Raw genomic sequence first — 72,089 nt, forward strand, 5'->3', positions numbered from 1 at the left:
CTGTGTACTGTTGTCTAGACCCACAAAGATTAACCAAATATCCACACCATTTTGAGTATGGCTATATAAATCCCACAAACCCACATCCAAGGCAGCCCCAGAGGAGAGTTCTTTGGAATAATTATGAAAACAACTCTTAATTATGAAAACAACTCTTAAAATAATAATAGCTTAAAAAGTGTGACATGCTGCATATGATACTTATTTATAAAGCATAAAATAAATACGTTGGACTGTGCACTTATGAGGATGGATTTGTGTGTTTGTGTGTGCATATGTATGAGCCTAACCTAAGGCACTAAGGCATAGGGGTTAGTATTTGCCTGGGAAGAGTTCACTGTCAGTGTGAACACTTTTGCATTGCTTTTCTTTTTCTCTCTCTCATAATGGAGAGCAAGCAAAAGTGTGAAAGGAGACTTGCAAACATTTCACAAATATTTTATTACAGAGCTGGATTTTGATCTAAGATACACCCATGGGTTATAGTCACCAGCATAAATGCAACAGGGCGTGTTGTTTTAGATCATTCTGCTATGTTAAGAATAACATAGCAAAAAAACAAAAAACAAAACAAAACAAAAAAAAGCATTTTCAGGACTGTACAGAAAACCAACAGCGGTTTAGGTATGCATGGACACATGAAATTAATGCATTTCAAATTAAAATTTGTTGTCATTATTAGTGGGTTATGTTCAAACTGTTTTATTAATATTTGTAGGTCAGCATCACGTGTCCCATGTACTGCTTTGGAATATTAAAAAATAATGGAATAAATAATCAGGAACTGCAGAGAATTTAAAAAATATTTTGGAAGCAATGATTCAGGTTTATTTCTTAAGTTAAAAATCAAAACAACCTATGTAGAGAGAGAGAGCGAGAGAGAAAGAGACTTTGAACCTTCCTTTTTGTAAGCGTTTCAGTTTCCCATGGAACCTGAATGTTACATCACTGGGTGTTGTGCAGAGTGCAGACTGTCTGCATACTGCTGTTGCCGCATCGTGATTTGAATGAGCGGACCAATCAGGGGCCTCGCTGGACGGACGCGTTCGGCTTCCTGTCACTCTTACCCAATCAGCGCGCTGTCCTGTTGTTTGCCTTGCTTTTTGAATTGAGCTGGAGCAGCATACTGACACCGTCTCTGCACTAGTGTCGAGTAGTTAGCTGTCAACAAACTAAAGTAGTCATTTTGGACTATTGTCATTTATAAAAACCAACATGCATTGATACTAGGCCTGTGATTTTACGGAGCGATGTTACAGCTGTTTTAAAGAGCGTTTTGAACCGAAGAGGAATTGTGACGAGTTCTTAACTGTGTTGTTGACTTACTAGCTTGGTGGCTAGCTAGGTCTGCTAGAAGGCTTGTTAAATATTACTGGTCCAGCGGCCAGTTGAGATTCATTAGCTAGTATTTATTTATTTTTTTTTTAGAAGGCATCAAAACAGTCGGTAAGTTTGTCTTTTTATTACAGTACTTTTTTGAGAGGCGCCATGTTAAATATTAAACGTTAGTAGCGTAAGTAGCTAACGTTAATTGAGCTAGCCCTTTTTTGGATATTATCTTCCTTTGAGTTGTTTGGCTTATTCTGCAGTCATGTGAACCATGCAATTTTTCTAGCTCAGGCGTTTAAAAAAACGCAAGCGCTAGAAAAATAAAGCTTCTTTATAAAATATGTGTTTAACGGAGTGGGTTTAAAAGGGATTGTTGTCGCGATACTTTTTGTCCTCTTGCTATAAACACTAATATTATTGGATTCCGTTTTTAATAAAATTTCCTTAATTGCTTACAACTTTTATAAAGAAGTTTCACTGTTAACAGCTTTTAAGACAGTTTTGTCCAAGTATGTTGCATTGCCTAGAGTTGAAGTTAACAAGCACTTCTAGTGTGTGAAATCGTGACAAGTTGTGCCACTTTCTTCAGTTGACATCTTTCTTCTTACTTTCCTACTCGCTATACCTCTTTTCTCTAGCCTTTCTGTCTCGTTGTGTTCTCCCTCTGTGCTTCTGTTCGACTCTGTAACTTTTGAAAGTTTGGTGCCTCCTTAGGTTCCTGCCATGGCTGACAGCAGCATATTGACTTTAGGGACAGCTCGGAGTCTGTTGGTGGATTCTTCGGTCTATGATTCTAGGATTGCTGAAACCACCAAGGATCATGTATTTCTGGGCATGGCATGTGAAGATGGGGAAGGTCAGTGCATACTTTATTTTTTCTTCCTTGCCTAAATTTCTAAAACAAACTGTCAAAGTCAAAATGCAGCTAAGTGATCTTCAGTTTCACTGAAATCGGGATTTCTCCAAATCAAGTCTTTGGTTACAACAAAGAAATCTTATAGTTCACATTATGCTGTAGAAAAACAAAGGCAAAAGTCACTAGTCCTAGAGACTTATTCTTGGATTTATTGATGCATTCACTTCACTCAGTTGTCACTTTAGTTTCAGCTAGTGCACCCATTTAAATACAACAGCACTGAAAGAAAATTGTACTGTTTAGTTCCCAGGGAGTAGGTAAGATTTTCCAATTACTTGCAGTTTGATCCTGTCAAACGCTGGGTTTTTTTGCTCTTTTGTTCAGCCTACTTGATGACAAATGCATGGGCAAAATATTAAAATTACTTTTAAGTATAACAAAATTAATTTACATGAGTCACAGTTTAAAATGACTAATGTTAAGTGAACACCTCCTTAGCTGTTGTATTATAGAGGTGGGAATCACCATACATCCCATGATACGATACTATCACAATACTTGACGCACGATACGATATTATTGCAATTTTTAAAAATATTTTGCGATATTCAGATTCTGTACATAAAGGTAAACTTTATCAATATTCATTTTATCTAATAACAAAGTCTCACACTCAGTCTTTCTCGCATTTCAGTCAGTTTTATTGTTGACAAACTGAACGGTTTGTATTACAGTCTGGTCCAACTTAACTGAATGCAACCATCTGGTACAATTATAGCTATTCTGAACTATGCAATTTGTGAAAACTATGCAGCCCCTTCAGCAACTGAAGAATTTGAAAGTAAATTAAAACAAAATATTATTTTACATTAAATAAAAAAGTTTTAAACTTAATTAAAATAAAACATGTCTTAAATTAAAATAAGCAAACTCATGTTTATTGCTGCCATAAAAAGTTAAACACATTTGGACAGTGAAGGAATGTCAGGATTCTTTCTCAGAAAAAGGAGCTGATCAACATGCTCTGAAGTCAGAGCATGTTCCAGTCCACAAAAACTTCTTTTGTAACAAAATATCGATTTCTGCTGTCCCTGTATCGATACATTGTTAGCAAACAAAATATCACGATATTACACAGTATCGATTTTTTCCCCCACCCCTATTGTATTATGCCTCAGATACTTTGTGCAACTATTACTGTGTACACAGGGTAGTTCTGTTAAGTCTTAAACGTCCCTCTTTTGTCGCTTGAGTCCTATCCTCACATCTTTGTTTCTGTTTTTGAAAATTTGAGGAAGGACAGTTTTTAAAAAATCAGAAAATTTTTCCTCTAAACTACTCACTAAAGCAACATCTGTTTTTGATTTTCTGTATAAGGCACCTGTGTGCCAAACCACACCCGACGGTTATGTGAAATCAAGCAAAACTTGGTCTGGCCCACTCAGTACATTTGCCAGGGAACCTCAACATTACCTAACTGGGAGCAAGTGCTTATGTTTTTTATTTATTTATTTAGTTCATTTTATTTTTTGTGGCTCATCTGTTCACATTTTCCGTTTATTACAATTTACTCACCACTGTCAGCCTTTCACATCAAAGCAAACACCAAAAGTGGCTGCATTACTTCTGGTGTTTGGCATGTCACTCAGTTTCTGTAACTTGGCACAAACAGTATGCATACTAAGGACATGCTTGAGGCGGGATTACGATTGTCAGTGTGGGAGCCTAGAGATTTCTAGATACAGAAGCAGGTCTAGGCACTAATGGAGAGTATTTCTATTCCAGTGTTTTTTGTTTTGCTTTTTTTTCTTTCCAGTACCACATAAAATTTATGAGAAAACTGTAGTGACTTAAATACCCCAGTCACAAGTATAAATGGCTATGGCACCATGTTGATGCTGGTGATTGCAGTGAATGATCCACCAGCCAGTGTATTGGTTTTAATAGAACCGGTTGTTTTTCCTCCAAAAGTTACCTACTGACTCCTGAATTTTCCTAAAGGGATTTATTTGACTGTCAAATACGACTTTTTTGAAAAGCTGTAATAATGAAAACTTGCAAATAATAATTAATTAATGATTTCCTGGTTGTTTTTTTTATGGCTAGAGGTTGGGTACAGGTAACTGTCAGGGTTTGGATCAGACACTGATAATAAGCTGCAACTGAGTTCATTTTAGGCTTGTTTGACTGTCACTCAAAATGAGAAAGGAAGACAAAAACAACAACTTTTTTTCTCCCCAGAGACAACCTGCTGCCTTGATCAGTCGCTATCACATTTCTGCTTTGTGTGTGTGTGTTCAATTGTGCTTGATTCCCCTTTCCATTTTCCTGTTGCTCACTCTGGCTCCATTCTGTTCATCTCTGTCAGATGTGCTGCCAAAAGTGGAGACACGGGTTGTTCTGGTGGGAGAAGCAAGCAGAAATAGAGAGCTGGCCAAAGCACTGCAGGTACATCGTTCCTCTGTTAACCTCACACTTCCACTGTGCATCTATTAAGGTTGCAGACCTGAGCTGGTCAACATCACTGTTCTGTGTTTTTTAAAAAACAAACAAACAAACAAACAAAAAAAGTAGGTCACAGGCCAATGACACACTGAATCCTCTAGACAGAGTTCTGCCCCTCTAGACCTCTGTTGTCAGTGTGTGGTGTTAGCTGAAATGTTTGGCAGAATGGCCTTGTAATTTATCCAAATATTAGATTTCTTAGATTAGAAATGCTTCTGGTACAGCACAAATTGGAACATGATGGATGGGTCCTATAGATGTCTCGAAAATGCAAATAATTGTGGCACCAGACTATACGCGTCTGTTTAATTAGATTTATTCTATGTAATTATGCACAAATCAAGAAACATGGCATGTCATTAACTGGTTCATATACTGCATATTTACTGTGTAAATATACATTACAGTACTGTGTAATTGTAGCTGAGGGTGTTTTGACCACTTTTATCTATTAATGAATGACTTGTTATCTTTTGTCTTCTATTTTAAAACTACTGTAATATCGTTATTTGGGCTGAAACGATTTATCAAGCAGCCTTGTCCATGATGTTGTCATAATTTAACGTAGAGCTGGGCGATATAAGATTTTTTCATATCACGATATGTTTTTTTTTTTCATTTCAGGCGATAACGATATATATCACGATATAAGCCAAATAACTATATTTGTAAGATTTAAATGTGCCGTTGCTCACAAGTAAAATGTGAAATAATCAGCAGCTTGTTTTGATTTAAATATTTATTTCCAATAATAAGTTCAACAGCGCAGATGTACTTAAGGAACATGAGACTTCAGTTTCAGATAAATAAAGGCAAATATTGCAAACTACACAAAAGGTAGCCGCTAAAGCATTTAAGTTTCAAAATAGAACAAACACAACAGACTACTAAATTGTCAATTCCACTTAGAAACAAAATATTAATTCTAAAAATAAATCTTAGTTTGTTTTACAGAAGAACAGACAAAACTGACTAACTTTTGTCAATATCAAATAAACTGAGAACTAAAAGGAAATTCTCAATCTCTCCTTGTTGTATAGCTTAGCTATTACCTCAATTAGCTGCTTGAATCCTTCATTTTCGACTGTGTTTATTGGTAGCATGTCTTTAGCAAGACGGTAGGCTATGGCATTCGTTATGTCGCTATGTCTCTTAGCTTTTTTGTCATATGGTAAGATGCTGGAGAAAGCCGACTCAATTGACTGTTGCTGCTTCGCAGGGATTCTCCTGGTTGTTTTCGATGACGAATTAGCGCTTTCAGTCTACGGAACTTCTCTAGCCCTTCCTTTCGACAATCTCTCTGGCATTGGAACCGTCATCTGTGTTCTCTTCGGTAACCTGGTCACCCAAGCTCTCGGTTGATTTTTCTCTAGTCGGCACACTCATTTTCTCCATTACCCGGCCGGCACGGCGGGTAATGGAAACAAATACACATGTGCGGCTTGGCACTTGTGCTGTACATAACAAGTCACGTGACGTGATGCTGCGGCTGTTTGGTTTGGCTCTGCGCTACTTAATTTGGATTGGCTGTTCTTTTTTTTTTTTAAAGACGGGAAGAGAGAGAGATGAGGTCTATTGCAATAGTTTCATTTTTCTATCGAGAAAAAGTTATTTCGCAATACATATCGTTATCGTTCTATCGCCCAGCTCTAATTTAACGTGGAGTCAGGGTCTGTATACACACAGCGAAGAGCAAAGAAGCAAAGCTGTTACGAGGCGGTCTCCTCAGGTGGAGTTTTTCTAGTGCCCAAACAATAGCACTTGTTTTTGTCATCACTATTAACTACTGTAAAAGCTGGCAGAGTCCTTCATTAAACCACCTATTTAATAAACTCTGACATAAAGAAACGTGAACTTTGTAAATGGTCCTACCCCTTGCCGTTAGTTTTACTTAGTGAAATATTTGCAGTAAGCCTCCAGAAGTTCTATTAAAATGTGCAGATGAACTGTTAATGTAGTCTGATGTTTAAATTAGGCAGCTTGCTCAAGGCTGACAGCAGCCATGCAATTTTACATGGCAGCAATACCTGTAAGCAGAACAAGAAGGGGTGAGTCTAAAGGGGGTGAACTAGACCATATTTATTTCAAGGATTTCATAACATTTTTCAGATTTAAAGTGAAATAATATAAAATATTATATTGATTAAATTTTATTAATATTTAAATAATATAAAAATAAAAGCTCTTTTCACAGGCAAATAAGAATGAGCCACTGACCTAGTGCTGTGTGGTTGCATACTGAATTATTAATATTAATTATTAACATCTACATCGGTTTAATGTCTTGTTTTCTTGTTTACTTTGACCTTTGACTGTCTTAGAGGTTATATATTTTTGCATTTAAGAATATGTTTTCTTTAAAAAAAAAAATTCAATGTGGCTCATAAATATAATCAAAGGGTTTAGCTTTTTACCCCTCAGCTCTAAAAAGCTAATTTTGTACGCAGGTAAACTTAAAAACCTTGCAAGTGTTAAAATGGAAACCAATAGCCTGTTCATTTTAAAAAACCTGTGTATTTTCTCTTTTGAATGTTTATTATTGTTTACTAATTAGACAAAAGCATTTCTTATCTAATTAATCAATGGAATAATCAGTAGAATGCTCAATTGCTAAATGTCATATTAACTGACTGTTGCATTTGTTTAAAATAAAAACATGATTCATTTTAGGACATTTTTGCAAGCAATCAATCATTAATGATAAAGAGGCAGTTGGGGAATAGGTTTTAATTGGTTTTAAACGCATTACCAGAGGCGTGTACTCTGATACAAGTTCATCATAGCTGGCATTTCTTTGTGGATTCTGTGTATGTGACCTATACAGAGCTGCTTGCATACTGTCCTCCATAAAACCAGCAGCATGTAGCCTGATGACACTATGCAGTTGTAGAATAATTAGTTAAAAAGTCTGACTACAGGAAAGGGGGCAACAGTGGATTGCTCTACAGAGGATAGAGGTTTGGAGGGGCATGGGGTGCTGGTGAACTCAAAAACAGGAGAAACATGGAGTGTTGGTGCAGTGGACACTTTCATTGTTTTTAACACTTGGCTTCATTTTATTACTAAAAAAATGTTATTTACATGTTATGTCTTAAACTTCTGCCATGGAAATCTGTTGATCTTTGTTTAAATTGTAAGCTGTTTCCTCAGGAAAGAATCTTTGTTACACTTGGAGCACACTTTAAAAAAAATCACTGAAAATGTGTTGCTGCAAGTCTATTTCAAACAGTAGCTGTGAACATAATCCAGTTAGACGAGGTTATGTTTTCATAAGTTGCCATGGTAATCTAGCTGGATACAAAGAAAGTTGCCTTCATGACTCTCAGTACTGTTTATTTAAGCTCCAAGTACATACCTGGCTTACCCATTCATTTTCATATATAACTCTGGGTGTGCCCTCATTTTTTTTTAAAAATTTTTTGGTGAGTAGTTAGTCCATGTTGGATTTATATATTCTGTATTTTTTTTCATGTGTGCAGAACCAAGCAAAGCCTGGAGTCGTATTCAAATTCGTTTTAACAAAACAAAAATATGTTGAATAAACAAAACGCTGTACCCTGTAAAAATGTGAAGATAGCAATATTTATGTGTCTAGGGCATGTTTGTGTCTGCTTCAGTAAGCCGCATAGTTGAAATAGCAGAGTCTCTGAATAGCACCATATGAAGGTGATTTGGAGGTGTGGCGGTAGACTAAGTGCTGCAAGAATGACTTCCTTCCCTGGTCTCCTGAGCCCTGTCACTTCTGAAGGCTCCTTTCTTAAATCATCTATTTCTCCCTGCCAATCCTGTAGCGCAGCCACATCCAAAGACATCTGCCAACAGCTCCATCAGAGCACTCCCGATTGCCTGCCTGACCGCCCACCGCCATCGTTCAGTCATCCCACAGAACAAGGCCCCCGCCACCACAATGTCTTTACTGTTTCTGTCCTCCTCCTCTCTCCTCCTCCCATAGGGCTTTGAACTTTATATTAATTTTTAACTGAAGTTTCTTCTTCCACCCTGCCTACCCCCTCTGGAGCCTGATATTTGTTTGAAGCCACTGTCTTTGCAAGGACACAGACTCCGCCCTTTCTTTTCCTCACTTGCTCCTTGCTGCTTCCATAAACCCAGCCCTGCTCTCTTTTTTTCCTCATGTGGGGTTAATTTGTATGCATTTGTCTTCTGTCTCAACCTTCTGTCCTTCTCATGTCTTTTTTTTTTTTTTTTTTTTTTTTTTTTTTTTTTTTTTAAATGCGTTTCTTCTAAATGCCAGTGTTTGACATCCACTTCCTACTGGTTGATTTTTACAGGCCATCAGAGTAATGGAGGTACCTGTGGTAAAGATAAGAAAAGGCGAGGCGGGTGCCGAGGAGAAAATGATGATAAAATCTATAGTCAATATGGTATAGTACAGTGTCTGCGTATCTGTGTGACTGTCTGACACTTTGATGGGAACTTGGGGAAGTTCTGCATGAGTCTTAATTCACACTGGGTACTCATTCAATCATGGTGCATGTCTAACTCACTGATGTGGAATTGATTTGTGGGGTGAATATTTAAAAATAAGGGATGTAATAGTTGATATCTGGATCAGCAACTGGAACAGAGATTTGCACTCAAATGTCAATTCCGGCTTCTCGGCTGAGAGATAATATGAAGTCATTTCAAATGCTTTCAATTTACCTCAATGGCATTTGAAAATGGTTAATTTCCTGCTCTTAATGGAGAGGCTAGAGTTGCAAATTGTGCTATGAAAATCTGTTTGCACACAGAAAAATAAGTGGACCATGCCCTGCAGGGACATTAATAGTAATGTACCCAAGAAGCTGTGAGTTTTGAGTGTCATCTTCTGTTAAAGAAATGGCTTGAAAAGTTCAGAAACATGCAAGTTTGCTTTCTTTCTCAATGAAATGAATAGATTGCAGCCTTGTCTTTATAGGGCTCGAGTCAGGACAGGCTGCAGTTACATTATAAATATATATATATATATACACATTTTATTTTATTTTTTTGCACAAAGTAATATTTGAAAGAAAGTATCCCTCTGGCCGTCATTTCTTTATAAGGGATGACATAAATTCATTGAAATTTTGATTGTCTGACAGGATGCCAATGAATAATTAACTAGGGGAAATATCTCAGATGAATTAGTCTGTAATTTGGTTGAGATTTTTGATTTTTGTCCAGATAATTTCTCAGTACCTCTGTTTAGTTATTTAGCAGATTGCAACATTTTTGTATATTTGGCATTCTGTACTGATGTTGGCATTTTTTGGCAATCCACTTGACTGTAGATTCTTGTAGAACTTGTTTTTAAAATGTGGACAGATTTTCTCTTCTCCTCATGCAAATCTCCTCATGCAAAGCAAATGCCCCCCTCCCCTTTGTTAAGACACATGTGTCTTAACAAAGTAATTACAGTTTGTCACTCTGCTGATGACTTTAGTATTTTTTCATCAACTGGATTTTTTGTTTGTAACAGGCAGGTTTAACAATGGTATGAGTAAATATATATGAATAATCCAAACTGTTAACTTGCAATTTCAATTCGCTCTCTCCTCCACATCGACATTGGAGATTTTGTACCTTTCGGCTTACATCAGTTAGCCATACCATCAAACGCATGTTTCATATGTTTTATAGGCTTTGTTGTGTTTATTGAGTCTAAGCAGAGCTATTTTTTTTTTTTTTTTTTTTTGTTACTGCTGCTAAATAAATGGCAGGATCCAAGGTTTCCCAGAAACGCTTTTCTCTGAGTGTTTCTATTAACCAGTCGATTATTTTAGCGTCATAGCAACCTGTTTACATATATCAGTAAGGGATAGGGTTGGTATTCTAGTTGTGCCAATATTTCTTCAAAGATTAGCTGTAAAGACCAAAATTTGTGGCTGCTTCTTACTTATTGAAGAAACATAAAACAAAAATGGTTATTTTTTCAGTTCATTGGATCAATTAACTTGGACTAAAATTATTAAACCTCACTAACAGACCTAAAAACTAACAAGCCTATATGTAGTGTTTTTGTGCTTCTGAATTACACATTAGACTTTACCAGTCTGCCACACACTGATCTATAACTCCATTTTGTTGTTCTTCCTGTTCAGGACATCAACACCCCATTCATAATGACAGATAGCGTCCAGGAGTTTGGGGATGGAGAGAACACTGAGTTTGAGACGGTGTTTGTTCTCACAGACTTTGATTCTCCTGAATACAACTACCTCTACAAACATGAACACCGCATTGTTGGGCCTCCTGTTGTGCTGCACTGTGCTGCAAAGGATGAAGTGAGTCTTTGATTGACAACAGATTTATTTTATGCAAAAGTTGTGGGGCATAAAGTGTCCATGTAGATTCGCTGACAATATTATGCAATCAAGAAACAGTTCACTTCATTTTCTCTATAACTCAAACACAGCATCTCCTCAGCTTCATCTAAAACATGGCTTCTAGAATTCAGCAGATATTTACATCTTCGCTCTGAAATTCTCGCTCGGGGAAATATGTTGCCTGTTTGTTGTGTGGGGGGGATCCAACGGAGATGGCCCTGAAATGAAACTTGATTTAAGAAAGCAGGATGCAGAAATTGCATTGTGACTCAGAACAGGATGATGAACAGGAGCAGCTCCTCCCTGCTGTGCCGTCTGTCTGACAGACTTCACACAGGATACTGTTGTCGAACGATATCCCCGACTGTGGCTGCTATCAACAAGACTGAGTGCATTTGTCAGTTGAAGACAGCGCACACATGCATGACTACAATTCAGAGCATGAACGAGGTGTACCTCATGACAAGGGAAAGCTATTGTGCAGTTACGACAGGCTGTTATTTGAAATTAGGAGTCAATTTTACTTAAATAATAATTTGTGTTGTAGATAATGTTTAAATATTGTTAAAGGAAAACTTGAAATTCGAATTTGTTATTAATTCCCCTCTTAATTTTACTGTTTCTTTATCGTAGCCTCTCCAGTTTTCATGTCGACCTCTCTACTCCACCACCATGTTAAACCTGTCACTGTGTTTCACTGGATTCAGGAACAAAGAGGAAATGGTGAGTTTATGAAGCATATACATGGCACTATCTGTTTGTAGTTCTGCTAATAAACAGACAAAAAAATCAAAAACCTGTTTAAGTATAAAAGTTACATTTCTATCCAACACTTTACACGTGGTGCGTGAGGCCAAAGTAGTTTCTACTATGATCTGATACGGTGTAAATTAGATTAAAGAACTTCTGGCCTTTCCCACCTTGATATTATGTTTTTGTGTTGACCTTGTGGTTTTTCTTTGTTTTTGTAGAAAAACTTGGTGAATCTGGTTCATCACATGGGTGGGACAATACGGAAAGACTTCAGCACAAAGGTCACTCATCTTGTTGCATACTCCACTCATGGAGAGAAATACAGGGTTTGTATTTACTTTTCCCCTCCTGTCTTTTTACTCTGTGCATCCAATATTAATTGCAGTGTGTTGAAGGGATGAGCATTATTGACAAACTTCTTAACCTATTACATACTCTTTGTTACATTTTTTTTAAACCTGTTAAGAGACACAGCACTTCCAAAGGGGCCTTTTTTTCTGCAAAGGAACACTTCACTTTCTAGCTTTTGGAGACTTGATAGGTGAACCACCACCAAATACTATCAAGATAGATAACTGGCAAATTTTTCCCTACTCTGAAACCAAAGAAAACACAGTGAATCATTTGCTTACAAAATGCATTAAAAAAAAAACCCCTCAGAAATAAGGCATGAAGTTTCTGAATCGATCTTCAGTTTAGTTCTGCAGTGTCTAGCTTCAGTGGTTATTGCGAGTAACCGGAGGCGTCACATTCTGCTGGATGCCCCTGATTTGCATTAAGTAGCCTTAAACTGGGGAGCCGGCGACTCATTGCCCTGGTGCTCAAAATAACGCATCAAGGCTTGCATAGAAATGATGGAGCCTACGCACATGTTCTTGACTCCATTAGAATACATGTTTAGAAGACAGGGTAACATTATTTACAGCTTTTGTAAAGCTAACAAACTTATTATACTTTCTGCTAAATTGTCATTGTTTTGATGCATTAACTAGAATGAGTAAAAAATTATTTAAAAAAAAATAGAATAATTATGTCACCCTAACCACTGGGAACAAAATCTCCCTTTTTTTGCAACTAAAAACAGAGCTATATGTGAAACTGAAGTCAGGACACCAAAAAAATTTGAACCGAAAACATTCCACATAACTATATACATATATATATATTTTAACAAAAACAATGGGTGGCAACACTGTCATATTCTGAAAGTTGGAAGACTTGAGTGACTTATTTCTTCCTCCTGGCTTTTTATTGTACACCACTTCTTTTGACTGTGAAACACTCCTCTCTGCTTGAATAAATAGAATGAGCAGGACTGATGTGATGCCCCCCTGCAACCTAGCTTGAATCCTAATGTCTGGGTCTGTCAGAAAGTTGTAATTTAATTCCCAGTTGGGTCCTTTTTAAACCGAGTTCAAAAAGGATCCAGCAGTTTTCACTGTTTTGTGCCCTCCTCCGTGGGGATAAATAGAGATCGATGGGTGGGCGGATGAATAGATTGACACTCGTCATTCTTGTCGTTTTTCCGCACGGATGAACAGATGCTTGATGCTCTTCTGCTTTTAGTCCTCCTCGCAATTATTTTCTTATTAATCCATTTCTTTCTTTCCTCTTCCTTCACTGTTATTTCCTCTTTTCAGTTAATTTTTTCATTGCTTTGCCCTTTTCTTTCTCAAAGTATTGTGAAGGGTGTATTTTGTTCTAGCAGAAAAGACAAAATGCAGTGAACTTGTTGTGAGAGGCAGTCAAGGCTGTTTTCCATTTGAAAGTGTGACGCTAACTTAAAGAAAAAAACTGAATTGTTTCAACCCCAGACACTTGTTTTTGTATTGTGCCTGAAGTAGAAAATGTTTGTACCTGTCGTGTTTTGTATTGTGGTTCTGAGTGACAGGGCGATCAGGAGTAATGAAAACAGACGGGAGAGGTAGTTATGCTGTTATCAGTGACAGCAGAACTATTTGACGGTCTTTTAGTTGCAAAATTGTGCCTAGATGAATGTCATGTCCTTCTTTTTGTTATTTCTGTCATTTCTGCCTCATTTCTTATTCACCAATTACCCATTTGTGTTCTCCTCTGCTGTGTTTTGTCCTTAGCTGGCAGTGTGCATGGGGACACCCATCCTTACTCCATCATGGATTCTTAAGGCCTGGGAAAGAAGAGATGATGTGTAAGTTGAATGTTGAATACCATTTAAAGGACGTGCTTCCAACACATGCAGCACTTTGGTAAAGCAGGTAACCAGCTAGTGCCAGCCCATCCTCTCTGGGCTTTCAACAATCAGCTGGCCTGCTAGCCAGGTCGCTGTTGTGGTGATCGTCACCAGTTATAGTAGCTGCTTCCCCAAAGAGAATCTCGCCCTACAGCTGGGACTCAAACTCTGTTGTTTTGGACTGCAGCTGGCTAAAATAATCATCATCCTCCTGCTCTGAAGATTCACTCTAATTGGCAGCTCACAATGCTTGGCAAGTAAACAGGAGGAATTTAAGAAAGTAACATGGTATTTAATTAAAATACAAAAGCCTGTGAACTAAAAAAAAACCATGTACAGTGGTCCCTCGTTTATCGCGGGAGTTGCGTTCTAAAAATAACCCGCGATAGGTGAAATCCGCGAAATAGCCAGCTTTATTTTTTACGATTATCATAGATGTTTGAAGAAAACCCCTGGCTACACACTTTATACACTTTTGTCAGACAGGCACGAACATTTTCTCACTTTTCTCTCTTGTTTAAACTCTCTCAAAGTTAAAAACTTTGTGGAAAAATAAGTCCGGTATCAAACCCTGTTTTCAGGTCCAGAACATGGGAATAGAGCAGCTACCAGAGAATTAATTAACATTAGTGAATCAATGGTACGGAAGTAGAGGAAGCAAGAAGAATGAGTTGAGTAAAGTTTGACTTATCTGACTGTTTTGTTTCGCATAATGCGCCTTATAATCCGGTGCACCTTATGGTCCGAAAAATACGGTAACTTCCAACTTTTTGTGCGATGATAGCATCTTCCTTGGTTGGTTAGAAAACTTACAAACAGTACAGCACTTCAGAGTCAAACAGCTGGTGATCGAATCTTTATGAAAATCTGACAAGCTGAATGCATTCTGTACTTTACAGGAAACACTGCACGGAGGAGATTGATTGACAATGGTCTACAGCCAATCAGGACGCAGAACACAATGTGCTGTTTAAAAGAAAAAAAAGCATGCATAATTGCACAAAAAAAATCAGCGAAACAGCAAAGCCGTGAAAGGTGAACCGCGTTATAGCAAGGGACCACTGTATATGTATCCCTCCCCCACCATAAAGCAAAATCTGAATGTGATTTTCCGATCCTGAAATGGTATAAAACCAGTGCAAGCTAACAAGCTTTGTTGTGTCTGAATTGTTTCAAGCATGTTCCGCCACTGTCTTCATGATTACAGTGCTGACAAGAGTTCAAATTGGCTGATAATAAGCCATGTCAGGGCATCAAGCTGATGCTTATTACCTTGGTATGTGCCCAGAGGGGATAATTGTAAAACTGTCTTGTTTACTTATTGTTTTGCACGGTTCATGTCACCTATTATATACCTTGCATATCAGTGTTAGTTAAGCAGCCATTAGATAATCATTTTATGTTTAATTGCATTGCACACTACTGTTACTTACTGCACATACTGTTCAGTACAGTAAATTCTTTATTAATGTTATTTTTTGTGAAGAAATTTCCATGCAGGTGACGAGGAATTTCGAACTGAGTTCAAAGTGCCCCCTTTCCAGGACTGCGTTCTCAGTTTTTTGGGGTTTTCTGAGGAAGAAAAGGCCAACATGGAAGAGAGGACTCTTAAACACGGTCAGTGCCACAGTCTATGAAAGCTTCATACAATGTACACTAAAGACATATAAGATCAGTTTGAGCACCCTCTACTACAGGAAGGTCTTTTTTTAAAGCCTTGTGGAGAACTTTTGCAGTTTTTCTGCAGTTTCTTGTCTGTAATCCCAGACTGGCTCCATATGACTGGGTCTTTCTGACCCTGACTGTAATTTAGAGGTTATTGTCTCATGTTCCAGAATGAATCTGTGATAAGGATTTAGTGTTGTATGCATTTTATTTATATAATCTCCTCGTTTTTCTTCATGAAAGGCGGCATGTACCTTGAGGTTGGAAATGAAAGGTGTACGCACATGGTTGTGGAGGAAAACCTGGTAAAGGAGCTACCATTTTCTCCCTCCAAGAACCTCTTTGTGGTCAAACAAGAGGTAGGCCTTTATGTTTATTTTCTTGTCTTTGGCATTGATTTTTACTTAAAATAGCCTTGGATAATTATTGACATTATCATGGAATGACACACATTATAGACTAGAAACTATCTACTGATGGGATCACACTAGCTGTGATGCTTTTTAACGTACTGATGTTCTGACCCAGAAGAAGCTATTACTCAAGGTAACAGGTAGTCATTACTCTATTATTACTACTTCTCATTGGTCAGCCCTATATGTCATTAAACTCTGCCTTCAGTTTGCTCTAAACTGCACATTTAAGGGTTTTTTTTTTCTCTGCTTTGCTGCCATGTTTTGTTGTTATTCTTGAGATCAACTACTAAAGCTGCTTAACATCACCCAACAAACCATTAAAAGTTCAGAACAGCATCTAATACACACAGTAATGTTTCTGTGCAACTTCAACACAAACACAAGTTTGATTGGTAGTGGCCAAGACTGTCCAGACATAGCTGAATAATTAGTGTCCACTGGGGTTATGTTGCAGGAGGACAGGGACACAGAAGGGACCAGAGCCAAATAAAGAATGCTCTGAAACAGAGTAATTATCTGATCAGGATTCTGTTAAGGTTAAATCTCAATCAATACTGTCTCTGCTCCCCCCCCCTTTTCCCTCCGATGCTGTCAGAGAGGGGGTGAAAAATAGAGTTCCTCTTCCAGTGGATGAAAAGGTTAAATCACCTACATAACTTGGTTTGTCTGTATTGTTAACTACACAGTCAATATAGTGGTATCATTTTCTTTACTTTGTCAGTTTTATTGGTTTTCAAAGGAAAGGGTACAATATTAAGCATTGTTAATCTTTTTCTGTCTTTGTCCTCACTCGGGTCAATAAAAACTGTTGTTTCTTCTCTGTCGCAGTGGTTCTGGGGAAGTATTCAGATGGATGCTCGAGCTGGAGAATCCATGTACCTCTATGAGAAGGTGAGTACATGATTATTAAATTATTATTTGTGTATCTATAAAAGCAAAAATTATGTACACAAAAATGGATATGCTATATTTATGTAAGACAACAAACGGTACAAGGATTTTTTTTCCTAGATGTGCAAGTACAGTATTTAGAAACAGTTCTCCTATTTGTTTTTTAATTCTAAACTCTTGTTCTTTGTTTTTACATGGTCCCTGTTCCTGTTTAAATACTTAATTTTTGTTACTTTGATGGTTTTAGCTTGCATATTCCAGAACAGTGGTAAACTGCCATCAGTTCTTTTAAGTCTTGCCATATTAAGTCTTACCCCTTTCACTTCATTATGGAGTTTCCTGTCACTCTCAAGCTTTTTGCTGTATCCAGATTACACAGTATTATCACAAAACTAGTTGAAGCTGTAAAACAAACAAATAAATAACTATTTGAACATTTAAAAACCATGGCTGCCCTACATGACAATCAGTGCTTCATCTTGGACTTCCTCACAATATTGAGGAAGCAACTGTTGTGTCAAAAACCTGTGACAAGTTCCAGAAAGTGTCCATGATGAGCTGTAAAATCTCAGGGAACCTTTCCACATGCAACATAGAAATAAGGGATAAGATTAAGTGTAGCTGATCCATACTGCCCTTTTTGTACTTGTCATTCATTTCATAATTTGCAAGAAAAGTTCATGACCTTTTTATTCTTTAGTTTTTACATAGGTTGCTTTGTGTTTACCATGAGCTTTCTTTTTCCTCTCTGCACTTCAGAATGACAGCCCAGCTATGAAGAGAGCAGTGTCCCTCCTTTCCCTCACCACCCCAAACAGTAACCGTAAACGTCGACGTCTGAAGGACACATTGGCTCAGCTCACCAAGGAAACAGAGATCTCTCCCTTCCCTCCGCGCAAAAGACCATCAGCAGAGCACTCGTTGTCTATTGGTTCACTGCTGGACATCTCTAATACTCCAGAGACATGCAAGGCTTTGGCAGGTATTGATGGGAGAATGAATGACCGTGTCTTTTATGCAACTCTTAAGCAATTATGTCATATATAAATTGCTAAATATTAATGTATCCCTGCAGGCAGCATTTGTTTTTCCCCCTGTGGTTGTGCTTTAGTTGAGTTTTTCTTTCTTCAGATGAAAACTGTGCACAACTCTTCTTATTTCCAGAAGACAGAGTAGGAGACAGTTTTGTGACCAAGACTAGGATAGGAAGAAGGAAAACCAGGGAAAGGAGTAGGACAGACAGGGAGGAGAGGAGAAAAAGGTCCCACCTGACTACAAATGCTTGTCAACAACCAGAAGAAGAGCAGCACCAGGGAACTTATGGAGGTTTGGATTTTGAGCAGGACAGTGGTAATACTGGTTGACATTAATTAAGAGCTATTACAAAGTTATTGTTTGAAGGATGACAGACTGCCTTTACAGTAAAGTAGTTGGTTTTTATCTGGAACACAACCAAATTGTTTCTGTTTTTTAGTTATGTACTCAGTTGCTCCCAGGCCAGCTGAGTGTAATGGAGTACAAATGTGAAGTAGTCACCAGTTTGTCACCCTCAAACAAGCCAAGGTTTAATTTCTGGATAGCTCAGTGGATAGTGTAACTGTGCATGGCTTAACTATAAAAACCCATAATGAAGAGATTACAAGTGTCATTGTAGTTGTATACAAAATGAAAATCTTAAGCACTGCAACTGACTAGTCACCAAATATTAGAAATACTAGCCTTACTTCGACTCAATGCAGTACCTTCGTCTAAAGAGCATAGTTTAATACTTTAATTTGGCTTAAAGTGTTGGGGGGGGGGGGGGGATACGATAAAAGCAGAACATGTAACAGATGTCAGATGAAAAAAAAAAAAATAGCCATTGGCAGACATAAACATAACCACTTAGCTCTGGCACGTTCAGCTTCTGATAACTCAGTTTTAGGAAAAATGCCAAGAAATTTCTCAAGGAAATCTTCTTCACAGTCAGCACAGAGCGATGTAAGACACGTTTTGTGTGAACGTCTGACTCTTGATTTGGCAAATGGCATGCTCTCCAACTTTGAGAGCACTGGCTTGTAAAGAGCAATGAGGTCAGCCAGGCCATGTCAAACGAAATAGTTCTTTAAAGTCAAATAAGTATAGTTATTAACTCTGTGTACCAACATGAATGAACCAAAACCTATTAAAAACCTATAACCTATATTTTTGCATTTACATACTTTTCATTCCATTACATACATTGTGCCAGTAATCTGCACAACAGAATTGGCTTACAGTACATAAAAAATATTGATAATAATAATAATTTCGTTTTCAGCCAGTCATAGTTGTTAACGAGCTATGATAGTGAATGGACACCTGGCACTCTCTGCCTGTACTTCAGTGCACCATTATAACCTTATGTCTTCCTGCCTGGTTTCTTTGTTCCTCCAGAGGGTTCCAAGCCTTCTAAGAGTTCAACTCCGGTTCTTTCCAAGCAGTCAGCCAGGTGGCAGGTCTCCAAGGAGCTCTACCAAACTGAAAGCAACTATGTAGACATTTTAAGCACCATCCTACAGGTAGGTGTGTTTCTGTGTTCACATGGTGTGCACAGTTCTAATATTCCCCCTCAGGTCAACCAGTGTGTTGTCCCTGGCGACAGTTTGAGGCTAAACTATAATCATTAAAGGTTTGTGTGTGTATGTGTGTATTTGCAAGCTGCAACTTGGCCTGTCTTATCAGTTGGTCCCAGCAGAGAGTCAGACAGCTGACCAGTGAGGGAGAAAATGACCTGCCTGACCATTTCTCTCTCTGTCTCCGCTTGAGAATCTTTTACTCTTTTTTTGCTTCTTTTCTTTTCTTTATCTTTTTTGGATTTCCTCCATTTTGATGTTGCTTACTTTCAGGTTGCTTCTGTGGCTCTTCCACTGTGATTTTTATCAAAGAAAAACACAGCAGAAACTGACTCCATAATCCAGAGATTCAGAATTTCATGCATGCCTAAAAAAAGATGTAGTGCTGTTTATTACTGCATGTTTCATTGTTGGGTCATGTTCCTTTTTCTTTAGTATTTATAGACACGGCGAATTACTAAAGCAGATGGTATAAGCTCGTGTTTCGAATGACAGTAGACTGATAATTGGATTTCATTTTTCAACCTGAAACAACAATGGCACATGATTGGAGATGGTAAAAACAGATAAAGATAAAATATATTATACCTTTTCTGTCTTCTCTCACAAGTGATGTTCACACTTACATGAATTAACTTGAACACAACATGATGGCATAAAAGCCTGAAAATACTAAAACTTCAAGCCATTTTCTTCATGTATGATTAGAAGACAATTGAAAAATAGTATCCAGAAAATATCCCCATCTCTGGGTACGTTGCCCTGGATTGTCATTTCATCTCAAATGTTGGTCTTTGATCTTTTGACATGTGGATCATTCTTGGTTCTTCATGGTGTATAATAAAGTATTTCCCATATTTATTTTAATCTTTAGCTTTTCAAGCATCCATTGGAAAAGGAGGGACAGGTGGGTGGACCTATCCTGGCTCAAGAGGAGATTAAGACAATATTTGGCAGCATCCCAGACATCTATGAAGTTCATACCAGAATAAAGGTAATGTATCCTCAAATGTCTGTCTTATGCAAAAATCGGAGAAAAGTTTTGTTGTTAACCTTCTGATCTGTTGATCAGAATGATCTTGAGGAGCTCCTCACAGACTGGTCAGAAAACAGAAGCGTTGGAAACATCATTCTGAAATACGTGAGTTTCTGCGTGTTTATACATGATGTATACATGCTGTAAAAGTTCACACATGCTTGGTGGTCAAGGCTGGTCAAAGTCAGAGAGAAATTGATATCGGCATCATGGTGTGTCAAATTACTTAATGAGACTAGTATTTTCGATTCTCAAGTAAACTTCATTCTTCTGTGTGACTCTTCCTTTTTTTTTTTTTTTGTTCCCTTCCTTATAGTCTAAAGAGCTGGTGAAGGCCTATCCCCCCTTTGTCAACTTTTTTGAAATGAGCAAAGAGACCATTGTTCGGTGTGAGAAACAAAAACCACGCTTTCATGCATTCCTCAAGGTATGGCCTTATATGTTTGTGTATTTTTGCCTGTCTAGTGGATTTCATGACTTCATGAGCAAAGAAAAATCTGATACATAAAAAAACATTAAAAAAACAACAACTTTATTTAAATTTGACAGATTTTTGCATCCACAGTCTTTTGACTGTTTACCGCTGCAAATATTAAATCTTTCAGAGGAAGTCACATTATGTCCCCTTGCACTTGTCCATCTATGACTGACACTGACTCTCTTCAGTTTTTATCAAAACTGCCATCCTTCAACTTGAGTTTTAATTTTGAGAATTTGGCAGGCAACTCCCTCCCTGCAACTTGCCAAATCTGGTCAGTGGGTCAGGTGGTGAGGTGAAGATTGTGTTGGTATGCATAAAAGACTTTTGCTTTCATTGTGCACTCAACATGGCGCACACCTTCAGTTTATATCATTTCCTCTGAATATTCACTGTCACATACCAGTAGATTTTGCACATTGCAGTAGAATCTCTTGTTGACAGTCTGACCCAAGGGGACAAGTTCACAGTGCACAACGAATGCTGAGAGGAAAAAAAGAGATAATGTGACCATGCTCCCAGTGTCGCTCTTCACCTAATGTGCTACCCTCAGGCTTATAAACTGTGGACTCTTCAACTGAAAATTACAGTGGTTGTAGCGGGAGACCAGGCTCTCATCACCAGCAATATTCCATGTCATGAATTCAAAACAGAAGCTGATGTTGGCTGTCTGCATTGCAGTTTCACTGCAGACCTCAAACTTGCGCAAACAGTGCAAGTGGTAAGAACTGAGCTTCCAGGGAACAACATAACAAAAGCTGCCACGCTGGATGCTGTCTGAACGTGATGACAAGATGACCTTAAACACCCTAATTTTACTGGCCTGTTTCCAGAATTTTTTGATCACGCCTCATAAGTCTAAAGACTTTTCGCTGGCTGAGAAAATCAGATGCTCAGAAGAAGACTCACAGATTAATAAAACATATAAACACCACCTCAGATTACCTAAATATTAAATTGTTTAGTACTTGCGTTGCATTTTTCTACTCAAGCACTCAAAATGCTTTCTTACAAGCTTCATTCACCCATTCACATACACATTGATACATGCACTTTTTTTATGTGCCTAAGCGCTTTTAACTTAACACATATAGACTCCGATGGCTGCATCAGGGGCAGCTTGGGGTTCAGTTTCATGCCCAGAGATACTCCAACAAGCTTGACTACAGACAAGAGGAGCTGGGGACTGAACCACCAACCTTCTGAATGATCATTCTGCTCAACTTCTTGAGCCAGGCCTAAATTGGCTTTCTCCAGTGCATGTAAACATATAAGCAACAGATAAAACAGACATGGCATTTATTACTTTGACATGTGTTGTGATGTGGACATGTCCTTGTTTTTTATGTTTTGGTTATTTATTTATTTTTTATTCTTTTATTTTATTAACTTTTTTAAGAATGCATTTTCCAGTTATCACGTAAATTAGGATGTAAATAACCCGCAGAAGTCTAAATCAAGCTTCAATTTTATTTGCTTCCATTATACAGATCAACCAGGCCAAGCCAGAATGTGGCAGGCAGACACTGGTGGAGCTGCTCATCAGACCAGTACAGAGACTGCCTAGCGTGGCCCTTCTTCTTAACGGTAACACATAAATATATAACCCTTTGTTAAAATAGTTTAGATGAACTTTTTGCAGCAACCCTCCTTGTCTTTTTTTTTTTTATTTTTTTTTTTTATCTTTCCCCGTCTACATCTGCCACCATTTTTCTTTATCTCCTGTTGATCCCCTTTTGTAACTTCTCTTCCTCTGTATTCTTTTCTGTTCGTATTTCTCTGTGATTTTCATCTCTCCTGTCTACTTCTTACGAAACTTTTTTTCATTCTTTTCTCCATTCCAGACATAAAGAAACATACATCGGATGACAACCCAGACAAGATAACACTGGAGAAAGCAATTGAGTCTCTGAAAGAAGTCATGACGTGAGTTGGTGTGACCTTAACCTTGCTTTTGTGACAATTTCTCAGCTAGCGTTGTTTGATCATTATACATTTTAACATTTTCTTGTGAATTCTCTTTTATCATAATGAGTCTTGACCATCATGCATATTCAAATAATAGTAATTGACCATTGTTCAGTAAAGATTTGGCAAAAAAAGAAATAATTGAAGCTATTTAAATCTTGACACATCTGAAGCCAGAATTTTGTGAACTGCTACAGATATTCTTGGAGCCATAGTCTGAAAAAACAGCTACCTTTTAATACAGGTGTATGCTTGTAAAGCATGAAATGTGCAATAGTAGAGAACAATAAAACAGTTTGTATAGTCGGTGGTTATGCTACTTAAATTAATTAGACTTGGCAGTTTAACTTTAAGGTCACAACTCTGGACTTTGATCATCTCCAGCTAGGGCTGCTCAATTAATCGAATTTTAATCTAGATTACAATCTGGGCTTTCAACGATCATTAAAAATGACTGAGTCAATTATTAGCACCTCCCTCGTGCTTTACTCTCGCGCTGCTCCGTGTGGCAAATCGAGCGCACCTCTCTGCGTTTCGAACACGTGTCACAACAATTAAGACGACCCGAGTGAAGCTCGGAAAGCTTGGAAAGCTAAGCAGAAGTTATTTGGAGAGGAGAGGATAATGGCTGCTGAAGAAAGAATGCCGTTGGTTGAAAAGAGAGGTAAAACGACTTCAGTGGTGTGGAAACATTATGGGTTCGCGGAGTCAGACGTGGATCAAGTAGACATAGTGTGTAAACTTTGCTACGGTGTCGTAGCTGCACCACAAAGCAACACTACAAATTTATTCAATCATTTGAAGACCTCACAAAGTGACATACGATCAAACAATGAAGGAACATAGAGAAAAACTCTTGACAACACCTGCTTCATCCTCACAGACCTCCATTCACGCTACCCTGTACAACTCGACTAAATATCCCACCAGCTCCCAGAGACACAAGGAGATAACAAACGCGGTAACGTTTTTCCTCGCCAAAGACCACTGCTCAATTAACACAGTGAACAACCAGTATTATGCAGTATTTTGAAGTTCACTAAACATAGATGTTTAGAGTTTTCATTTATTTTTTATATTGCAAACATTTGCACTGTATTCAGTATTTGCACACTATTTTATACTATTTTTTGACATCTTTAAAGCCATTATTCAATACATTGTTATTGTTAAATAAATATCGTCAAATAATCGAGATCTCAATTACAGTGAAAATAATCGTGATTATCATTTTTGCCATAATCGAGCAGCCCTATCTCCAGCTGGAGACGCATTCTATCCAACAGTGCACACATCTGTGATAACCAGTCTCATTTTACATTCTCATGTGGCTTTAACTGGGTCAGATGTTCTAAACAGTTGGCTATAATAATTTCCTGTGAAATTAGCAGAAGTAGTCTGCAAGGTGGAATTCAGTGGAGTGCCACCTTGTGAACTTTCCTTAATGCTCAAAACAGCATTTTAACCAACAGCCAACAGGGTTTTTAATTTTGTGTTATGTACTCCACTAAGAGAATGGTTAGAGAGTATTCTCTAACCATTTCAAAGTCCTTCATCTCTTCATTACATTGTGCATTCGGTGGACATTTAGGAATCAATCCAATACCGGCTTCCAGTGACTGTATTTGTCAGTACTCTAATATCAGCATACACTGATGCATGGATTCATAAAAGGAAAAATATGCAGCACTAACATGATTTAATACCATTTAAAGGGGCCTTCAAGACTGAGGAATGATTTCATTCATTGTATGACCTTTTTTTCCCCTAACTGGCTTCACTTTTTGTTGCAGCTGTTAGCAAATTGCCATGTTCTGATTGTATTTGTGGTTATGATTGATTTTTATCAATAATTAAAACAGAAATAAATACCATCCTTACAAAACTAAGACAGTTGATAAATTATGAAGCAATTTTGATTTTTTTCCAGTGGCCCACTAAATGATTTAGATTTTTTTCTTCTTAAGTATTAATAACATTTTTTTTGATATCTTCTCTCTTTAGCCACATTAATGAGGACAAAAGGAAAACTGAAGGCCAGAAGCAAATCTTTGATGTTGTTTATGAAGTTGATGGTTGTCCTGTAAGTTTGAAGATTGCTGCTGTTTACATGTGTGTGATTGCTACACTCATTTAGTGCAGATTGTAAACTAATTAATTTCTATGCAAAAATATTTTTAAAAAATTGTGACGTCTGTCTTCTGGTTTTCCTCATGAAGGCAGGCCCTAACCACTAAATAGACCAGGCAGACTATTTCAGTCATGTGGAGGGGGAACAATATTATTCGTACTTTTGCAGTTAAAATGTAGTTGCGTTTTATAATGCAACCTAATGTTTTGGGAACTGGGTTTGTAAGATGATAATATATCAGAAAGGTTTTATAGAAATATTTGTGCATTTTAAAAGGACTCAAGAGAAACAAAAAAAAACCACTGGCAAGTCTAAATAACCTGTGAGTGCAAATGGGACTTTGACAGTTTGTCTTCGTCTGTGTCAGGCCTGTGATTGGCTGCCTGTCTAAGGCTACTGCCATCTAAACTATGAGCTAGTTGAGCTGTTGGACATGCCCACCTCCCTCTTTAACGTTTACTCACCATTTTCCTCTTCACCTTCTTGCTACTTACCGTGCTTTCTCTTTCCAGGCCAACCTGCTGTCCTCCCATCGTAGCCTCGTTTACCGAGTAGAAACCATTGCTCTGGGAGATCAGCCATGTGACCGTGGTGAAAATGTCACACTGTTCCTCTTCAATGACTGTCTTGAGGTGAAAATGCATCAGCACACTATTAAAGTTTTGGTCATACAAAGAACACAGATTCACACTTATTAACCCCTGGACCCACTGTCAATGTAAAGGTTACCTTTACCACACCAGATCTGAAACCTAAGCTGTTTAGGCTGTATTTAAATCTACCTTTGGGCTTAACTAAAAATGTATAAACATTTCTTCATATTTAAATGTTGTTTGGTAAAGCTCTTTTGCAGCTAAATTAATAATTTCAGTTCAGGTTTATTTATATAGCACCAAATCACAATAACAGTTGCTTCAAGGCACTTTGCATTGTCAGGTAAAGATCCTGCAATAGTACAAAGAAAACTGAGAAAACCTTACCCCCTATGAGCAAGTGCTTCGGCGATACTGGGAAGGAAAAACTCCCTTTTAATGGGAAGAAACCTCTAGTTCAGGGAGGGATGGCCATCTGCCTCTGTGAACGAATGAAGACAGGACAAAGACATATTATAGAACTGACACTGTAATTTTCTGATCGGAACAAAGTCAATTTACTTTAAGCTACAGAGACTTTAAGGCAATACTGTTTACAGGTGACTGGATCATGTTTAAGCACATTTGTGACATTGATCAAGGTAAATCGTCCATGCAAAAGGACAGATTGGCTGTCATTATGTATGTGTATATATGTTTGGTTCTTTTTTTTGGGAGGGGGGGGTCTGTTTTTTTGAATTGTATATGAATCTACTTGAGAGAATAGGGTGACGGTGGAGTTTGAAATTGATACCGTAGGTGTTTGTACTAGGGGCAGCACTGGCAGCAGCCGGTATCTTTGAGTAATTACTCCCTGTTAAAACACTTATTGTAAGTGTTGGTCTGCTATTGTGATTAGGAAGAATAATCGAACATATATTAATGGTAATCGGTGCAGAAGTTATGGTCTTTCAGCTGTAACGCGTGGTTTAAAGTTGTTATGTAGTCATAGTATGATGTAGATTCTTTGTCACACAGGGGCCAGCTAGATTTGCTTTTGCTGTTAGTGGTGTTTTCCATCTATGACTTTAGTCTTGTCATAGGGCTTACTTTTCAAAATTCTCCTGAAATATCTCTTGCACCCAAGATTGCTTATCTGGCCTTGTATATGTTGAGCTGTTATGTTTCCCAACAAAAATGATAAAGATAAAAAGAAGCCAAAGGCTTGAGAGGTTTTAGGAGAGTCTCACAGCGTGTGTCTCAGAATATGCTGTGCAAGTCTCTTGCCAAATCAGGAATGTGCAGTCTATCACTGCTGACACAAAGTGTGTGTGTTAATTAGCAGTGGGTCAGCATGGGAACATGGCAGGCAATCATGAAAGAGACGAGGTTAGCGGCTGCGCTGATTCAGAAGTGTCAGTGACGCCTCCTAATGAGCCTGTCTGTGTGTGTTCAGCAGCTACACTGTGTGTGTGTTTTAATATATAGAATGGCCATTGTCATGGGTGGCCTCACTACTCTCTATCATCAGCAGCCATTGATTAACTCTTGACCTGGAATGTTGTGTTGTATTTTATCCTCTCCCACATCTCCCTCCTTTCTTCTCTGCCTCTTCTATCTTCCTTCTCATCTCCTAATTAACGTGACATTAATGAGTTGCATCGTTTACCTCTATGAAGGCATCATTGATTTATTGCCAAGCAATCGATAGCAGCTTCACCCACATACTGCAAAATGCACCCACACTCAAAGGATGTTACTTTGAAGTTGACTTTCACACTTACCTCCAAAGTTGCTGTCTGCATCTCTACAGATTGCAAGGAAGCGACACAAGGTGATCAATACATTCAAGAGTCCGCTGGGACAGACGAGACCACCGCCCCCACTGAAACACATAGCATTAATGCCGCTATCTCAGATTCGACGAGTGCTGGACTTGCAAGACACAGAAGGTAAAATTGGCAAAATGCACAGTTGCATCTTAACATTTCATCTGCAAGTCATCTCAGTGTCATTATGATCAGTCGTCAGTGGTGCAGAAGATTAAATAATTTCATTTCTAAGTTTTATTTTTGGAAAATCCTGTATCATGCTCAAATGCTTTTAAGTGCATGTGTTTTGTGGTAGCCCCGTAAACATTTTAAAGAAACTGTCAGCTTCCAACTAACTGAAAATGTTAGTTATCTTTAATTTATTAATTTAATTTATTGTTTTTCCCTCAAACAGTCCATCTGAACAATCACAGGTTTTGTTTGTTGTTGTAATCCCTTTTCTTCATTTGTTTTTAAGAGAGTACTTTGTTTACTTACACTGCAGCTAAACAAGGACACCCTGGCTGTAGAAGTACAGAGCTAACTAACTTTAGAAGATATCCACTCAGTCTGTCTAACTTGGACTGCTGAAGCCTCATTAGATGAACTTTTGAATATTCTTTTGCACAAGATGACTCTGGCTTCTGTAACCCATCACCCCCAGCAGTCTTAAGTGTTACCATCACTTCTTCCTGCTCATCTCTTTTCTACAGTTTCTTCTCCCATCTCCTCATCCCACACACTCCCTTGATCTTCCTTTTTTCTTTCTCATTTCTTTCTCTTCTCACTGCCTGATGTCTTTTTTTAAACCCCTTTACTTTTGTCACTGTTAATTATCTTCCCTCTTGCACCGTCACTGTCTGTCCTGGTCTCACTCTTTCAATTCCTCCCTTCAGAGTGTGTGAATGCATTCGCCTTGGTGGTTCGCCCTCCGACTGAACAGGAGAACTTGTTGTTCAGCTTCCAACTGGCTGGAGAGGAAACGGTTAAAAGCGCCTGGCTGCGGACACTTTGCCGCCATGTAGCCAACACCATCTGCAGGGCTGATGCGGTGAGAAGCAGCACACTCATACATAAAGAGAAAGAAAGCAATGGATGACTTTTTTTGTTTGAATGTATTTGTTTCATGCATTTGTATGAGAAGACAGGGCATGTTTATGACATGTGGTCAGATGTAGGAATGCATAATGCATATCGTAGTTATTGTGCATGGAAACAAAAATGAGAAATTACATAAAAGATTAACAGTTATTTAGTGCTTGTGGGAAATGGTAGAAATCAGACTTCTCGGGTGTTGATTAAGCTCATGCATTGTTGAGCTCACTGGAATATGTTAATTTGAGATTCTGCAGTTTGCAGAGTACTCAGCAGGGGGCGATGTTGGCATCTGTTCTGCCTAAACGGCACACAGCTGCATTCCTAATGCTTTTTTCACTGGGTCAGAGCTGCAATGTGAATACCAATGAGAGGACTTCAGCTTGTTAAAAAGCCCACTGCAGGGTAAGGGAGAGAAGGAAATAAAGACTGTGTTAATCCTCCTCCACATACCAGCCTACTAGTTCGACAACAGAGTAAAATGTATCCATCTGTACTGATTACTTGAATTGCACTCTTCAGGTCATGATTTACTATACTGAGTTTGGATCTTTTTTTTGTATTTTGCCATCTTGTCTTGCAAACAGGAAGACCTTATTCAGTGTACAGACCCAGACTCACTGCAAGTCAGCACCAAGGATATGGACAGCACCTTGAGCAAAGCCTCCAGGGCCATCAAGAAAACCTCTAAAAAGGTAAAGGCCGAAGAAGTGGCTTTTAATAAGGAACCCTTCCAATATTGACCCCTAAATATTAATGATTTTAATATTTGGTGGAAGGCTCCAAGACTGGCAGCATGAGTATAAACCTTACATTCTTGGCAATTTTTTTTTTTTTTTTTTTTTTTTTGGATGTTCTAAAGAGAAAAGTAGGTGTGATGGAAATAGAAAGGGCTAACGGAAAAAGACAGCAGCACGATGCAAAGACTGTGCAACTCGTTTCCCTCTCTGATGTCACACCTGCTTTTGTGGAAAATTTTCTTCTACTGATGTCCTGCATGTTTGAATCTATAGCTCAGGGAGTTTTCTCTAGCTGCAAAGCTTCAGAAGCAAGTTGATCAGAAAGTTCCAGAACTGGTCCAATAAAAATAAAAAAAAACATACCTACTTCATCTCAATCACCTGTACTGTTGTTAATATGGCTGGTAGTAACCTGGAAGTCCCTTACACGTCTCCTTGCACTTCTGCAGTGTGTGCTGGATCTATTCCAGGGTGTCAAAATGGTCATCTTTCAACTTGATTTTCATTTTTCAGAAATGGATGAAAAGCTTGGTTTGGCCAAAAAAAAAAGTTAGTTTGAAACAGAAGCTTATGTCTGCAGTCATGTTTGATTGAACTGCAAAGTAACAGCAGTGTGGATAGTGGAAGGCCTTTTAGAGTGATCTAAAAACAGTTGGTGTGCTAGGATGTGTCTGAATAGATGATCTTGAATGGGAGGTTGTCCAAATTTAAGTCAGTTATTATTTTATCTGTTAGTGCAGGTTCTATATACCAATTTATGTTAGTTTTGACACAGTATATGATCATGATTTAACAAACTGAACAAAATGTAAATCAAAGAACACCAAATTACCAGATGTTGACTAAATGCCTGCTCATTAGATGAGCAATGGTTTTTGTTGTGGGCACTTCTTGTCATAAGTGTTTTTGTAATTATTGAGGCCTTTGCCCTTTTTAAAAAAATGAAATGTGATAATTTAACAGACTGTACTTTAATAATGACAGCTTTTACATATTTGTACCCATGCTCTGCCTGGTACAGATGCTTCAATGCCAGAAAAACTGCATGTAGGTTTTTTTCACTGTCTTTGGAAGAAATAAATCCTCTAGTTATGCAGGTGGCTTCAGCAGTGATGGACACTGAGAGCAAATGCAAAATGAGTTACAGCTACAGATACTCAAAATGAAGTGGCTGAAAATAGAACCTGTTGAATGCAAAAATATCATGCGCCCCCTATGACAAAGATGAAGAGCAGGTGTTCTAGAAGTGTTAGAGTTTTCATGGTGCAACAAGTGGACAAAAGTGGAGCCTTGTAGTGAGCTTCTTTTTTTTTTTTTTCTTTTCCCTTTACACATATGACAGAGACCTGCCAACAAAACAGAAATTATTGACGTTTCCTGTGTGTATGTGTGTGTGTACTAGGTGACAAGAGCGTTTTCTTTCACCAAGACCCCAAAGCGTGTGATCCAGAGGGCATTCATGGCCAACAGTCCTTCAGATGAGAAAAGCCAGAGGCTGAGCTGTGAAAACCGCGTCGGCAGCAGCACCACTTTGGCTGTAAGTTCATTTATCTATATGGCATTATTAAGTCTGGTACTAGCTAACACAAGGTGTGTTAATGATGTAGCCAAACTGAGATCATCTAATTTCTTGTACTATAATACTCACATTCACCGTCTGTATAACTCAGTTACTACATTTTGGTGTGTGTACGTGTGTGCTAAATGATGAAAGTGATGGATACTAAGAGGTTGTCCGTCTCTCTAACCATCTATCTGTCCACCTGTTCCTTATTGCTTTTCTGTTTTCTCCATCTCTCTCCCTTTGCTGAGAATCAGGTAATTGATCTCTCCATCAGACCCATCCAATTGGTGTCAGTTACTTTCATCTAACTTGATTAGAAAGCAGAAAAAGGGCTCGCGGTCTTAAATGTGCTGTGACTTTCTTCTCTTTGGCAAAGAAAAATAGTCCTACAGTCTTCTTGCTTACTTTCCTTTTTGTGCGCGTTTCAGTGGTTAATTTAATCATAATGTATTCTAAAACCCTTGAGTGTGTAGTATTCGTACAACATTATCACATTTTTACCTTTTTAATAAGTATCTCAGGTAACTTGCTTCTTTCTAATGGTACATGCATGTAAATGCAGACTGCAGTGTGGCAGAATAATCCATGGGTAAATGCTCAAAGCTTATTGAGTCAGATTAATGGCAGTATGCAGAGCTCCTCTTGTAAACAGCAAGTGAAAAAGATTTTAGAAACTAGACAAAATACAACTTTTGCTGCTGGCTCATGAGGACTAGAGATTTGTGTCTTTTTTTTTGTTTTTTTTTACTATTTTTTAATCAAATGGAGTTTTTCTTTCCTGTCACCCCACAAATTATTTTCAATAGTGGCTAAGAATAGAGCTTTTTGTGCGTTGTGTTGAGTGTTATCTTTCTGACTGAACAAAAGGAAAAACAAGCAAAGCTAGTATGTGCACATTGTGTAGTTAGAAGAGATTAGGATTTAGTGGCTTCTACTAGAAGTTGGCATTGCATATTGCAGCTAAGTGAACAATTCGTCGCCTCAAGGTCCCAGTATACCTGCCTTGCTGGTTGCTTTGCACACCGCCGGTAATGCTATTGCACAGCCGCATGCTCACTGTTGTGCTGCAGTATTCTCCTGAATAATGGGTGTCTGAGAAAACCTTCATCAGTGCTGATAAATGGAAGAAATCAAAACCGGAAGCAAAAGAATTGCTTAGGGGGATTTGTGTAAGGTTTTGTTTTTTTCCCCCACAAAGTCTCATCTTTTCAAACTGTTGAAAGTTTGAAAAGGTGAATCTCTGAGCTTGTATGTCATATGTCAACCCATATGTCATTAAAATGGCAAGAAAACCAACACAAATGTATGGTAGCGCCTCAGGTTATAGAAATTGAGAGGTGCTTGAGCGACAGAAATGGTGGATGTGGCGTCAATTTGACGTCAGCTTTGTCATACAGTGTCATTCTGACTGTACGATGCAACATGGCAGGTATAATGGGGTCCTTGCCTTTCCAGGCATATAGGAAAACTCATCTGTTCTGTAATGTAGAACCACTATGATACTACATGGTAGGTAGGATTTTCCTTCAGATGATTATACACTAATGAAAACATAATTATTTTCCATTTCTGCCAGTTCATCCACAAAGAAATCCTATAAACAGCCTTCAGTTACTGTACTGATCTATGTTTCCTTGTGATGTTTTGGCTCGTCTGTTTTCTTGCCGTCTTCTTCTTTTTTCCTCCTTCATTAAATGTAAAACCCTGCTCCGTTTGTTTCTCCCTTCTGTTATGTACTTTAGATGCCTCGCGCTGCCTCAACATTCAGTTTGAATGATTCTACCAAAAGCAGTGCCGTGGTGCAGCGCTCTAACTCTCTGGACCACCCTCCAATCAGATTCAAGATCCCTGATCGTATGCGAACCCCCTGCACTCCCCCCAAAAATCCTGCCCCCAAAATTGCTTCTGAGTTGAGCCAAGACCCCTAGCTTAATGCTTGCTCTGTCACCAGAGAATCTAAGCCCATTTTTAATGATTCTTTACTTAATCAACCAGCACTAACATTCCAGCCTCCCTGTTTCCTGGGAGTCGTCCTGTTTAAATCCTCCCACCTCTACTTCTACTCCAGCTGTCCAAAACTCCACACAGCTCAACTCTAAACATTCCCAACTCAAATCTTGACAACATTTGTCCAGACCGCTGCCCTCTGTAGGATTCCAACCAAGCTCCCCAGGTCCTCAACCTTTTAATGCCAAAAGTAGGGTCTTTCCTGAGTCATGCAGAGATCCTCAAGTTCCCATGGACCCACAGAAGGCTGTCGTGACCAGTCCTCGCTAAGAGACCCTGCTTTAAATGATCACTGAGCTTTGTCCTGGAGTTTGATGTGAGCAGACATTATTGTTGTCCACTTTCAGTCTCGGGTGCACCAATTCATTTTCTATTTTAAACTAATCCTCATTAAACTGTCTTGGTACATTTGCCTTTTTAATATCACTGGTGTATCACTGGTGTATCACTGGTGCATTTCTAGTCCCAAATCAACTCCTTAGAAGCTGAGACCCTGCAAAATGAAAAATACAAATAAAAGGTCTGCTTCACAGCCCAAGTCGGATTGACATAGACGAGATTCAAGCAGTTTGCATATAATGCTTCTCTCCACTGGAGATTGGTATAGGTGTAAAGGGTGGAGATTTTAAGGGTTGATTTGGAGTAAATTCTTTTTGTTTTTGAAGAATTTCTTAGATTACTGAGTGGTGTTGGTGGTGGATGGGAATATTCACCAGGTGGTGTACAGTGTACATGTTAGTAATGAGCAGTGGTCATGAAGAGCTGGGACTGTCATTCCAGATTGATACCTCTTATTTTGGGGGAGAGACTTAGATGTGAAAGTCTTGATTTCACAAACAGATTATTTCATTTTGCATTGAGCCAACTCATGAATATTAAAAAGGAATGATTCAGTTACCGTTACAACTATAAGACAGGATGATTTGTCTCTTATCGATCTTTATTTTGATCAAAGTCGTTCTTTTTAGTGCCACTTGAAGAAAATATCAAGAATAAAAATCAAAATGTCAAAGTCTTTAGTTTTTGTATGCAGTAAGCTTTGTGTATTTGGGCTAGTTTACACACAAACAGCACACTAAAATTAAAATGTCAATGTATTCACAATGTCAGTGTGACTTTTTATGTGAGCTTTAATGTTTAGTGGCAGGTCAACTGTTATCTGTAATACATTTTAACCACATGTGATGGCTGAGTCACTAGGCACACAATACCTTATATTACCTGAAGCCATTTAAAGGACCAGTGTGAAGGATTTTTGTGGCATTGAGGTTGCAGACACTCTTGGTGTTGCCCCTGACCTGATGCCCCTTTTTTCTGGCACATACTCTACAGAACTTGATTAAAACGTACCGTTTGGTCTCTGGTTTGTGTTTGTGCTTCGTTTTGGGGTTTTTTTTTTACATGGGCATTTTGCTCAGTCACAAATGGATACGGTCAGATGGGAAATAAGTGCAAATGAAGTGAGAATTGCACTGATGCAAAAGGAGAATTCCTTGATAATGATACCAGCTTTTTATAGAAGTGTTGTTTTGATTGGGTGCACTTACAAAAAAACCCCATCACATCTTAAATGCAGGCATCATGTGGATAATGATGCATGTGTGGCAACATTCCTGCATAGGCATCATTGATTGTTTTGCTAGAGCTGAAATGTGAAACTATAGATACAACAATAGTAGCTGTAGTCCAGTGCATTCAAGAAGTGCCTACTCTAGATCAAGAAGAAACAACTTTATCTACAAGGAAAGCAAAATTTAGACACATTCGTACTGTAACAGAAAGCTTCAAATACTTAAGTTTTCACTTAAAAAATGCCTTTGTATGACACTGGCGCAATATCACTGTAACTAGGCATAAATCTGCTGATGTGCATTTTCACACAGGGTATTTGGAAAAACTGTGGCTCTGATGAAATGCTTGTAAAGAGCACTTGCCATGTGTGTAAAAGCCAGGTGGAAAGCTGCTGAAGTCTGATTGCATTGGCAAAGGTTGCACATCTCAATTAGTTTGGTGCCAGGTTTGGACTGAAAGGCATAGAGACTTGAGTAACAATGTTTGTCTCTTTGCATTCAGTGATTAAAATGAGGCTGCATCACGTAAACTAAACTTTGTACTTGGTGCATATGCGTACACACTGACTCACACTCCCAGTCTTAACTCTGAGTCAAGCTTGAGTATACAATGGCTTTAGAAAGTATTTTAACCAAGTCTTTGCAGGCATTGTTTAAATTACAATTGATTTAAAAGCTGTTAAATGCCAATTTTGCTCACCAGTCTACATCCAGCAAAATGTATATGACTCTGTGAAAAGCAATGCATTTTGCAACAAAGAGAAATTGCTGTAAGAACAACAATTTTAGAAGAAACACACTCTGTCAGGTGCTTAAACACATTAAATAGAATATATGTGAAACGATGAGGAAAAATAAGATGATTCTCTAGTAAAATGTTTGAGAACTCCAGCACAGACAAGTCTACATCACCTGGCCTTATACCATCTATAGCATACCATATATAGAATCTCTTACCTCCGTAAGAGAGTCTATGAAGTACTTACTTGGGATTCTGGATACTTAATGTGAATGATAACTTCAGGAATTCTCAAACAGTTGCTGTGGATTAATGGGCAAACATAGGAATTATATCAACTTCATTATATCAGATTAAGAACTATGCATTCAAAAACTGAAAGAACCTGAATATTTTCTGAATGCAAAGATAACACAAGTAAACACAAAATGCAGTTTATAAATGAAGGTGTTTAAGAAATATATAATAAATATTGAATAAATCGGAAAAAAATCCAAGTCTATATAGACTGTGTGGAAAAAGTGATTGCCCCCTAAACCTAATAACTGAAGCGTTTGTGATAACTGACGATGATTCTTTTAGCGCTGTGGAGAAATTTTGGTCTCACTCGTCTTTGCAGAATTGTTGGAATTCTGCTGTTTTGGATGGTTTTTTTAACATGGACTGCCTTTTTAAGGTCATGCCACAGCATCTCAATCGGATTCAGGACATTATTTTGACTAGGCCACTCCAAAGTCTTCGATTTGTTTTTCTTAAGCCATTCAGGGGTGGACTTGCTGGTGTGTCTTGGATCATTGACCTGCTGCAGGACCCATATGCGCTTCAGCTTAAAGTCATGAACAGATGGCTGAATACTCTTGTTCTCGATGTTTTGGTAGACAGCAGATTTCACGGTTCCATTTACCACATGGTTTCATTTACCACAGCAACTCTTCAAGGTCCAAACAGCCCCAGACCATCAAACCACCACCATTATTTATGGTTTGTATGATGTTCTGTTTCTGAAATGCTTGACCTCTTGGATGAGTCGTCATCCAAGAGGTCATGAGTGGTAAACCTGGGAAGGTCTCAGTTACTTTGTTTCTCATTTGTTCCTGAATTTCCTGGGATTGTAACATAATGTCTAGCTTTTGATGATCTTTTGGTCTACTCCACTTTGTCAGGCAGGTCTAATTTAAGTGATTTCTTGATTGACAACAGGTGTAGCAGTAATCAGGCATTTGGGTGGCTAGAGAAGTTGAAATCAGCTTTCCAAAGACGTGATACACCACAGTTAATTTATGTGGGGGAATTAACTTTTCACACAGGGCAGTGCAGGTTTGGATTTGTTCCCCCTTAATAATAAACACTTTCATTTAGAAACTGCATTTTGTGTTTCTGTTACTTTTGTCTAATATTTGGATTTGTTTGATCTGAACCATTTAAGTGTGACAAACATACAAGAACATAGGAAATCAGGAAAAGGAGAAGCACTTTTTCATACACTGTACATGTACGCTGATTTAATTATCCAAATTGCATGATAATGCACTGCAATTTCTGCAATATTTTCAGTTTATTAGAGCTTATTGCTTTGTTTATGTCAGCTTTCAGTGATTATGTAGTGATTTCATTGTACACTTGTTACAATGAGTGTAGAGTGATTGTAATCAGGAAAACAAATGCAAGCAGTCAGATAATCAACAGATTATCTAAATTACCTTAGTGGGAGGTGAAACATTAAATTGCCATTTAATTGTGGGAAAAGTTAAATATCCAATTGATACAGATCTTCATTCATATTTATGAGTACTCAAATACAAAGTCTAATAATAAACATTTCAAGCTGCCTTCTCAAAAAAAACTTGGTACCTGCAAGAATTGATTTCTTCATATTTGAATAAAAACTAAGGTGATTACCACCTCTTGTGGAGCTAATAATCATATTGAAAGCACCGTGGAGGCTACTTGGGCAGTTGAAAAACCCAGTTACTAATAAGTGCTTGCCCTCGCCTTTCTTGTCTTTTAGTTTGATTGGTTAGATTGTTGTTGTCAAGATCTTCAAAATGATTCAGGTGCTTCTGGTCTTGTGGTTAGACACTTCAATCCCATCCTCTTGGACTGCATCTGGTGATGGTCCTTGTTCTGCACTGAAAATCAACTGCAGTTTGGAGATTCAAGCATTTCCTGAAGTCATAGATCAACAGACTCGAGGGCTATTTTATGTTTTTTATTTTCCCTTCTGTAGACTTCTGTACAGTGGGATGTGTTTTTGAAACTGAAGGAGTCCCCTCCTGCCAACGATTAGACTGTGGATTTAATGCACTTGCTCACTGGCTTCACTTTTCAGCCCCTTTAACGCCTTTCGTGGTTTGTTTGTTTTTGTTTTGTTTTTTAAATGGACACTAAGGGCAAGTGCAATATTTTGTCATCATATCCCCTCACCCCCAACAGCCAGTTCTGTCCCTCTTTGAGTCTAGTTCTGCCAAACGCTCTTCCTTTCTGCTGTTGCCAACAGATTGGTTCTCTTTCTAATATTTTAGCATTTTCTTCATAAAGAGCACCTTGAGGTGTCTGCATTTAAGGTATTATATAAATATGGTTGACTGTGTACAAATCACTCTTTAACGGGGCAGTTGGGTATTAACATATAACTAACTGTAAGTACTTTTTCTTCTATGTCTGTCATTTTCTTTAAAAAAATAAATAAATAAATCTCTCTTCCATTTACAGGCACACCACTCGCCCTCCATGGTCCATCTGCCTACCATGTTTGAGAGGAAGTATCACACATTCAGTCGTTCAACCACCCACCTCTTCTGAAATGCTTCCGTTTGAAGGCACCAGCAGGAGTCACTACTAGCGTTTTCCACCTCGTTTGCCTTGACTGACACTGACAGCAAGATTTGACCACATAGGTCGATTTGCATAAAGTTAAAGCTACCTGTAAAGTACGACAAACTTTATTTGTCAAAACTGGTGCTTCAGGCTTACACAGATATAGCCTATCCAGAAGAAATGGCTTTAAGCCATCATAATGCACTGAATGTAGGGACATACTGATATTTGCCAGTATCAGAACTGTCCTGCAGCTGTCTGTGGCTTCCTATCTGAAATACGGGCAGCAGTGGGGGCAAGCTGGTCATAATTTTTATGCTTTATCCAGCTAATATTAGTCATTTTGCTGCGAACTTCCAGGAAGCCAGAATACCATTCTTAACTTGGCAAGATTGTGAGTTTGGAAAAAGAAAACAATACTACACTATGTTTGAATTAAGACTGCATCACTAGGGCCTAACTGGAACGGTACTGTGCCATGTTTGTGTTTGACAGCCACTGCTTTGGTCAAGTTTGACTTAATTTTTAAAAAATGAAGGACAAATTTTTAGTTTTTCTTGACATTTTCTGTTTGTGTTTGTGTTTGTGTACTAGTTACATTTTCAGTGTTTCTGTTTCCCTATTCAGCTTCCTGATTTCTAAGCAACTGCTCAGTGCCATTCGTGGTTATAAGCATAGACCAAGTTTCATCATGTTTGTATACATGTGGTTTAAATGGGAATTTAATCCCATCCAGTTTGTTGCTAAATGCTATGGTAAAGTAAATTAACATTTAATTTTGAAGTTAGGTTTTTTTATTTAACAGGGGAAAATAGTTAATCTCTTGGGTCGACTTTTTTCGCCCTTCAATGTTATGTTTTGTTTTTTTTGTTTTGTTTGTTTTTTTAATTAACTCACTTTAACTGACATTTGTCATTGTTTTATTGTAGTGTTGTAGGTTTTCTTTCTTCGCATGTAATAATATTCTAATTAACTCACCTTGTTAATGTCAACTTAAGCTTCCAGCTTTTATAAAGCTTCTATTTTAACATTTAAGTGATTCAGTTCTACAGAGCACAACCATATGTTTCTCTTCCCAGTACACTTGTACCTGTTTTAAAAGCCTTTTTACACAACATCTGTATCTGTGCGTATATTCAAGAAGTGATGCTGCCTTGGTGTACATATTTATTCTTAGTACCTTTTTTGTTTTGTGTTTTCCCTGAATTACATTATTTATGTTTGTTCTCTCGTATCTTTAAGGCTCTTCTCACCGAGCCTAATTGTTTCTAGTTCTTTTATCTCAACATTAAATGCACTTAAAATGTATGTTTTCATTTCATGAAAATGTAGGGGTTGATGGTTAAATATGTTAAGTCATTTGTGTTAAAATAAATTCATTTATTTACTATATCCCTGAAAATGTTCATGTCTCTGAATAAACATGACAAAAGTTAAATTTAATGAATCTTAAACCTTTAAAGCCAAGTGTGTATTTGATCAGTGTGATTTTTTTGTTTGTTTGTTTGTTCTTTTTTTCCCCGCCAGAAAAAACTAAATAAATAACACGATAATGAATAAACTGGGAAAAATATGTAGCAAATATGATGCAAGTTAACCCATATGTAAATTAATATTTAATTTATGTGGTTTTTGTAATTCATCAGAAGGTTCAGAAAAAAAAATAGTAGTTATTTCATGGTTCAGGTTTTAAAGGGTTAAATTTAAAAAAATAGATCTAAGTCAAGCTACTACTACTAAATGAGTTTCAGTAGGGCTTGAAATGCTCAATTCTCAAAATATTCACTTGAAGGCCTGTTTATGATTTGCATACTACTTTGAAAGAAGCTCATGAATGTTCCTCAGCACTCATCTATACTCATTTGATGTAGGAGTTAGTTTAAAAGTTTCTGGATCCCCCTAGACAAAAAGTGCCTTTCCCCTGTTTCTTTTCCACCTTTAAATCAGAGCTGCTGCTTTAAATTCATTTTTGGACCAACAGAATCAGTTGGTTCTTTGAAGAAAGTAAACCTAGTCCAGAAATACTGACAAATAGGGAAAATTAGATTACCAGCAGGTCTTTTGCATGAGGTGAGATTTTTTAAATGTGCACAATCTGGCAACAATGAGGCCAGTAAGCAACACATAGATACCCTTTACTACTTTAACACTGATCTCATATTGATCACTGATGACTAAACTCTACATGTAGGTTTTCCACTGCAAAAAATGGGAGCCTGATTCACAGACCATAGCATTTTTAGCTCTCTTTCCTTTACAAAATGTGATTATGCCATTAGTATCCATTCTCCGTGGTACTCACTCTATTGTAAAGCTTTAATTGTGCATAATTACTTAATGAATTTCTTTCAAGTCGTTGTTAGCAGTTGTGATTTGCTGGCTGTTAATGTTCATGAAGTCCAAAATAGTAAAGCCAAAAAAAGAAAAGGCTTTCTGAACTTTGACACAGCTTAAAAGTTCTAATTAAAAAGACGCTAAAATTCTGTCCGAGTTCATACTCCCAGCACACACTCAGACCTCAGCTGCATGTCCTCTTGCCCTTAGCTTAACTATAATCACATTAGCTACCGCAGACTTTCTCACACTGAGTGGAGGTGCGATTTGAATGGTGAACATTTAATTTTAGCCACATTAGTATTTCATGTCATGGCAGTGGGTTGAGAACGGTGTTCCTGTTTAGTGCTCTTTACATGTAACCTCTTCAAAGTATTAGAGAATAATCTGTCTAGTCTGGATATGTGTGATGTGCCAGTCTGCCAGCTAGCAACTGGAGGTGGTGTCATGCAGGCCGGAGGCAAGGCGAGGCTGGGGAATAGCTACAACCAAAAGGCACCTCTTCACAGAGTCATGGAGGACACTAACTCTTTTTATATTTGCCTTTACCTTCACTTCAAAGTAATGCTTCCTGGTCATTTAGGGATGAAACAAAAAAAAAAAAAGGCATGCTAGAAGAAGCTGGTGGGAGGCTGCAGTTGGAGTTTTAAGGGTCTGCAGATAACTACTATTCAGCTCAGTCTACCTAAATGCTGCAATTGGGAAAGAATTCTTCATGGAAATATTCTGCACTCTGCATGGATATGACAGAAATACATTTCATTCTACAAACGGATTTCATAGTGGAGACACAACCAGAAAGAGAGAGCAGTTTGACATTGAAATTCCTCAGTGGAATGTGAAGGTGTGGAGATTGGACCTGTTTCATATAAAGGAGTTCCATACTGTGAGAGAAGTTTTCGTTTTCACTCAAAGTTTGTTTTATTGAACCATGACCCAAAACTTTGCCTAACTTTTACAGAAATCTGGGTGTATTCCAGGCAGGAGGATTGGGAGTTTTTGGAGTATGAAGCACACACACACGTCTGTAAACCCCAGGTCGCCAAGAGAATTGATTGGGCATTGCATTGTCCGTAATGAACATGAACGAATGGGCTGCTGTCAGTGTTTGTCCAGCAGGTGCGCCATTCAGACAGGTCCATTGGCCTAAAAATGCTCCGTATGCCAGATTACCAGTACAACCCTCTATCCTCTATCACAGAAAAAGCTTCCACATTTCTTTTTAATGCTGCTGAACATTGTTGCTTTTGGCTCTTAAAAGCATTTAACGGAAACTGGCAATTTTTATCAGATGAAAGTTTATATGAAAGATGGTTCAATGCTTTGTTATCCATGGACCTTCTAGACCAAAGGCAGTCATTAAAAGATTCTCTTTGACAGCTGTAGATGGGAGTTTTGTATTGTGTTATGGTAGCCCTTTGTTTTTGTAGGCAGTGACAAAGAATGGCATGCTGCAGACCAACTTGTCAGTTCTGTTGTAAATCTAAAAGTAGAGAACATTTCCGATATCATGGTCACCAAAACTGAAGAAAATGGATGAACTGAGGATCATCACTTGTTTTTTGTGGGGGGGTTCACATGAACATGTGAAATATCTTATTAATTTACAAGTGTAAAATATAGAAGTTGCTTTTTATCCAGCTGAGTGCTCAAGCCAGTTAAACCAATTTAAATCCTGCCAGTAGAGGCAAAACACTACACACCTGCCTGTGCTGGAATAGATTTAATTTCCAGCTTGTTTTGTGTTTGATTTAGTTCAGGCAATACCACATGTAACTCCAACCATATGTCAGTCAGGTTAGGTGGTCACCACACAGAAAATTCACCCTCAAATTGTGAAGTGCTGTCATAGCAAAGTTCCTAAATCAATTCATTGTGTTCTGCTAGTGGCAACTTCCAGATTTCTCCCAGGACTGAAGAGGATATTGTCTCTACGGGTCTCTCTAATAAGGCTCAATGAATTCATCTGGGCTGAAGACTTAATTAGGACATGGTCCTATTTTTCTCTTGCTCTGTCACTCAGAGCGCTTTTGTCCTTTATTTCTAGTCTCTGAATTTTTTTTTTTTTTTTTTTTTTTTACTGTTTCATCCGTGCTTTTAAATGAATTTTTCAGCTGAAGCGATGAGCTGAAAACGATGACACAGGACCATCTACTGCAGCCTCACAGGAAGAGAGACCGGGATGTTCAGAAATGACTGTTGATCGCAGTCTCAAATTAAGCAGAATGGCTGTAGCTGCCAGGTACTTCTGAGCCCTTAAACAGGTGAGAATCACTGCTGGGACCTAGCTGTTTACTCACCACAGAGGACATCAAAGGAAGAGAGAAGCTAATGTTATTTACATGTTTTACCATAGTAATGATAAGCAAGAATTGTAACAGTATGTGTGTACGTGCATAAACTTGTTTTGGCATGTTCTTCATGATAAGCTCATAGCTCAGAGGGAATTGCAAAACACAACATATCCATTTCCATCCATTTCAGCAGATCTCTTATTCAACTTTACTGCAAACAGGACATTTTTTTTTCTTGCTCTGCAAATACCTGTATACAGTGTAGCTACATTTGAAGTGATACTGAACAGGTAGCTGTTTATCAGGATCTAGCTTCATATATGTGACAATTTCTGAAAAAAGATATTTGTTGAGAGTAATAAATTGGAAAAAGGGGGATGACGGATGGAGAGAAGGATGCTTTCCCCTTGAGGTAACACTGTGTCTAGAGCTAACCAGATATCTATTTACATAAGCTGGTTGTGCAGAGTGAATACAGCACATGCTGTGCAAGCTTGCTGGCTGGGTATTTACTGCAGGTTATAGGACCTTAAGCCGCTCACTGTGTGATTTCAATAAGAATCCTCTGAAAAATGACTAAAATCCACCAAGGATCTCCCTTTCAACAAAGGACAGCAGCAGCTTACCAGGAAAGAGATTTAATACAAATGTTCTGCCACAAAGTCTACTGTATATTTGATGATGTCTACAGTAACTGCATAAGTTTTTGGACAATTACACTTTTTAATATATTTTTTTTTTTTGCTTTACTATTATTATTATTTTTTTAATGTTGCCCATGTTAAAAAAAAACATGTATCAAAAATATAATTGTATTTGTTTAGGAATTGTGGCAATTTTTCCGATGCAAAACAGGACAAAATAACAAAATTATAAATATAAGGAATGTTTTTAATATTGTGATAAAAATCCTTGGTGCTCAGTGCCTCCCTAACTCTACAACCTGTACTGCTGCCACCTTTAGTTGTGGCTTCTTGTGCAAGATACTAACCCCAAGTTGCTCTCCGATACATCATGGGAGTATGAATGTGTGTGAATGTTAGATAGAAAGCATTTACATAGAAAAAAATACTGTGCATTTAGTGTGCACTTTAAAAAAAAAAAAATTCATTCAAACAGACCAACCAGTGTGGTGTGATTTTTGCCCCCTTTGCACATTACGGTACTGCAAAGCAATGAGGTTCTGCAGTTTCAAAGAAAGCATTATAGCGAGACAGTCAGCTTACTCAGAAGGTAGGCATCCTTTGTGTCCTTACAAATCTACCATTCTTTGTTAATAAAGTTATAAGTGGAGACCACTTCAGTGCTTGCTAATCGATTTTTAGATGATGCTTCTTTTATTTATTCTTGAGAGTACCGGATGAACATGCTAGCAGCAGGCATGCTGGAGATAGGATACAGAAGGGTTTGGTTTAAGCTGTACCACTGTCAAAGCAAAGCTATCTTAACTTTTGCTTGAAATGGGTGCTGGCTGGGCTCTCCCTTTTAAATAGGGTGAGGAGCTCGGTCGTTTGAAAGGGACTCAGAGTAGAGCTACTACTCCTCCATATAAAAGGAGCCTTTTAAGGTGGTACAGACATCTGATGACGATGCCTCCTGGACGCCTCCTAGGTGAGGTATTCTGGGCATCTCCTACTGGGAGGATGCCCCAGGGCAGATCCAAGTCTCCTTGGAGAGTACATCTTTTGACTGGCTTGGGAATGTCTCAGTGTCTCCCCAGATGAGCTGCAAGAACTGGTTGGATCAGGGAAGTCTGGGCTTCTCTGCTGAGACATCAACCCGAATTGAGATAAGCAGGAGGATGGATGGATGGATGGATGGATGGATGGATGGAGCTGCTGGCTTGAGAGTGCCAAAGTGAATCAGACTGTCAGAGGTCTGTCTAAAATAGTAACAAGATGAAGAGGAGTTGCATGGTCTCACTTCCGCTACATCTATCATTTCAGTCCACTGAATAGTAGGGCTGACCATGGCTAAGGTGGGTTGACCATAAATTGGGGTTTTTAGGTTTTTAGGGGTTTTTATCCCCATACCCTACACATGTCAAAGTAACCACAAGCAAGCTACTGAAAGCTGTGTGTGTGTGTAGGTGAATGAATATATGAGAAGCACATTTTAGTTATCTGTAGAACCTCTAAAGTTAAAAAGTGTTATTTAGTGTAGAAATTTAGTAACAGAACATTAATAACTAAATTATCTCTAAAACTCACACAACTTCTGCAAAGGCAGACTCAAATGGAGACATTATTGTACACATAACTCACACAGATTAGCCAAATTAGGGCACAGAGAATCAAATATATGGGCCAAATGGATTTATAAGAACCAGTGTTGTCATGAAAGAACATGTTGGTCCTTTCTCAAGCAGCAACTGAAATAGTCCAGTAGCCCAAAATGCCTTACCTGCCAAAAGAGAGGCAAGCATAAACATGGCTGAGAACTCTTACCAAAGGTAACCAGTCGATTCCCAGTGTACATCTGTATGTGTTCTCTTGTTCCAAATGAAGGGTTGGGAGACAATGCTTGGTCTGGTCCTTTTACTGGCATTCTGGTTAAGATAGTGACAAAGCTCAGTGGTGTCCAGCTTGGCTTCCTTGTTTACAGATAGAAAAAAGCTTCCAGTGTATGAAGCTGCTCACAGAGTTTTTGTTTCAGTATTGAACTACAGTTTCTTTCATAACCAAAACATCTGAAATATAATCATCAGCCTTAATGATTTTGAATGTTTCTCTTAATTAGAACCTTTTTAAAAATCATGGTATACATAAAACACTTGTGTTTTTGAGAAATTATACATTTGACCTGATGTCCTCTATTTGCGTGAAACTGTGATATGAATGATCAAATGCTCATTCCCTTTCATAAACATTCAAGGTGAGGCACTTGACATCCATCCATGAATACATTTTATAACCTGCAGCCTTTCTCTTGTTAGAAGCACGAAGCTGATGCAAAAGGCACACTGCAACATGCGAAGACAGGACTGTCAAGCTGATCAAGTGCACCAAGGCTCAAGATGAGGGTAAAGGAGGACTAGACTGACACAGGATCGTCTGTGTGGTTTTCTACCTGTGTGCTTTGTACAATACCCCCGGGAAAGATAAGGTCCTCTAATGTGTGTTTGCTTTTATGAGTCATTCATTAGCATTCAGTGCAATGGTGACACACGCACAAATGTATTCATATGTAAAGTTCTCACTGCTCTTCCTGTAAGCAAACACATACACATTCTGTTGTTCTTCTTCTATTTGTTCTTTGAATACACACAAAAGGCTCCATCCTTCTTTATCTACTCGCACAGCACGCGCGTCTTCCCTTCTGCACAAACACATTTGCACACACACTCATGCTTTTTTTTTGAAGTGTGAAAAGGTCAGCGCTCCTAGGAAGCCGCACTGCTGCTGCTGAAAGTCGAGACGCAGCAGATGAATTGACCTGTCATTGGCTCAGTGCTTCAGTTCCAGACGAGATCTAACTGATGGGGCGTCTGTTTCTAATTTTGCTCTCTGCCTTCTTGCTGTAAGGCACGCACACAACGTTTCACAGTGAGTGTTTTTCACTTGTTTTCCTCAGGGACTGTATTCTTTTCCGCTCTGTGAAAGGATTTGAGAGAAGTGCCTCTTACCATTCGTATAGATTTATTAATAGGCCAGATGTAAAGCTTGTCCTACAGGCAATGACACACGGTCATCAAAATAAAGAAAGCTTCAACTTTTTATCCTGAGGGCGGGTAATAATAAAGTTTCAATTCAGCTTCATTGTCTTCATGGAAAGCATTTATCAAAGGAAGCGTTAATGTGCATTATTTAGCCGTAAGGTTGAAATTCTGACCCTAATTATGATTCAGCTTGTGAACTGAAATATTCACAGTAGATCTAATGGGAAACCAGAAAAATGTCATTGTTGAACCAAAATGTTGGTAATGAGTGATCTGTTTTTGGAGCAGATGCCTGGTTATCTGTCCTGTTCATACAAGCCAACTATCCCGAGTTTTTACATTTTTTTAACTTGGTTTTGTCAACTTATAGTAGTAACTTATAACCCCCAAGTAACCCTGAATTGGATAAGCAGAAGACAATTGATGGATGGGTTTTGGTTTGGTATTATTTCTTTCTCAGAATTTGTTCTCATAAACAAGTTGTAATTTGGAAAATACTGCATCTGTCACACCTTTTGTCTTCTGGCAAAGTGTGCTTGAATGACAGAAAAGTGAAAAATGATGTTGAGAGGTGGTTTTGAAGCTCTGAGAGCTTGTTGAGATCGCATAAGGAATTTTGAGGGAGTATACAAATACATACGGATATATTTGATCGGTTCTCAAGAGAATTCACATTGGGATTTTACCTGCAGTGTTAGAGGTGTGATCAAAACAATAGTAGGATCTACCCTATAAAAATCAAATATCATATCTGTTCAAAATTTCTTTTGTTTTTTCCGTAGGTCTCATTGATCTTAGCGCTTGAAAAAACTAGTGAGCATACTCCTGGTCACTCTCTAGTCTCAACTGAGAACTCTTGGGTTTTAGCTGGAGACCCAGCTTTCATCAACAGCAGTGACCTTACACATTTAGCAAGATACTGGCTGATTAACAAGGTGCACCTGTACTATGATAGTGAGCAGGATTGATTTGGATTAATGAAATAATGTGTTTAAACAAAATGTACAGCAGACTCTTTGGAGTGCACTTTATCATAAGCCCACATCATTCAGTAAGAATTGCACAAAATTACTTTACATTTATCTAGTTTTCATTTTGGGGGGAAATTTGCTGAAGAAACCAAACTTTTTTTAAAATGCGAATACATTTATTACTACTGTAAAACGTGATATTTTAACAATCTATGTTTATGTCAGACCACTGGATTATGGAGCCAGCTTTCCATATGACCATTCGAGGAACATGTTGAATGTCAGTATTATTGGATGTGGGGTTTATGGTTTTTCTACAACACTTTGCTCTTCTTACATTATATTAAATGCTTTAAGTCTCATAACGTGACACGCCATATACCTGTTTCCATCTGTTTCTTAATGTAGCATCTTAGCTGTCCTTCTCTTCATGTTTACAGGGTGAATAGAGAGTGAATGAGTATTAATAAAAATGGTTTCCACTCATTTCCTAATTGTATTTTTATCAAAAGCCATTCAACCAGCCATCATCAAACTGCTTATTGTCTGAGTCTGAGTGTGTGTGTGTGTGTGTGTGTGTGTGTGTGTGTGTGTGTGTGTGTGTGTGTGTGTGTGTGTGTGTGTGTGTGTGTGTCTGCGTGTGTTTGAGGGAAAAAGAGAGAGAAAGAGATGAAACATAAGGATGCTAATGGCTTATTGATGATGTAATCCTGGAGGGGCCTATTGAAGTTTTTACGCGTCACCACAAGGGGACGAACAAAGAAAGACAGAGTGAGAGACGGTGAGTTCAACCTTGATGTGGTAATGAGTTTGGACCAAAGGACAGACAAGCTGGGACCACTTCTGCTCTGTAACATCATATGACCTTCCTAATATAATAACTTCCAACATATTTCTATAGTTTATTATACATCCATCCTCTGATGGCTGTATTGTATTCGGCTGGACGCTCTATTTCCTCCCTCAGACGCACGCTGTTATTTCTCTTTTTCAAATTTGAGAGAATTTGTTTGTTTTCTCATAGACTCTCTGGAGGATTATTGCCACATCTCTGTTTTATATATATGTATATATATACAATTAGCAGTCCAAAAAGGTTCCTCTGATGATACTGAGATGGCACCACAATTCACATATGTCCTAAAATGGACTGAATATAGTTTCAAGTATTTCTAACTCAGGCAACAGCACTCCCAGCATTTTATCCGGGCATTTTAGATGGATTATAAATTCATTTATAAATATTTAAAATTTTGTTTTCTGTAGTTTGGGACTAAAAGTAACTGATTGTAATTACTGATTAATTTGCTGCCCATTTCTTCACTCATCATTTTGATCTAAAAACAAAAGAAATTGTAAATTGTAGAAATTAAACTGTAAACTGCAGCAATGATTTGCTTTTTGCCAATGGGAATTTTATTTATATAAAATTATATTTTATATAAATTATATATATACATTTCATCACATGCAAACTCAATGTGCTTAACCCAGAATATAAAAGCCCATGTAAGTTTACAGTTCCTAAAGGTAGAGAAAACAGCAAAATATAATAAAGCAAGCAAAACAAAATAAAATCAGACAAAAACAAATAAACCTATTGAGTGTAGGTATGTGTAAATTAAAAGGTTTTTAGTGTTTTAAAATTTATGCAGACATCTAATTGATCTCATGTCTGATGTCTCATCGGGACAGCCTTTTTCAAAGACTTGGGCCACAATAAGCTTTATCACTTTCAGCACACTTAGTCTTAGTCAGCACACTCTAATCCTAGGAACAGTCTGCACCTGAAAACCTGAGAGGCAAGTTAGTCCATTGAGACTCTTATGAACCAGTAAAAGTATTTTAAAGGTAATTCTATATTGCATTGGCTCCCAGTGCAATATAGAATTACAATAACATATATAGAATTACTTATAACATACAAAAAATTCTACCATTATAGAATTTTTTGTATGTTACTGTATGCTACAGTATGGTACTGCTTGGTAGTGTTTGTGCTACATTTACCTTTGCAGATGAACATGCTATAATGTTGTATTTGCCTTTTAACCTGTAGCAAATCTTTGCACAAATTTGCATTTGAGCTCAGTATAATGTCATCGATTGTACATGAAAGATAGATGTTGCTCCCATGACACTACTATTACACTAGTAAGACCCAAATGCAAAACCTCAAGCTTAGCATCTTCTTCAATGTCATCTCACTGTTTTGAAACCAGATGTGATGAGAGATGAGTGGATATGACAGAGAAACCAAGGACACTGCATGCCCATATGGTAGCAACCTGTCAATCACAAGAAATGCCCAATGTTAGGCGTGCCCTTCTTTTTGTCCTTCTGAATATTAACGGCGGCCATAATTTCCAAAATGAACAGTGTCGGATTGAGTCAGACTTGAAAGTAGGGATGACTTTATGGTTATAAAGTCATCATTAATGCATTTACTGATGTCAAGGTGCATGGAACCTGATGTGTTATTTTCTACAGAATTTCATGAAATCAGACATCTCATTTCAACAGCTGCTATCCCCTGCTGGGGTAGAATACACATTTAAAGGACTTGCATTGGTTTCACATTGCAGACCCAGTACCTACAACTATCTTTTATACACTCTATGGCCTTCTCACTGCACACACCATGTAAACAGATACCAACTGAGAGCCATAAATCAGCCTTCAGTGCGTTGCAGTGGTATCCCTGTTTTTCTGGTGTTTTACCACCTAATCTGAATCTTTGATGATTGCATACATTTTTTTCTCTCTGATTCCTTTGTTGCAAGATATATTTTATGCAGGGCAGTAACAGTGAGTCAGGTTTAGGAGTTCCAACTATACTAAACAATATAGATGTAGACTTGATTGAATGGAATTCCTATGTAACAGCTGAACACCATTGTCTGTTGGCATGACATTGCTGCAGACTCCGGATCTCAACCCCAAATTATTCCTTTAATTGAAGCGAAATACAGAAGTCATAGTTTTGAGACAGCATATATGTGGAATATTTGGTCAGTTTTTTGCTTAAAATTGTATTTCTCTAATTCAGTCCTGGAGGTCATTGAATTGCTGCCAGTAGAACTGTCACATCAAGCTAAGTGTTTCCTTGATGTCGTCCATTGTGTGTGTAGAGAAACTCCACCTGCACCTGATATCTACAATCACAGTAAAAAAAAAAAACCTGTATATAATGCAAATAATGAAAAGGTCTTAACACCTTCTAAAGTGACTCATAATTTGATCATATGTTTTAACTTGGGTATCAAATCACTTAAATAATTTATTTAATGCTAGGAAGATAATCCACTCATATTAGGTGGTCTTTAGACTGAATTATGGTTTAATCTGATTGGTTAGGAATGTAAGAATCCAAGTATGCGAAGTAGTTGCATCTTCAGGTTTTCTCAGCATGGGTAGCATACAAATGTCTCTAGGTTTGCTGTGTAAGTGCTTGTGCAGACGTAGAAACAGGCAAGGATCCAACATATAGTCTGAGTTCAGCTGCTGAGACATCGCAAGATTTTTTTTTTTAAAAAAAGGTACAAAATATGGTCATCAGCCAGAAATCCAGTGTTGCTGAAAACCAGTTGTATGTTCACCTATTATGGGCTGTAATTAAGAAAAGATGTGACAACTGTAGTTTTTACAATCTTTTTTCTGAGATAGTAAACTATGAAATGACACGATGTAAAATGCTCACATTAGAATGTGGTTACATTTTAAAGTTTAAGCAGTTATGTAACAACAGTCTTTTTTTAATTAAAGCCAAATGTTCTCTCGGGAAATAACAAAAAAAATCTTTAACTCAATGCACGCATAAGGAAGCATTACTTTACATACACTTACAGGATATATCGTCGTCGTCGTCTTCTTCCTCTATCACACCACCCTCTTCATATCTTACTTCAGAACAGAATCTGCCTGGTAGCTCCATCTTTTTTGAATACATCCACTATCCCTCCTATGTACATGCCAAGACCTTCTCTACCTTGCCTCTCAGCTGATTTACTGATTTTTAATCCTGTTGTCCTGTTCATGCCTAACAGAAATCCTCAGAATCATGTGTTTTTCTCAGTGGCACCATCACTAAACTATACAACATAGCAGGTCTCACTGCTGCCTTGTGAATCTTCCATTACACTCTTGCTGCTATTTTTCTGTCGCAAATCACTCCGACATCCATCCCCACCCTGTCTGCACTCTGATCTTCTGTGTACCATCTGTTGCTTTGGATTGTTGATCCCAGTTATTTTAACTTATCCACCTTTCACTCCTTGCAGCTTCACCTTCTCACACATGTGTTCTGTCTTGCTTCTTCTGACTTTTATTCCTCATCTCTCCAGTACATACATCCACCGGGCTCTCTGCTACCTGCTCCCTACTCTCACTTGAAGAAATGAGTGCACAGCACTCTGCTGACTGCAAACAGATGGCCTGACAATTGTAGGATGTTTTTCACTGACAAATAAAAGAATTGTATGAACAAATTAGCTTGACCCATTTCTTTTAAATCTGGTGCACATTTCTCCCTGCACACTGACTTTGTGCACAAAGAACGACTATTCTGTGTACAAATGAGTAAATGATGTACAGTGTGTTTTTCAGTACTTGACACTGAAAACCAGGCAGTGCCAAAGAGCTCACTACTCTGATGCTGGTATGATGCTGGTGTTGTCAGCTGCCACAAAGAGTTGATGTGATTTTCGCACTTATGTGAAACGGCCGCAATGATTACAGCCGCATGTTTGTGTAAATAAAAACTGTTAGGAAGCTGATTACAGAGAGGGAAGGGATTCTGTGCACTGGGCCTCTTCCCAGGGCCATGAATATTTGATTCCCTCCATTGTTCAGGAAAAAATATTCATGAAATCAGAGCTTCACCTGACCCCTTTCCCTCCTCTGATACGCTACTCTCACCCTCCTCTTCTTTCCCTCAGCTTCTCTGACCCCCTTTCACCTTTCATTGCTCTATGCAGTTGACACTCCCCAACCCACCCCACTCTCTCTTTCTCTTGCTGTTGTTTTACATCTTGGCCTGGCTCCAATCTCCTCTCCAGTAATTGCCTCATCCAAAAACTTTCTGCAGAAGAGTAGAGGAGCTTTGTGCGCTCCTTTGTGTTCTGACGACACTGATTGTTCGCAAATGAGCTGGCAGCACATTCATTCAGCAGGAGGTGATAAGGAGGTCCTGCCAGAGGCCAGAGGACAAGGGGAGATAGGAAGAAGGGAGAATGAGAGAGGGAATGGCAAAGATAGAGAAGGGAGAGCAAGGGGGATGCAGGGAGAGTCAAAATTAGGTGGAGAAAAAAGTGAAGAGGAAAACACTATGGTAGAGGGCAGGAGCCAAAGAAGTGCTTACTTAAAAAAAGACATGAAAGAATCAAGCTATAGTCTCCCAGCACAACCAATTAAATGGATGAAAAGCAGCCATCTTAGTTGGTAAATGCCTCCATATCAGTGAGTATTCTCAGTCCATTTATTTAACACCATCAGACTGATCTGTTCATTTTCAGAACTGCAGATTACTAGAAATTTGACTTGATCCCACAGTTCTTTTTTCAAATCTTGTTATATCTATTGAAGGCTATGGCTTTTGTGGCTCTTAGTAAATGGAGGTTCAACAAGGTGGTGTTTTTACTGGTGAAATATTTCAGTGTTTAGTCGGCAGTTACACACAGGCCACAGAATTAGCATTCAGATTCATGGTTCACAGATGATATATTTTAATCACTTTGGCTGATCCCCTCTTGTGCAATCAGCTGAGAATTTTGGTTCGAAATGAATAGTTATGATTTAATGAACGCAGACTTCCATGAAATTTTTGCAAAAATTCATGCTTCCAACAGGATGATTCACTGACTTTGATAAGATGATGATTTGTCATCTGTTGCCACAATGACATTTACATTTTGGTTGTTTATTCAGACAATTATTGATGAGTAAAATTTAAAATTTGGTACTTGCTGCCAACAGTATTTGGGTAATTCCCTTAGAGAAGGACTCTTGAAGGACTTGTATCATTGTCAACGTGTTATCATTCTATAAATGAACTGGTACTGGTTCACTGCTCCTGTGGTTGGCTGGCTGGTGCTCTGTTCTGCACCTTTTCTCTTCAACTTTCTTTATTACGTTTGTTTGCTTCCGTGGTTCCTGGGAGCACATCTGGAGTTTCGTTTGCTTCCTTTAAACTGAAAAATTCAATCACTGCGTGCGAGCGGCTCTCCCCTTTGTTTATATCGATGACATTTGCTCAAGTTTGCAGTTCTCCTGTCCCTCTTGTCTGGCCCCACCCAGCACCATGGACCAGCTCTGCAGCAGTTGTTGAGTGGTGCGACTCCTAGCTGGTTATCAAGAGCAAACTGATGGTGGTGACCTTCTGCACCACTGTCTGTGGTTCATCAGTAAAGATCATAAAGGAGTACAAGTACTTGGGGACCATCTTCAGCGAGGAGTGGATCCTGAGGAAGTGCCACCACAGGATCTCCCTCTTTAAGAAATTGAAATTGAACTTTTCTCCCAGTAATAACATCCTACTGACCTTCTACCAGAGATGGCGACTTGCAATTCTACTTAAGTCGCAAAAACCAAAGACTTTAGACTTGCCTTGGAATGCATTTGTCCAGCCAGCGCTTGCAGCCACCACAAAATCAAAACGCTGGCGGCGGCGGAAGACACATCTGGAGCTGTGTGATTTGTTATTGAATTTAGGTACACTTCCATCATTCAGATTGCAAACAAACGAATGACAGCTTGCAGTGTGCTGCATTAAGATAACAGATGCAGATTCAACAATGTCCAATTTCATAAGTCATCTCAAATCACACCCTAGAGGTCAGTCACTTGGCTCCTATCGTCAGTTCTCAAACCAACTAGTTATGTCAGCTGTAGGTGGATTATATCTTCATTGTTAATAGCATGACATGTTGCACTTTTATTAGTTTAACGTGTTACTGCTCAGCTGTAACTTTGGCCGCCCACATTTTTATTTCATAAAAAAGCTAAGATGTTGCAATATTAGTGTAGAACTATTCCTCTCAGAACAACTTAAAATACGTTTTCCCTTTACATGAAAATGTAAGATTTATCATTCCATGTTTTTTTTTTATATGTTTATCTGCAGATTTATAAAGTTCAACAAAGAAAGAGACACGTGCAGAGGGACAGAGCCGCATTGACTCTTTCCTGAATCAAGTGTTTACTGAAATATTTCAGAACTTGTCTTGGTAGACGTGTGGAGAGCCGTCATGCCAGACAGCAGTAGTGGCAAGGAGGATCGGAAGGCTTTTTCACCACCTGCTAAAATTCCACATCTCTTCTCTGGCTATGGGAAGAAAGCCAGCAAGAAAAGGGTGGCCCATGACTCATCAGTAAAGGATGAACTTATTCACTACATCAAGGTGGCATCTGATGAAGTTCAATGTCTGGCAGCCTGGAAAATGTATTAAAAGGTCTTTCCAAGAGTTTATCATGTAGCTATGAAAATGCTTGCTGTACCAGCCACCAGTGCACCGGTCGAGTGGGACTTGACTTGGACTTGCCCATCAAAGGCTTAAGACTTGACTTAGACTTCCAAAAAATGACTTGTGAACATCTCTGCCTTCTACCACATGACATGACATTTTCTATGGTCTGCTGGTTCCGTTCCATCACCCAACAGTATAAGAACCACTTACACAACATTCCCAATGCATGTTCCGGTATTATTAGAATTCCTACCTGGTCCCTGACATCTGTATATGGGCAGCAGGTTTGCGCTGGCTGCCCGACTTCTCATGGACTCCTTAAATGGTCTTTTTCCTGTATTTTAGCAGCTGCCATCTGGTCGCAGATTCCACTGTCTGGCCTGTAGGAGTAAGAAGAGAGAGGGACCTTAGTTCCTCAGGCTGTTCTCCTCCTCAACTGTCATAACCCTCAAGGAATTTGTTTTTTTGGTTTCACTTTATTAAAGCCACACACGGGTCCAAAGCAAATAAAATAAATACATGCAAAATACATAAAGAAGAAAAGAAAATGTAATTTATCAAGTGACGAGAAGGAAAAAAGTCCACACAAATTCTTAAAGACACCCTTTGTATATATGTATATTATCGACTTCCTGCAAGTGTAATATTTTTGTCAATATTTCTCTAACACCCTACTATCTTTATTATCATTACCATCACATTAACTTATTTATTGTATACAACCCGCTGATTATCGCTTTAATTACTGTATATTACCAGCTGGTTTAGTGCTGCACTGTCTAGTATTTCATTGTATATGTCGCTCTCTGCACTCTCAATCGCCCTGTGGAGATAAATAAAGTTATCTGAATCTGAATAAGCAGCTTGTTTTTGACTGATTTGACAGAAAGTTTTGATCAGCCATAAAGCTGGTCTGCCTTAAACTGATTCAGAGTCTATTGAACCTAAAATAGTAGACTCATGTGGTTTGCACAGAATGGCAATATTAGCGTCACTGTTACACTAGTATTTATTTAAAATGACAGTTAGGTCATTTGATTGTGGTTATGTAGCTCTAGTCAGTTTTTGCAGACACATTCATCTTATGTATTAAAAAAATGTTTGACAAAATTACAATAAACATGAATGGTCAAAGCACAAGGTACATTCTTTTAGGCTTCTCTTTGCTTTTGACAAGCAAGAGCAGAATTCAGCTCCCCTGTCTAAGTGTTCATGCTCCACAGCTAAAAAGAAAAAAGGCAGGATGTTTAGTTGGATGTTTCCACTTTTATACTGTGTGTCCAGATATACCCAATCAGAGAAATATGTCAAAGCTTAAGGCTCTGTAAAACAGGAGGTGCAAAAAGCTGAGTTTGTCCTCTCCTTTGTGCTCAGAAATGATTATACAGTAAAGTTTGACTTCTTTTATTTTCGCTACCATTTAACACACACACACACACACACACACACACACACACACACACACACACACACACACACACACACACACACATTTTAGTGCACTACAAAAAACCTTGTTATCTGAATATAAATTAACAGCATTTCTTTGATCTTTTATTAATGTTGCCTCCACATTTATCTACATTGGGTAGATACATACGTGTCTGAATTCTAATTGTAATGTACCCCAGGGTTTCTCAAACTTTTGATGACTGAGTGGCAATTTAGGAAGCCCACATTGAAGGATACAGAAGAAAAATGCACACATCAAAGTGTTAAGTTCGTGTTTGGGAGTTTTGTTCAGGAAATGTGGTTTATGTTCGTAATCATCATTTTTGTACCATTAACTACTGGTGGGGTGACATTTCCTGGCCCCAGCTGTATTTGCTAATGTTGGATGTTTAGCAATGATGGCTACAACATATGCGTTAAAATGTTAGATAAATGCAACTGTACTCTCATTCTGTGTTCTTTTCCCCCCCGCGCATCAGTGGCTTAGGATTTAATAGGTCAGTGCAAACAGTTTGCAAAAGTGGATGTGAAAAATCTACAGTGTGTGGCATTGTCCTCTTCGTTGTTTAGCCTGCTGTAGCTTTAGAGTGGATTTACTTTGAAATTCAAACATAAGAGACAGAAATACATAATTGGAAATGTCAGATTAAACCATAGGTTAGGTTTTTGCTGTTACTACATAGCGCATGTGCATTGTTTGAATATTTTTTTGCAAGAAAAATATTCACAAAGAAGAAGTGAAATAAATTATAACTTCAGAATGACAATGATGTACAACACTTTTCTCTGCTCTTGTTTTAATAAAGTTTGAGGACTAAAGTCTGGAGAAGGCTGCAGAGACAGTTTTCTAATGAGCATCAGCCCATTATAGTTCCACTCCATCTCTCCTGCTCTTGATTACTTTACTGTGATTTAATGCAGTCAAATTGTTGATATAGTCATTGCTATGTACTTATTTTTTCATTTTTCTGCTGTTAAACAACGTAACAAGGAAGAATTAGCCCAGTGATTTAATGGTGGCACAAATGTCATCCAAGCTGCTGCAGTGCAGCGAGAAGAAAATCACTTTTTTCATAAGCACTACATAATCAGAAGAAATCAACATGCAAAAATGAGTGATAACAGCTGTGTGTTAAATTAACATTAATAATGAGATAATACAAGAAAAAAAACTTCACTGCCACGCAAAGAACCAAGAATCAAGACCTCTGAATCATTCCACTTCTTCATCATCTGAGCCCATTAAGACCCATTCTGTATGCCATGTTTCTTTATTCAACTTTTGTTTATGTTTTAATTTATGTTTATGTTGGTGCAAATAATGTATACACACACACACACACACACACACACACACACACACACACACACACACACACACACACACACACACACACACACACACACACACACACACACACCACAATAATTAAAGTGTAAAATCTACTGTCAACTTCAGACAGGTATATGACACAAAGCAGCAAGGAGAGTAGTCAGTTTGTGCCTGCTCAGTGACATTTTGCAGGTGAATTATAGTACTAAACTGCTGCTGTTGGTTGAAAATTTGAACATTTTTTTCATGCTGAAGTTAACAACTGTCTGTCTAAAGGGAAACAGAAATGTCCAGAAAGGGCATTTCTGCCATATTGTGGATTAAAATAAAGCGGAAGCTAATTATGGCCAGTGATTCAAGCCTCTAAAGTACATGCTCTCTTCACCAGTATGCATTTTAGCTGTTAGTACTTACTATTTCACAATTGACATATTATGGTAGCTCTTCATAAGGAGTTTTATGAGCTCCATCAAAGGCTCTATAAGTTTGACTAACTACTTAAAGTAAACTGAGTTCTGTGAGAAAATTCCATACACTTCCATTCTGTCTTTCCTGACCTATGATCTATTGCCAAAGCAGGGATGATGGAATTACAGTTAGTTGTATAATTTGTTTAACAAAGATGAAATTTTGTAGTTTTGCCTCTGTACATATTCACGGTGGATTTCAAATCAAACACAAACACATTTGCGGCCAATAACTGTCTGAAGTCGGCACGCACTGGGCATGCACTGGTACTCTGCTTCACCTTTACTGTAGCCACCTTCAGTTTCTTGTTTGTGCGTCTCTCTGCATTCAGATTTGTATTTAATAAATGAAAATCATGCTCTATTGGGTTGAGATCAGGTAACTGACTAAGTCATTAAAATATATCCCATTTCTTTGCACTGGGAAACTCTTGGGTTGCTCTTGCAATATGTTGTCTCATTATCAGAGTATAGCTCTGTACACTTAAGATTTCATCCTGTTACTTCTATCAGCAGTCACATCATCAATAAACAAATTCCAATGCTGATGCAATAACACTGCCTCTGCCATGTTTGGCAGATGGTATGGCACGCTTTGCATTATGAGCGGCTTCGCTCTTCTCTAGCCTATAGTATGAAGTTATATTTGCTTCACATTCCCTGCATTCTTTTTATGAACTTAAAACTTAAGCTATAACTTAATTTGAACTTAAATCTATTTAAATAGTTTTTGTCATCTTTAAAATTATTATGATTATTATGCGTGCATTCTTCTCCCTGTCTTTTTCACTAACGTAGTGAGTTTTTTGTGCAGCCTGTTGTCCTGGTTCTAAATTAAACAATATGAGAGAACACAAATCGTTGTTTGGCCGAAGGGGAGATACTACAAATTTTAAAAAAAGGACCAGAAATGTTAGACTAAAACATTCATATATTAGAAAATAAAACCGGCTATGCAAAAACAACTTAACACTTCTCGTAGGTAGTATACTCTGTATTAAACTGTATAGGCTAGTAGTATTGCTTGACGGTAGTAACAACTTACATTTCTACGATTTTGTTTCTAGTTTAACTGTTAGTGTACTTTTCTATTGTGTGCTGTCTTTGTAAGGTGGTGTACTTGGCTGTACTAGCATTACTTAGTGTATCCTTTACATAATGTAGTACATATAGGCTGTGTCTTGCAGCACTTGAAATACGCTTAAAATGCTCTTGAAATTAAATGTTAAGTAGTTTACCTACTGTAACCTTTACTAGGCTCTTGTATTGTTTCACCCAGTGAAGGAAACGGAGGCCTTGCATCAGCCGTTTAATCCGCTCATTAATTATACATGAAGCTTGCAGAATTATAATAATTGTTTACCAATTGGAAACCACCTTGGGCACAATTAATCTTTTTAAGATGCCAATACAGTAACAATGCCAACACAGTCTCCTCCACTATGTCTCACCACTCGATAAAATGCCACTAATTTATTCAGCTGTGAAATGAATGCATGCCCATATTGCTGATTGCCTCAGTGTATATCATGGCCATCCCGCAGGAGTAAGAGGAGGAAGGGAAAAGGCACAGAGCTGAAAAGCGAAGCATGGGCAGACAATGAGGTCATTGAAACAGGACCTCTGGGCAAACATATGTAAAAATGTGTCCCACACCTCCTACATAAGGGCAAGGGCACAAATTTAGAGAGACATAAAATTAGTGTTAACAGTCTTCTTTATGCCTATTAATTTTTTTTATGTGCATAAATTTTCATCATTGCCATATTGTTGAAGCATTTTTATGCGTCTTTGTACACATTTGAATCTTTTTTGTTGTTGCTGTTGTTTCTGTGCCTTTGATTTTGTATTTGTATCCACTTTGTATTTGCACTTTTGTACTTTGTACTATTCTGCAAAAATTCTAATTACTCATTATGACAGGGACCGATAAAAACAATAATATGTACTTCTACATCCAGGTTATCATAATTATTCTTTCACTAATGGAAGCAGTATTGTATAGTGGGGGAAACAAGTAGACCTGTTGGTGTGATTATTTGGAAATGGAAGAAATATAAAATGACCATTAATTACCCTCAGTAGGTCCATACACGGCCTCGCCTACTGGTGTGAGGATGATCACGTGAAAGTGGTGATCAGCCCAAAATCTACAGGGGAGGAGCTTGTTAATGATCTGAAGGCAGTTGGAACCACAGTCACCAAGAACACCACTGGTAACATCCTATGCCATACTGGACTGAAATCTTGCAGTGCCTGCAAGGTTCTCCTGCTCAGGAACACACATGTATAGGCCTGTTTGGAAGTGAACATTTAAATGATTCAGAGAAGGCTTGGGAGAAAGTGCTTTGATCAGATGAATCCAAAATTGAGCTCTTTGGCACCAGCTCAGTCCGCCATGTTTAAAGGAAGCCAATAGATGGGGCATCGGATGGGGCCATGTACCATAAAACGTGGGATGAGAACCTCCTTCCCTCCGCCAGAACATGGAAAACAGGTCTTCAATCTGGACAATTACCCTAAATATGCCATGAAGGCAACAAAGGACTGGTTTAAGTAGTAGCACATTAAAGTCATGGAATGACCAGTCTCCAGTTTTCAATAGAAAAATCTGTGGAGCTAAAGTTCCAAGTTGCCAAATGCGAGCAAAGAAAAAAAGGATTTAGAGAGTTGTAAAGAGAAGTGGCCCAGAATCCCTCCTGAGATGTGTGCAAACCTGCTAACCAACTATAAGAAATATCTTACTGCTGCGCTTACCAACAACACTTTTTGTGTTTTTGTGTCACCAAGTACATCATGTTTTGCTTCGCGATAAAATACTGGTTTCAACCAGTGACATCTACCTCAGAGTTGAGTGTCTTTTGTGTACTGAAGTACACAAAAGACACTCACCACAGTTGTAAAGAGCTGCTGGATTGGATCACATTTGATTTTACAAGTATAGATCCTGTTGAAACTGACAGCATCTTTTGCTATTTGCAGTCCATCCACCTCAAGGCTGAATGTGTTCAGTCTATCTACAGAACTTTCTGTGAAAGGTTACTATCTAAAATATTTTATAACTATTTGGATAAACTTTTCTTGACATCACCCAAAACAGTGCACGTGATAATGCAAATATGTTGTGCAATCACATCAAACCTCTGCTCATCATTAACCTGCCTGTTCTCTAGAACAATGTCCATGTAATGTTCCAATTTACAAATAGCATTACATAGCTGCTAGAGAGTGGACATCATGTGGGCTGCCTCCTGAGTGCAGATCCTTCACCTAAACCACCATCTTTTTTTCCCCAATAGATGAAATGCATCAGATGTGGAGTACTTCCTGTTCAATATCAGGACAGACAACCCTGGAATACATCCTGATCTTATTTTCCCCAAACTGTTCAAGGCTCTTGTGTGGAAACAGCTTAATATAAATAATAATATGAACCCGAGCCTGAAAGTAACATGAGACATTAGTTCAATGTGTCATCCCTTCTATAGATTCAGAATATAAAGTGGACACTGAAAGGTAAAACATGAGAGACAGAGAGACCGTGTGTTGATGTCACATGATGCAGTGTGATTGGAAATCCCAGTTGCTGAGTAACCAGTGATTATCTGCTGGGCCCAAGATTCTGCTTTAGTGAGTGATGTCTTGTGCACACATGAAGTGGTACAGTCGGAGCACATTCTCCCACTGTTTTCTCCAAGTAATCCCTCCAAATATAAAAATGTACACACCTATACACATGCATGAACACAAGATACTCGGACACTCAGCAGTTACTTTCAGCTGTGTCAGGAGAAAGACGGGCTGCTTGATGTGTATCTGCCGAAGGTTTCAGTCCATGGGAAATGAGCACGGCTTGAGTCTTGTGGAGCAATCAAAACCTTTAGGTAGGCTATTTGTCCTCTATCTGACAGAGGAGAACAGGAACACTTTGCTCAGTATTGATGAACAGATGCTAAGATCCAAAAACAAACCCATTATTAACTGTTGCCAAAGGCTGGAAAGACTAATTATAGAAATTATATTCCCCATTTACACTGACAGCACATTGTCCATGATAAAGTGCGTTCGTTTTCTTTTTACTGACATGCAACTTGGGTTTTCCTTCTGGTAAGAACAGAAGGCTTAATTTATGTTAAAATTACATTATCAGCAAATCTGCCATTAGTTCACATGATGGTACTTATTTCACAGTAAAGCATCGAATGGGACACTAGCTCAAGTCTTCTACAGTTAGTTTTTTCTTTACACTAAAATTTATCAGTCCGTTCAGAGATCTCTGCAAAAGTAACAGACTCTTACTTTTGTGACAGAGTGTTATCATGTGTAGCTGATACAGTCAATTATTAGACACATGAAAGGCAAGGTGTTTGTGTGACAACGTCAGTAAAAAAAAGTCCTAGTGAGATTTAACCCACCATCCCAGTGAGATTGGTTAGATAGCGTCCTAACAAAACTTGCGATGACCTTTGTCACCTTTGTTATCAATAATTTAAAAATATTATTCAGGTTCTCTGAATTTGTGGAGTTTTACCTTTTAGTGGTTCACTTTAAATTCCCACATTTGATTTTAACATTTTAATGACATAAAGGAGGCAAACTTCTCAGGCTGTTTTTATAAATGTCAAAATTATAGTGAAACAATAGTGACTATTAGTCATAAATCCTCTTCTTGAAATAAACCTAGCACAAAAAGGAAGGAAATTTGCATTTGGTTGATTTCATATTTCTGTGTTGTAACAATGCTTCTAGGCAATAAACCTCATACTGTTGGAAAGCCCATTTATTTCTCCTTAAGTGGTGCTACATTTATAAGGGATATGTATTTGTTGGTTGAGCAGTAGAGTTGAGGAAAGGATTTTTCATGGGCGGAGCCACATACTCAATTGCTCAGTCCAATGGGGTTTGTGGAAGCAGCCATATTGACCCAATACAGTGAATTCAGTGGCTAAGATGGACGTCGGCCTTACCAATGAGGTCTGAGGTAAACAGTGACAGTGATTCACTGACAGCCTACATGGAAAGGCTTCCAGAGTTAATTGTGCTACAGTGGCCACCATAGCAAGGATTGAACTGGGAGGGGCTAAGAAGCAGAACTCAGTTGACTGAAATCTGTAATCTACTGACACCTAATGTTAAAATTATACACACTGTAACTTGTAATTTGCACATGCAATGGAAAAGGGAGCTAATGCTTAGGAGTAAGAGGAGAGAAGAGGTGCTTTTCTTTAGTTTATTTTACTGTCAAGATTACAAAAATACCAACGTTCTGTTGAAAAGTCAGACAAGTGGAAAATCTGGTTTTCTTTTACAGGGTGTAAGTTCTTTTTTTGCTTAATATTTTTCCATCGCAAGGCAATACAAAACGCTTCAAATCAGCCAAAAAAAGAAAGGAAAATAAAAGAATCAAACATAAATAAAATAAAATAAAATAAAAGCTTTGGACATTTGAATAAAAAATAACAGTAAAGGACATGTAATCTTAATTAAAATCTACTGTTAACAGAGATGTCTTTAGCTTTGATTTAACTGTAGTCTTCTGGTAGTTTGTTCCTGAAGGGATACAAACTGAAGGCAGTTTCACCGTCTTTAGTAGAGGATTCAAAAATGGTCAATATGTCTGAAATGTACTGTCAAAACCAATTATGAACAAAAAGTAACATTTTAATTTCAGTTAAGTTACAGCCTGGTATACTGTGCAGTGTTTTGTTTTTGTTTTTTTTAAAGTTTTTTTCTGTCTTTAAGCAACAGTATTATAGATCTGCTAAAGCTGTTTTCATTTCTTAGGTAGACTATTGCAGTAGTTGTCATGGTCTCTGTGTCTCCCCGGCTGGCTCAGTGTCAGGCCATATGTTTTTGTTATTGTTTTTGCCCTCCCCCTCTGTCTCTCCTGTCCTCTGTCTGCCTGAGCGGAGCTTATCATGGGTTCCCGCCCTTGGCCCACACACCTGGCCTGATTGACCACCTGCTGCTAATTTACCTGATTACCTGGCTACTACTTAAGCTGGTGGCTCAGTGCTTCTTGTCGCTGGACTGTTGAATAAACTGAGCAAATCCTAGTCTCCTTGTGAATCTCTTGCTTGTTTCTGACCGTGGGTTTCCTTGTACATAGATACCTTGGACCAGTCCCTGTTACCCTTCCCTTGATCCCTGAGTTGACAGTGTGGCGTAGTGCGAGTGGAGGGAGAGCATGAGTGTCTGAAGAGGAGTGTGGTATGTGTGATCTTGGCTGTGTGTACGAACCTTTCCCCCTCCTTTCCATGGATCCCTGGAAACCTCGACCCCTGCACGTTGTACATATTGCACCTGGTGTTTTTGTAAATAAACTTTTGACTTTTCATTCTAAGAACTCTGGATCTGAGTCTCTTCGCTCCCATGACAGTAACTAATAGGCTTGACAATGAATTATCTATCCTACTGATACTGGGGAGGATTTATTTAAGACAATACAATATATGGTTCAGCAAACTAGACACAATAATGCAGTCACTGCCTCAAACATCATGTGATATATTACAGAGCTTGGATATACCCTCTTTGGAAACCATTAAGGATTCCTACAAGGAAAACCTTGGAGAAACAATCTCTAAAAACTATGGAAAGAAAGTCAGGGAATCATAAATTCTTACCTCAAAAATGAAAGGCTTTGCTTATGTAACAGCTCATTTACACTAAACTGTAAGTGTCTTGTTAAAGAAAGCCCTTACTCTGTGCTCTGTGATAAATGAGGAGGGTGGTGAATGTGGTTATGACATAGTTTTAAATGAGACTTTTGCCGTAAAGTTAAGATCCTGGCACAAGCAAACTAATTACAGGAAGCCAGAGTTCACAAGGAATAAAAATCCATGAAAGGAAACTTGAATCTGAGAAATTCCAAACCATGAACTGAGTAACAGGATTGGGATTAAACAGATACACTGACAAAGACCAACAGGAGGCTGAGGCTATAAACAGCTGCATGAGGCATTCAGATTGTCTCAAATGAATAACTTTATGAATAACTAAATTAACTTTTAATTTAATTAATCATTTGTTCATTTTCAACAAGAGACAGCACCTTTCATGTCATCGTAAGTTTTACTGAGGTATAAATGTTTTGCATGTATTTCTATATTTCCATGCACTGACTTTCCATGCACTGGCATTTATAAAACCAATGGGGCAATACTACGGCCATTAGCCAATTATTATCTGGTTTAAAAATGATTAGTAAATGGTTAAAAATATGATCATATTATTTAAAATATATGAAATGAAAATGAAGAAGAAACATTAATTATATGCACATATTTATTTACAGTAATAATTCCATATTGTACAAGTTGGCACTGATAATATAAAGGTTCATGTGTGAAATTGGTGACAATAAAAAAATTAAACTCAATTCTTTCACGTGCTCTAATCTGGCAGTTTTAGTAAAAGGGAAAAACATTTTTTCTTTTTTTTTTCTTTTCTTTCATTTCTTTTCTGATCATGTAACATTCATAAAAAGTAAAAATAAACACTGAGGTCATATTTGTGACATATTTTCACTAGTCTAAAATTTTGGCATTCTTGAACTTCTTTATATACTGGCTTTAAAATGTATTTACTATTAAATCCTTTTTCGTTTTCCCCCCGTTATGTTTGTAACAAAAATCAGGCAAAAATGTAAAAACAAAGGTTCTTTGTTGATTCTTGTTTTTCATCTAGTGGTATTCATTAAAACATCACTATAGAGATTGGGAGCAAATTGCATCCATTCATGGTTCCCAGGGGATGTGTTTTAATGACACTGATGATCCCCAGAGAGACTGTACACCAGCAGATTGATAATTTGGGTTCAGAGTGCAATTTCTGGAGAACTATGTGATGAATTGCCTTGGCATTTGCTATAGACATTAATGTCACCCAGAGGAAGAATTGCAAAGGCCTGGATCCCCCAACTTTTTATTTACCACCTCCATCAGGTCAATATGTTGATTTGTCCACATCTTTGGCTTATGACAAAATGCCTTTAGTGCTAATGACATTGGCTACAGTATTGTTTTAATATGGGAGTTTACACGATCCTTAAAGTTGCGCCTTCCATGAAAAGTACAAGGTTGTATGTTCTAGCCAGAACAAGTTTGTTCTGTATCAGCCTGCTGTTGAGCGCTTGCATTGTGTAATTTCTCTTTTATTCTTAGTTACTAGTTCCAAAGTTCACACATGCTAAAAAATTCAATTTAAAGATTGATCAATAATAAAACAAATCACCTGCAGTTTAACAGTACTGTCAAACCAATACACAATGCACAAACAACAGTTTTATTTTATTACACTTACACTTACACTAACATAATGACTTGTTGTCAACTCGATTAATGTCATCTTCACTTCACCTGCTCAACTCAATGAGTGTGGGGAGGGGAACACAACAGAGATCAGAAGAGAGCACAGAAACTACTCTGATTGTCGATAGCAATAAAATGTAGCAGAGTCTCCCAAGCTAAAATAAAATGAGTGCTAATAATTTGGTAAATAAAATAATAATTAATATTTTTTCCTTGTTAAAGAAAACAGTGATTCAGTACTTTCATTTGTAGTTGTGTGCTTAATAAAATCTTGTTTCACAAAGTTAAGAAACAATGTTTCAGTTATACCTGACACATAACAATAATAACAATTTCAGCATTTTCTTTACAGTGAGAAATTGGTGTCTTTACAAGGGTAATAAAGTATCTGTACTGACATCAACCAATACCCAAAATGAGTCTGTATATGGATTAAAAAAGATGGAGGCAGGATGGTGCATCTAATTTGATGACAATACACTTTAAAAAAAGTAACTGAAAGAATGTTATAATAAAAGAATTTACTTTATATTGTGTTCAGTGAATACAGTGAATCTCTATATTGCATCCAGTACATAATGTATTCATTGAATTTGCTGTGTTACTTTTAGATACAAAACATAACTGTATTGTGTATGTGCATCTTGGACAACAGATGAGACTTCTGGCTGATTCATGCAAACTAGGCTTCTGTATAACAGGGACAACCCAATCAGCCAGTCACTGATGATGACTGATTCTGCAATTTCCACAGCCCTGTATTGATCAACGCTGGGTCGTGTAAATGAAACAAATGCAAAACACCAAACTGAACAAAAAGCAAATGGCTTTGATCACAACCATAAATTTCAAATATAGATACATTATTTACAAGTTGTGTTTAATATTAGCTGCAGGGTATCATATTACATTGCGAGGTGCAAAATATCAAACTTGGCAATGCTACACACAGATGTGACCTCGGTCACACTGAACAATAAAATAATAAAGTCTTGTTGGTGTGTCGACTTCTCATAAATATTCATGGGTAGGTGAGCGAACAGGTCGACACGGGCCGCACTTAGTTTTTCTGTCACATCAGTTGTCAGAGCAAAACATGCTGACCATAAATATGCAGCAAGTGAAACAAGGCGAAACTATAAATATTCAATATTGTCTTTAAATATCATGGATTTGATACACATTCAGCCATTCACCCTCAAAAAGCCCAACAGTGCTGTTGCTGAGGTTTCGAAATTTCTGTTACCATCTTCTTCATCTGCTCAGTTTGATGCAATTAATTTATGTTAACGCTTGAATCTTACGCTTGTTAAACATATTTCAGTGTTTCATGAAACTCCATATATACTGCTACTTAAATTAGGCTTTTAAAAGAAAACATGTCATGAAGACAGAAATGATGCTGTGGTGCATTTCATTACCTGATGTTTGTGCTTTCTGTGTTGATGGCTGTTTCTATGATTTGCTTATATGTTAGCTGTATAACCAAAAGTTAAAACCAGAAATGAGTAAAATACACTTAAAAACTTGAATTTTGGCAAAAAATAAATAAACAAATCACTAAAAATAGTGAGGTAAGTCCACATTAATTTTCTTTTTTGTCTGATTTTTAACCTGTTACTTGTTGAAATTTGAAGCAACCATAAATCGATAAGATTAGGTGGCTTTAGTTCAGGAGGTAGAGCAGGTCATCCGCTAATTGGAAGGTATGTGGTCGATGCTCCAGTCTGCATGCCAATATCCTTGGGCAAGACGCTGAACGCCAAGCTGCTTTGCACTACAGTCATCAGAGTATGAATGTGTGTGAATATTAGGTACAAATCAGATATGGGTATAAAAAAGTGCTTGTATGAATGGTTGTGAATGAGGCATGTTAAATAAAGACTTTCTCACAATTCTTAAAAATTAAATATTTTGTTTTGTCATATGTGCATTCAGCATATCAAAATCCTTAAGAAATAGCACATTTTATTTCAGAAGCAACTTCTGAAAAAAATGCTGACCAGTGTACTATAAAAATTGTATTTTAACCCAGATTATCCCACATTTGCCCACACGAGGCATCTTAGTAGTAGCAGTAGGATGTTGATTGTGGTGACAAATAAACTGAATACAAACTTTTTTTTGCAAGGTTATAAAATAATATACAACCAAGTGAGTCCACAATTTTGATTTAGTCTAATTAGGACCAGTGACTCATTGTCAGAATTGATTAAGTTGATGTATAATTAATGAACTGCTGGTGTGTCACACGCTGAACTGTGCACAACTTGGTTGCTTAGGGATACACATCTGGATCGTACCATAAGAACGACCCCTACAAACACATGAAAACAACAACTTCACTTCTTGTTAATGTTTTGTCAGCACAAGATTAGACCAAACTCATTAACGAGTGTCCTTATTGGATTCTTTTAACAACTAAACACATAAACTATATCTTTTGTGCTCACTCTGATATTTTACGGACCAGTGATGGTGCTGAAATGAGGGAGTGCAAACTTTATTTGGTGTGTCTGTATAATGTAAATGTTTTTTGTTTCATATTTTTGGGTTGATTTTAATTAAAGCCATGTTGTCATGGTTTCCATCTTAAATATGCCATCCATATGTGAAAGCAATGACCTGAAGAAAGAAGTTATATCATCCAACACTGCAGTTCAGAATTTGTGAATGAGCTAGAATTAAAAGTTTATTGTCAGCTGGACATGACTGGAAGTACTTTCACAGGCTTTCCTGGATAATAAGCTTCACTTATAGGGTAACTTTACCTGAAGTCTACTGAGGTTTGCCATTACAGGCTGTAAATGAGAAGAGAGTAATATAGACATGAGGAACCAGGTTATGAATTTGCTGTTTGTGTGCCAAAATAAACCCTCCACTTCTCTTCTTTTTCCTCTGTCTCTTCAAGCCTTCCCCTCTCTTGAACAACTTTAACTCCTCACTGCTTTTTCTCTGCTCCTTTACATGTTTGCTCCCTAGCCTTCCGTTTTTCCATCCATCAAGCATGTAATTACATGTCTGTTTTTGCTTGGGCACCTCCTTCCATCTTTTAGAACGCTAAGTTGTAAAAGGAGGGAGACGAGAAAAATTCGAAAACGATTAAGTGATGGAGAGATGCACTCATTGAGTTTTGTGGAATGGAAACTAAGCATGATTGCAAGCGTGACTGCAGGTGTGCACACACACACACACACACACACACACACACACACACACACACACACACACACACACACACACCAACATGTGCATGTGAAGCAACAGCCCAGGTTGACTTCGATCCTACCTGTTTGCTGTAATCATTGTTAGTAAACAGATAACTGTCCTGCATGTTACACACACATATTCTCTCCCCCTGGAAGTCGAGTGCAGCCCATGTCTATATGAGCATATATGCTAACATGTAGTTACATAACTGCTCTCCTTAAAAGCAGATTACTTCACACATAGAAATTCAGTTTGGTGCACTCAGTAATGAAAGTTTGACTAAACGGTAGCTGAACAGATTCACAGAAGGGTAAATGATTTTTTTAATCTTTTTTTAAATGGTTAATATGTCACGCAGTACTTTTCCAAAGGTTAAATGGTGAAACAGTTCATAGTAAGTGTCATGATAGCTGTGAGTCTGTATACAGTGGCAGCCCGTGTTGGCCTGCCCGTTGGGAGCACCAGGATTAGGATTTCCTAAGGATCATGTTGTGAATAGTCAAATTGACCAGCGATGTTAATTGCAAGACAGAATAAGCTGACAGAGCTCTCAGAAGCCACGCATCAGGTGCAACTTTTCTCAGTGAGAGACTGTCTTCTGTCTACAGCACATGGATGCACATGCGGAAGACATACAAACGTGTGTGCAACAAGGCTTTTTCTCTCTCTCTCTCTCAGCGAGGCATGCAACATCTACCTGCTTCTATAAAGATTACATTCAGACAAGTTGCCCTTGGAATGGAATACTGGAGAAAAAGGAGAGGTGAAGGAGAGAGTCAAAGAATATAAAAGAGATCCACAGATGCAGCTAAATAGAAAATTCAGTGCCAGTCAGGGGTGAAGTCGGTCAAAATCAGTACATTAGACAGAGTCTAAGCCTACTAACATTACAGTAGTTTATGTAAAATTTCAGGGAAAGTGCATGAGGCTTAATCATTTCAAAATTTGAGCTTAGTCTGCATCTCATTGTTTATGTTACATCGCTCAAGTTCATAAACGTGTAAAGGCAGACGAGCAAATACTTTTGGCAACATAGTAATATAGTCTTCTACATATCAGTAATAACCAAGGTATCTTAAAAATGAAATATTGATTTCAAGTTAATAAATAGTTGTGGAACTGTTCTTTTGTATCCTTTGTACAATTATGGCTGCTCCTTTCATCGCCCTGCACTTTCACTTTGCATTTTGAATACAACTAATTTTCCAAAATGAAGACATGAAACACAAAATAGACAAAGATTTACAGTAATATTAATAAAGTAAATTACATAATTATCCATTCGGGTCATTCAGGGATTCAGGGACACACAGGTTTCCTTGTAGTGTTTGTGCCTTGACACACTAGCCACAGCAGTATTAGACACCCTGAGATAATCGTTCTATTTGGAGTGGAAGATGGTTCAGTGTCAAGCCCACATTACAAGGTTGCAGTGGTAAAGTAGCAGCTCTGTGGTATTGTGGTCATCACATTCGCCTTATATACCAAAGATAGTTTGACTTGAGGAGGAGACACAAACCTAGTCTCAAGGTTCACAAGCTTGTGTACTGCTAGCGCCAGTACCAAGTCTGGATAAATCAAACATGCCTCGACCCCCTGGGAAATAAGGGAGCAGCCTAAAGTGGCTGTGGGGAAGCAATGTGTAAGCTCCAGCCACAGAACTGGAGCCTATGTCCTGGTGGGAACTTTGGTTTTTTTTGTTTTTATTAATTAGTTAAAAATGCTTGTTTAGGTTTAGAAAAAGACATTTCTCTATTTATTTATTTTGTAAGTACTTTCACAGCATCATCACTGCACATGATTCTTCACAATATGTAATATCCTTTACATGCATCTATTAAACCACCGCTGACATGTCACAGCACTAATGTTAAGGATACGTGCACATTTTTAAGATAACGATGACTTTGACCAAACACGCTGAAACAGGAACAGGCTAACTGCTACTGAAATATGAACTCTAGATTTTATGTTGTGAATGTTAAAATGATCATTACTATAATGCAGTGCATGATTTTTTTATTCATAGAGGATTTAAGCCCCTAAAATATTATGCAGGTTTAGAGATGGTTTAAATATTTGGATAATTTCACAGGCTGGGCATCATGGTAGTACCCACATGCAAGCAGTTTACCAAGCTTTCAGCTCTTTCAGGAACTGAACAAGTTGTTAAGAAAATTTGTAAGAAAATATAAAAGCATAATGTTGAAAAAAACCAAGTAAAAATCTTGATACACACACTCTCGCTCTCTCTCTATTTTTATATATAATCTATTTTCCCAGACGAGGAAAGGATAGAAGAAAGCAGTAGAAAAACAGAGGGGAACAGATGAAGGTGAGCTGGGAAAGAGACTAAAGCAAGAGTCAGGTGGTGTTGGGGACAGTGTCTGGAAATAAACCCAATACAGATGGAGAAAAAAAAACTAGAAAAAGCACCCACATCTCTACTGCAGCAGAGCAGCACGGCCTGCAAATTCCCTTATAGATAGTTTATGGAGTGGAAAACATTCAATTGCACCCTCACTGTTCTGGTCAGAAGT

General features: G+C 38.0%; 1 protein-coding gene across 7 annotated transcripts; it reads left to right on the plus strand.

The window, feature by feature from the left end:
- Positions 1-1,101: 1,101 nt before the first annotated feature.
- Positions 1,102-39,447, plus strand: ect2 (epithelial cell transforming 2). 7 transcript variants are annotated; one of them, XR_005610346.1, is made up of 27 exons: positions 1,102-1,446; positions 2,044-2,185; positions 4,554-4,633; positions 8,980-9,072; positions 10,774-10,956; positions 11,632-11,721; positions 11,970-12,077; positions 13,845-13,918; positions 15,447-15,577; positions 15,869-15,984; positions 16,870-16,932; positions 17,692-17,914; positions 18,097-18,258; positions 19,348-19,472; positions 20,401-20,520; positions 20,599-20,667; positions 20,879-20,989; positions 22,531-22,627; positions 22,885-22,966; positions 25,013-25,091; positions 25,652-25,771; positions 27,525-27,663; positions 28,419-28,573; positions 29,205-29,312; positions 30,760-30,894; positions 32,664-33,244; positions 37,951-39,447. XR_005610346.1 is itself a non-coding variant. In XM_031725906.2 (26 exons), the coding sequence occupies exons 2-26, from the start codon at positions 2,053-2,055 to the stop codon at positions 38,038-38,040; spliced, it is 2,886 nt and encodes a 961-aa protein (XP_031581766.1). In that variant the 5' UTR covers positions 1,103-1,446; positions 2,044-2,052; the 3' UTR covers positions 38,041-39,447. The 7 variants fall into 7 exon arrangements, 2 of the variants coding, with proteins under 2 accessions (XP_031581766.1, XP_031581767.1); XR_005610347.1 differs by having other exon boundaries at positions 18,100-18,258; XR_005610348.1 differs by having other exon boundaries at positions 2,081-2,185.
- The last annotated feature ends 32,642 nt before the right edge of the window (positions 39,448-72,089 follow it).

The sequence above is a fragment of the Oreochromis aureus genome, linkage group 23, assembly GCF_013358895.1.
Source record: "Oreochromis aureus strain Israel breed Guangdong linkage group 23, ZZ_aureus, whole genome shotgun sequence".
Classification (NCBI taxonomy): domain Eukaryota; kingdom Metazoa; phylum Chordata; class Actinopteri; order Cichliformes; family Cichlidae; genus Oreochromis; species Oreochromis aureus.

What these genes read in the sequence shown, in the direction of transcription:
- ect2 (XM_031725906.2), top strand. Translation starts at nt 2,053, where the DNA reads ATGGCTGACAGCAGCATATTGACTTTAGGGACAGCTCGGAGTCTGTTG. An exon ending in GGCATGTGAAGATGGGGAAG is followed by an intron (nt 2,186 to 4,553) that starts GTCAGTGCATAC and finishes CATCTCTGTCAG; the next exon opens with ATGTGCTGCCAAAAGTGGAG. An exon ending in AAGTTCATACCAGAATAAAG is followed by an intron (nt 20,521 to 20,598) that starts GTAATGTATCCT and finishes TCTGTTGATCAG; the next exon opens with AATGATCTTGAGGAGCTCCT.